Below are 72,089 nucleotides of genomic sequence, written 5' to 3' on the forward strand. Positions count from 1 at the left end.
CGTCCCTGGGATTCTCCAGGCAAGAACACTGGAGTGGGTTGCCATTTCCTTCTCCAATGCATGAAACTGAAAAGTGAAAGTGAAGTCGCTCAGTCATGTCCGACTCTTAGCGACCCCATGGACTGCAGCCCACCAAGCTCCTCTGTCCACGGGATTTTCCAGACAAGAGTACTGGAGTGGGGTGCCATTGCCTTCTCCAGTTTTCTAAATAATGTACCCTTATTTAGGGAAGAAGAACCAATTTTCCAATGTTAAGTCTCACTCTCAAGATAGAAATCTCCAGCCCTTTCTCCAGGGGCGGGAAAAGCCAACCTTGGCTTTGGGATATCCTCTTACAAGGTGGGGTTGGGGAAACAAGTCTCTTTGGTAACTGACAGAAGCTGGTGTATGTCATACAGGAAAGCAACGACAAAAAAAAGAACTTCAGGGAAACTTAGGATCTTTCATTGCTTTGTGTGTATTGTGGAGGAGGATTATTCATAAAAAGAAAACTGCTAAGAGCAAGAAATTATTCAAAATCTTTCTCAGCAAAATGTAAGTTTTGTTCAGAAAAGCAAGGATGTTCTGGCAATATGAGAATTTACTGCCAATTAATAGGACCAATTTCCAAAAGCTACATGTGGAAAACAATATTGTCACTCAATCTTCAAACAGGCATAGTTTTCTAGAATCTGTATTTTTAAAAATATGATCTAGATAAGGACATTTAGAGCCAGAAGAAATCTTGGTATTCACATAAATCCATTCTTGTACTTTGCAGATTTTGAGAATGAAGTCTAATAAGGGATTTTGATGGGGCCATGGAGCAAATAAAGACAGAGCCAGAAATTGAACTTACATTGCCTGCCTCTCACGATCATTAATTTTCAGGTGCACCAAACTCGTTTTGTCTTTTTGTGGAATTTGCATGCAATCTCCTACCTGGAAAACAGACTGCTTATTTGTATCACTTGTTCATAAGACAGTAATGGCAGTAACAATGCACCCAGCAACACCACTGTTGACATCAAAATTTCCAAAACTGACTTCTTTCTCAATGAAACTGACCTAATTTACATTGGCTCTTATGGTTCCCATCTTCTTACTGAGATCAGAAGGAAATAGTTCCCTCTGAAGAGAAGATGATTATGGCTGGTCCTTTCTATTAGCTCAGAAGCATCATTTGGTCCTGAGCACGTCCTTCCTTCCTCAGCCCTCTCTAGCTCTCTTAGCAGCATGATGCCATCATTTGAATGACATCTTCAAAAGATGCTGACTGTATGTATTTTCCACAAAAGGCTTAAAAAAGAACCATCAGGACTGTAGAGATTTGGTAAGAGGATTATTTGCTGGCTCAAAAAGAAATTTTTTTTAATTGTTTAAACTACACGAATGCCTTACAGACAAAAGTGTCTATAACAAACTAAACTCAGATTTCAGTAATAGAAGAAAGTTTGTTATCCCTTGGCAACTAGATTCTCATATTAGACAATGAGAATCATGCACCCATTCTTTCTTTTTTTTTCTTTGCATAGAGCTCTAGAAACTTAAAGCTAACAGTTTATTCTTAATTGTGGATGTCTTCTCCCAGCTAAGGCATCTAGAAATAGTGTTACGATCACCCCTTTTTGCCTTTTATCTTGAGTTCAAGGGTTTGAGTTTCATCTTTCTTATATATACTTTGAGTTGCCTAGAATCATCTTTTTGTAATTAGTCAATATTAAAAACAGAGAAGGCAATGGCAACCCACTCCAGTACTCTTGCCTGGAAAATCCCATGGACGGAGAAGCTTGGTGGGCTGCAGTCCCTGGGGTCGCTGAGAGTCGGACACAACGGAGCGACTTCACTTTCACTTTTCAGTTTCATGCATTGGAGAAGGAAATGGCAACCCACTCCAGTGTTCTTGCCTGGAGAATCCCAGGGACGGGGGAGCCTTGGTGGGCTGCCGTCTATGGGGTCACACAGAGTCGGGCACGACTGAAGCGACTTAGCAGCAGCAGCAATATTAAAAAGAAAACATAATTAGTAGGAGAAAGTGATAGGTTAACAAAGAATTTATCTGTATCAACTTAAAGAGAAAGGAAGGGTCTAATAGACTCTGCTGCCTTTGCTTTGGTCTCTCCACCTGCACATTCTCCTTCTTTCTTTGTGTGAATTATTCCGCTGTTCTCTTTGATGCTGGTGGAACTGTCGATCATAGTTCCAACCCTCTCCTCAGGGTCAGCACCTGAGTATCATGAGCAATCAAGAGTATCCTTATGCCCTGGCTCCACCCATTTGTTGAACCTAGACTGATCCAAAAGTATGCTTCTCAGGGATGGCTATGTGGATATTTAGAGAGGACATGTTTCCTCCCTATAGATTGCGAGCTTCCGAAGGCCATACTATCTGCTATTTATGGAGGTAGCTTATGACTAATGAAGCCAAACAGAGGGACTTCCCTAGTGGTCCAGTATTAAGACTTTGCCTTTCAAGGAAGAGGGAGTGGGTTCAATGACTGGTTGGGGAGCTAAGATCTCACATGCCTCAAGGCCAGAAAAACAGAACATAAACAACAGAAGCAATAGCAAATTCAACAAAGAGTTTAAGAAAAACTTTTTAAAAGGCCAAGCAGAGATAAGCTGTGTGGAGAGATAGGAAAGAGAGGAAGAGAGAGCAAACTCTGATGTTCTTATTCAAGTTCTTGGATCTGAACTGATCTGAAGCCAAACAGAGAAGGGCTCGCCCTGCCAATGTTTCAGTTACCCGACCAGCTGAACCTCAAGCTTGATGTCCAAAGATTTCCAATACATTCTATTGTTTCTGTTCTCGAGATAATTTCAGTTGAGCTTTTTCACTTACAGCTGAAGAATTTTGAATAAGAGAAGGAGGCAGCGTGAATCAGCTTAGTGGAAGAATCAAAAGAATCCTGTCTTCAAGTGAAATCTTACCAGAAGCCCCAGTGTAGAGAGGACGTGGCTTGTAGAGACATGTCTGTAGCTGATGAGGGGATGGCGAAGAGCAGAGATGTGACTTCAGCAGGATCCTACCTGCACCCTCAAGGAAACCTTGAGCCATCTCTGTGACATCTGAACACACCAAGTAACCAATTGTAAAACTACCTGTGTAGCTTAGACCCCAGAGCTCACGAGATTATAAACTCAGTGACCACAGGGATGGTATTTGTCTTATTCTCCTCCTTATCTCAGTGTCTAATGCAGTGACTGCGGAATCAGTACACAAATATTTTCTATGCAGAATATTTTTTTATGGAGAATAAATGATGTAGTTATTTTCTCTTTATGTCTCCTCAATTAACTGCTATAATAACCTTCTTCCATACAAATTTCTTCCAGAGCTGCTGAGAGGTTCAATTGGAACACGATATGCAGAGTATCTAACAAGATTCCTTCTTCCACCCATTTCCTCCAAAACTCTCTGAACGTCTGTTGCATTTAGTGGAATACACGCCAGACTTGGAATCAGGAGCCCTGTATTTTAGGTCAATTACGGTACGGTTGTATGCAAGCCCCTCTCCTCTTGGAGCCTTCTGTCAAATGAGGGGGCTGAGTTAGCTGAGCCCTCAGCTCCCTTTCAAGTCTCCCATTCCACAGCTGAGTGTGGAGCAGGATATTGATGACTCACTTAGCTGGATAAACAAGCTCTCGCAATGTGCAGTCTGCTAAAGTAATGAGCAATGTGCGGAACTCTTTCTAAACCGAAAAAAATTTTCACACCAGACAGAGTCCAAAACCTCTGAGGGTTAAATGAGGGGAACTATAATACTAAGCAGATGAATCCTCAAAATAATATTGCAACACCTCCTGGCACTCCCATCCCTGTTTCCATAGGGTCTTTCCTGAGTGATTTAGCTGCCGTGCCTGGGGACACCTGAGGTCACCTCCAGCCTGGCCCCACCCCACCCAGCCCAGCACACCCTTTGCACTGAGCCGCAAAAAGGAACACACAGACTCCCTTCCAAGGCCTCCCAGGGAGTCCATGGTGGACTCATTAGCTGCCAGTTGGTCATCACACTTCCTTTCTTTCTCTCTAAGCAAATGTTGATCCCCGAGGTTCCTAGGGTTCATAGGAAGAGAATTAAGATAGGGAATCCCAAACTGGCCATCTGATGATAAGAAGAAGCCACATTGCATCTTTTGCGTGTACTGCCCCTGTGGCGGTCACTGTAGAGGTATGAAGTAGGTAATATCAGCCTCCAGTTACAGATGAAGAAACTGAAACACAGATTAAGTAACTCATCTGCTATCACTGCTTCACAAGGGTGAAACCAGATTCGAGCACAGAGCTTCTTACTACACTTCCGTGTTTTCAATTCCTATTATGTCTCTAGGCACGTGAAATTGTTTTCCTTTAGTAAATGTGAGCAAGTAAGCTTTTTGAAAACCAAGATGAAACTGTTTGCTCCAACTGGTATAGTACTGAGTATGTAAACTGTGAGTCTTGCTGAAAACAGGTCATTCATGGGGTGAGACCTGGGAGCCAGAAGGAAAAAGGGCCCCAGTGCATGAAGTTCTGTTTCACTCTCTGAGCAGATGGTCTGGGATGGAACCTGCTGTAGACACTCCTGAGCTGATTCAACCCAATCAGGGCTGTCCTTCTGGGTTCTTCTGCAACAGGAGCCTTACAAAACTAGAGGTGGAGGCCCAGCTCTCTGCAAATCCAATAGCAAGAGTCATTCATAACCCCATCTGGCAGAAGCTTTAATCCTAGGAAATCAATCAAAGCTTACATCTAAAGGTTTCTTTCTTCTTCTTTTTTTTTCTTTTATTGAGTCTTCTCGGATGGCCTCAGGCCCATGAAAATCCCTTCACTGTAAGTTATGCCACAGTGTCAGTGCCCAGTACACGCTCCGTGGAACTTTTAGTGGCTTGAGATGGAACTGGGCAAAATCTGTATTTATATCTGTGGCAAAACTGATCCGAAAAAATATTGCTTACATCACTTTATAACATGTGAGGGAAAAAGTTATCTTCAGAGTTTGATAGCAGGAAAAGTGTGTTTTTGCTGACTAATGAATAGGGCTTCCCAGGCTGGCGCTAGTGATAAAGAACCTGCCTGCCAATGCAGGAGAGGTAAGAGATGCAGGTTCAGTCCCTGGGTCAGGAAGATCCCCTGGAGAAGGAAATGGCAACCCACTCGAGTATTCTTGTCCGGAGAATCCCATGGACTGAGGAGCCCGCTGAGCTATGATCCATGGGCTCGCAAAGAGTCGGACACAACTGAGCTACTGAGCGCACACGCATGAATACACATTATTTACTCAGACATGATGCATTTTATAATCAATTGCGTTTAGCTTTGGACAGTAGCAGTCAGAAATATACTACAGGATATTTCTACATGCATAGATATAATTGTTGGTGTTGTTTAGTCGCTAAGTCATGTCCGACTCTTTTGCCACCCTATGGACTGTAACCCACCAGGCTCCTCTGTCCTTGGGATTTCCCAGGCAAGAATACTGGAGTGAGTTGCCATTTCCTCCTCCAGGGGATCTTCCTGACCCAGGGATCGAACCTGAGTCTCCTGCACTGGCAGGCGGGTTCTTTACCACTGAGATACCAGGGAAGCCAGTATATTTAGTATATACGCATGTATATAGGGACTCCTAGGTGGCTCAGCAGTAAAGAACACGCCTACCAATGCAGGAGACACAGGTTAGATCACTGGGTCAGGAAGAGCCCCTGGAGAGGGAAATGACACCCTACTTTTGTATTCTTGCCTGGGAAATCTCATGGACAGAGGAGCCTGACGGGCTACAGTCCATGGGCTCGCAAAGAGTCGGACGTGACTGAGCAAGCGTGCACAGTAGCAGAGTGGCTGCATATATATGGTGTATATTGATGGGCCTTCTGATGACTCTGCCTAGAAGTTCTCACCTACCTTTTTTGACTCACATATTCTTTCTCATTCTTCAGGACTCTCTTGGGCCATATTCTTTCTCGGTGACTCCTTCTTCACCTCCCCTGAGGCTGGATTAGCTGGCCTTATAACTCCTCAAGTTTACCTCCATCCCAACAGCACTCAGTGGACATTGCAATGGCCCAGTTTTATCAGCTTCCCCGTCATGCGTTGAGTTCCTTATGGGAGAGAATAATCTGTCCTTCAAGTCTGTGTTTCCTGGACAAAGCAGAATGCAAAGTTATCAGGAATATTTGCTGACTTAACACCTGACTGAATAAATACACAAAGGAAGGAATGGAGAGAGAAGGGAAAAGAGAGATGGGAAAAGTGAAGATAAAAGGACAGATTAAATTCATGTTTGATCCTAAAGATTATCATCTTAGATTTTTACTTAGAAAAGTTAAAGTTATTCACTTTTTACTCCTTTATCCTTTTGTTCTTTGGTTTCTATCCTTAAAGCTGTATACAACTATTTCCTCAAGCAAGAAATAGAGTAGCATTAGTAAATTTATAAATATAATATTATAAGCATATAAATATAAACTTGCAAGTATAAGATCTCTGCGGAATGACTGAGCTGTAGTAATACCAATACAACTGACAACTTTGCAAACCCTGGGACTTTCCACAGCACGAGACTCACATAGATGTGAGTTGTTTGCCCATCTGTATTGTAGTAGGCAAGTGGGCAGCAAGGAAACCGAGTCAAAAACCTTCTTGGAGAAACAATAAACCCTTTCTTATGTGAGAGATGTAACTTCCAAGCCCTTCTTCCTGAGAAAGGCATTTGTAAGCCAGTGGGAATGCTGATGCCTTTAAGAGGTCCCATAATATGCAATGAGCTTCCCAGGCAGCTCAGTGGTAAAGAATCTACCTGCCAATGAAACGGGAAACTCAGATTCGATTCTTGGGTTAGCAAGATCCTCGGAAATGGCCATCCACTCCAGTATTCTTGCGTGGAAAATCCCATGGATAGAGGAGCCTGGCAGGTGACAGTCCCTGGGGTCACAGAGTGGGACATGACTGAGTGACTGAACACACCAGCACAGCATGTGATAAAGAAGCAGTACTGCTCAGGAAGCCTTGTATTCTAGATTTCTGTCCCTTCAGTGGTATGGTGGTGGTGGTGGTTTAGACGCTAAGCCGTGTCCGACTCTTGCGACCCCATGGACTATACCCTGGCAGGCTCCTCTGTCCATGGGGTTCTTCAGACAAGAATACTGGAGTGGGTTGCCATTTCCTTCTCCATTCACTGGTGTAAAGAGTTTAAATATTCAGTCAGATCAGGGAAGTAGGACTTTGCCTTCTAGACCAGCTGCCAGCTGGATTCAGTATATTACAAAGCCTCCTATGTAACAGAGAAAATGGTAATTTTTAGAAAGGATGCTCTCTCGAGCTCGCCGGCTATTTCTTGCTGTCCTCTCCCCTTATTATCCTCCCCTCCTGGGCATAGTCATCTCGCCTGTGAGATTCACATTAGACTCCTGTGCTCTGAACCTGAGACACGTCTCTCTGGTTTGGCCCCGAGAGCATCTCTAACCTGTCTTCTTTCATTCAACACACACTTGATGACTACTGGCTGTTCTTGGACCCATGTGGGCCACTGGGAGTAAAGAGACACATTAGAAGGAACCCTGCCCTCCCAGAGACCACAGTCCAGAGTAGAGCAGGGCTCCTGGGCAGGGTGGGTGCTCAAGCACTGCTCTCTGAAAAAGGGGACCCTAGGGCTGTGTCTTGAAGGATGATGTCATGAGAACAGCTAGAATGTTTCATTCCCTCCTTGACCTTCAGTGGCCTTCCTCCCCCATACAAATGGGGAACCACACTGGATGATTCTTAAGTTTCTTTGCCCACCAAGTAGCAATATGTAAAGATAGAACCTGTCCAGTGGAAGGCATATAAGAGAAATGTGTTCATGTTAATAATTAATAAAGAACTTATATTTTAAGTATGCCTTTAAGGTATTACATTCTCAGAGCCAAGAGGCTTCCCAGTTCTCTGATCATTCCTCACTAAGAAGAAATAAATTCTGACTTCCAAGTGAAGGGCACATCCTCCCTGGAACATTCCACCTAGAATATGGAGAAACAGAGGACTAGATCCTTAGGCCAGCTTCTCCTCCTCTGGGAAGGAAGCAGCAACCTATGGGGCTAGACAGGCTCTGAAGCTCTGGATTCCCTTCCACCCTGGCTGTGGAGGCAGAGGCTTGGGGCTCTAGAGGAATCTGGAAAAGCAGTCTGGGAGGACTTCTGGGGTCGGGGGGACCCGAGAGAAGTGCATTGTTGATACTCAGATTCTTCCCCAGCATTACTGTCCCCAGGGTGCCCTAGGAAGCTGAGATGGGGGAGGAGGTCAGTTCTGGGACACTAATTAGCATCCTTGCATAGGAAGGACAGTGGGATTGCGCTGCAATTCAGAGGGACAATGGAAAGTTGAGGGTAGTTAACAAACAATTTAAAACTGAGTGTGAAGACCAGAGGGCCTCTTTGGTAGCTTACAAAGGTCACAATTTCAGTAGGAAAACAGGAAAGGCTCAAAACTCAGGATATAATACTTAGTGTAGAGCTTTAGACAATTGAATATACGGCCAAGACAGCTCTGTTATACCAAAGTCAAGGCCTTGGTTGGGAAAATCTGGATCCCCTTACACACCTTGGTGAATCCCCCCAAAGATTTTGGCTCCCCAGAAATCTGATGCCTCAGAATCTGAAAGCACTTGCTCCTATTAAGAGCTAACACCACTCCTGTGTGGGAAGACACTGCAAGACAACAGAGTCCACTTTCGGATCCAAAGTCAATAATTTGAGTTAACTATTTGCGTGACCCATAATCCTACTACAACGGTTTCCTAAACATTTCAAAGATCTTTGGTCACATGATAAAATTAACACAGAATCCAGAAACTCAAGGTGCCATCATGGCTCCATATAGCATCTGATAAGAAAGAAATGGACCTACGTTCCAAAACAGCCCCAATAATCAGCCAGAAAGTCTTGGTGGGAATAGGTATTTGCAGTCCTAAATTTTAAAGATTCTTGATCGGGGGGTTAGAGCACAAAATTATATAAGGAAGACTTTATTGACTTGGGGACACACTCCTTGGTTAAATGACTTACTATCTGTTGTATGGAGAAGCCGATGGCACCCCACTCCAGTGCTCTTGCCTGGAAAATCCCATGGACGGAAGAGCCTGGTGGGCTGCAGTCCATGGGGTCACTAAGTCGGACACGACTGAGCGACTTCACTTATCACTTTCATGCATTGGAGAAGGAAATGGCAACCCACTCCAGTGTTCTTGCCTGGAGAATCCCAGGGATGGGGGAGCCTGGTGGGCTGCCGTCTATGGGGTTGCACAGAGTCAGACACGAATGAAGTGACTTAGCAGCAGCAGCAGCAGTGGGCAGCAGCAGTGGGCAGACTAGTGGTCTCCACCCCCAAGACGTCCAAGTCCTAATCCTTAGAATTTGGTGAACTTGTCAGTTCACAAGGCAAAAGGGAATTAAGGTTGCAGATGGAATTAGAATTGCTAATCAGCTGACCTTGAAATATGGTGATTATCCTGGATTATCCAAGTAGGTTCAGTGTAATTACGGAGGTCCTTAAAAGTAGAAGTTGAGGGAGGCAGAGAAAGGTCAGAGAAAGAGATGTGATGATGGAGGCAGAGAGACCTTGTGATCCTGGGGGAGGGGAGCTACCAGCTGAGGCTCTAAAAGCTGGGAAAGGCAATGAAGTGGATTCTCCCAAAGCCTCCAGAAAAGAAAGGAGCGCTCCATCACCTTGGTTTTAACCTAGTGAGGCCTGTGTTTGACAGCTAACCCACGGAAGTATGAGATAGATAATACATTTGTATTGTTTTAAACCTCTAAGCTTATGATAATTTCTTACAGCAGGTGGAGAACTCTGACACCACTACAAGAAGGATCCTGGGGATGATATCCATATGCCTTTAGGAGATTTCCCAGAAAACTGAAGAAAGCAACGGCCAACACTAAACCAGGCTAAATGCCTGAATTAGTGAAGAAACAGAAGAGAAAGGGATTAAAATCGCAGGGACAACAACATGCTGGAACAGATGTATTATGTGAGGCCAGGAGACCCACCCAAGGATTATGTTTCATGGTAGCTTAAAGGTCACCAAGGCCATCAGGAATGTACCGGTGAGAGACAGCACCGAGAAGTTCAGTGCTGGCTCTTGGCAGAGGTCACAGCTAAGGAAGAGGGGTTGCTATGGAGACGGCTTACAGGTAGCAATGGGATGATGAGGCCCTGAAGCAGTAAAGGTAAAGTGTTAACAGCTAATTGCCAAAATCAAAAGGCCAGAATTACCATGGAATCCTCAGTGCATTAGAAAGGAAGTTAAGAATGATCAGGAGACTAACAGTAATAAAATGACTAAAATAAAGTGTCATATGCTTTGTCCAGTTTCAGATAAGGTAAGGAAACTGGAAGGACGTTTTCAGACTCAGGCTTTTTGGCAATTAAGGGAGCTGATTTCTCAGGAGAAAGGACCTTGCTGCAGCAAAACACGTGTATATTATAGAGGCAAACTTCGTTTTTTCTGTGCTTTGTGTTATCATGCTTCACAAATATTGCACTTTTTTTTAATCAACTGAAGCTTTGCAGTGGCCCTGAGTCAAGCGAATTTATCAGAGCATTTGCCCCCTTCATATCTCTGTCTCATTTTGCTAATTCTCATAATATTTCAAACTTTTTAAAATTATTGTTATATTTCTTGTTGGACTTTCCAGGTGGCTCAGACAGTAAAGAATCTGCCTGCAATGCAGGAGACCTGGGTTTGATCCCTGAGTTGGGAGGATCCCCTGGAGGAGCACACAGCAACCCACTCCAGTATTCTTGCTGGAGAATCTCATAGACAGAGGAGCCTGGCGGGCTACAGTCCATGGGGTCGCAAAGAGTCGGACACAACTGAGAGAGACCAAGCACAGCACGTATTTGTTGCAGTGATCTGTGATCAGTGATCTTTGGTGTTGCTACTTCAGCTTGCTGAAGGCTCAGATGATACTTAGCATAGTTTAGCTATAAAGCCTTTTTAAATTAAGGTACTATATATTTTTTTGACATAACACTATTGCATACATAATAGACTGCAGTAGGATGTAAATATACTTCCCTGGTGGCTCAGATGGTAAAGAACCCACCTGCCAATGCAGGAGACCTGGGTTCCATCCCTGGGCTAGGAATGGCACCCCACTCCAGTATTCTTGCCTGCAGAATCCCATGGAGAGAGGGGCCTGGCGGGCTACAGCCCATGAGGTCACAAAGAGTCGGACATGATACTCTGCATATCACATAGTGTAAACATAACTGTTACATGCACTGGAAAACCAAAATATGTGAGTGACTCAGTTTATTGTGACATTTACTTAATTGTGGTGGTCTGGAACAGACCACATACTATCTCCAAGAAATGTCTGTAATGATTCCCCAGGACTTTCCTAGAGGGGCCTGCAGTCACTTACTTAGGTGGCTGTTGCTGAGGAGACAGGAATACCTAGCCATTTCGAAGACCTTTGAACACAAGGTAGGACTGACACTGAGACCCAGAAACCCAGAAGGTCATGATGGCTCCACATTAGACTGGAGACGTGGGGGTCAAGTAATGAGTGGAGTCCTTGCCCACTTCACGTTGGGTCCATTGGGTCTGCAGGCATACCTGGCCATCATATCCCCATCCCCCAAAGGTATAACTGAGTTTGACTAAGTACATGTAATAACTCCCACACTGGGTCTCGATGTATGGGATAAGAACCAGCAGGGAGGAAGCAAAGGGGTCTTCTGAAACTGGTTTCCCAACTATCCCACTCCTGTCTGGAGAATAAAATAACAAACAGTATCACAATCCTCAGGCAGAGGGGGTAATTAGTGCCACCAAACAGAGTCCGATGGTCCCACTCATATTTCCATTTAGTATGGCAGTCTGCTTCCTACAGAACCAGAGGGACCCTGGGGAATGCCTACAGACCACCACAAGCTCAACCAATCATGAGCCTAAATCAGAGATGCTTTACCGGTTGTCACGTCTCTGCAAGAGCAGATTCAAATGGCCTTGGAGATATGCTACATGGCCATCGATTCGATAAACGCGATCTTTTTCATCCAAATCATGAAAGACAGAGAAAACAGTTGGCCCTGAGGTGAAATGGACAACAATATATAATCACAGTTGATCCAGAGTCATATTAATGCTTCCGCCTTCTCTCAGAACATAGTCTGAGGAGAGCAGAGCCATCTGGACCTCCCACAGGGCATCTTGTTCATCCATTACCGAGATAGCATTGTGATCAGGAAGGATGAGCAAGAGTTGGCTAGCCTTATTAAGGTGCTTGTAATTTTAAAGGGTAGGAGATAAACCTTATGAAGATTCAGGGCCCTGCCACATCACCAAAGTTTTCAAAGATCCAATGGTTAGGAACATCATCTTCAAAGAAAAATTACCAATGGCTCCATCATTCATCCTGTACTTAGGAGAAGAAAGCATAGTGTCTTCTAGGTCTTCATGTAGAGGTAAGGTGTTGACAACTCATCACAGGTTGAATTAAGAAGAGTTATGATGATGTCTTGGAGGATCTTGAAGGCATGGTCTGGGCTAAGGGTGTATGAGATTAAGGCCTTAAGAATATAATTGAGGCTCAGCCTGATGGTTCAGTCTCCTTTCTTCTTTCTTCCTCAATCTCTACCTGCTTCTCAGCTTCAGCTGAGGTCTCAGAACATAGGTTCCTGGATCAAGAGCTATGGGAGGACCTCGGAGGAGTCGCTTCATTGATAGAGCAGCTGTGCCTTGGGTTGGGAACCCCAGGGGCCACCCTCCACTGCTGCTGACTCACTTAGTTGAGTCCTATTTTGCCTTCACACTTAAAGCCACCTTAGAATGTTAATTTTAGTACCTACAAGATGTAGTATTGCTCAGGCCATCTGTCCTTATACAAGCACGTGTAGACTACTTCACAGCTGACACAGCATGGAAACTAATGAGAGATTAGTTATCCTCACAATAATCCTCTGTTCCTACTTCACGTATGAAAAGACTGAGATTCAACAAGTGACTTGTCATAGATCTCACAGGAGACAAGGGACAGATTTTGTGAACCAAAACCTTCTAACTCCAAACTCTTGTTTTATTACATCTGTGCATGCTAAGTCATTTCAGTTGTGTCTGACTCTGTGTGGTCCTATGGACTGTCGTAGCTCACAATGCTTCTCTGTCCATGGGATTCTCCAGGCAAGCATACTGGAGTGCATTGCCATTTCTCCCTCCAAGAGATCTTCCCAACCCAGAACCAACTTCTCATCTGTTGTTTGTTGTTCAGTTCCTCAGTCATGTCTGATTCTTTGGGACTGCATGGACTGCAGTATGCCAGGCCTCCCTGTCCTTCACCAACTCCCAGAGCTTGCTCAAACTCGTGTCCATGGAGTGAATGATGCCGTCCAACCATCTCGTCCTCTGTCATACCCTTCTCCTCCTGCCTTCAATCTTTCCCAGCATCAAGGTCTTTTCCAATGAGTCAGCTCTTCACATCAGATGACCAAAGTATCGGAGCTTCAGCTTCGGCATCAGTCCTCCCATTTCATCTAGATGTCCATAATTCAAAAACTCCCACAGTCTTGGTGAGTAGAAGTTTCTTTCTCTTTCTTTGAACTAAAGTATAGTTGATTAACAATGTTGTGCTGGTTTCAACAAAGCCATTCAATTATACACACACACACACACTCTTTTTCAGATTCCTATTAGAGGTTGCCTGCAATGGCACCCTACTCCAGTACTCTTGCCTGGAAAATCCCATGGATGGAGGAGCCTGGCGGGCTGCAGTTCATGGGGTCGCTGAGAGTCGGGCACAACTGAGTGACTTCACTTTCCCTTGTCACTTTCATTCATTGGAGAAGGAAATGGCAACCCACTCCAGTATTCTTGCCTGGAGAATCCCAGGGATGGAGGAGCCTTGTAGGCTGCCATCTATGGAGTCGCACCGAGTCGGACACGACTGAAGCGACGCAGCAGCAGCAGCAGCAGCCTGCATGCTAAGTCAGTTCAGTCCTGTCTGACTCTGTGCAATTCTATGGACTGTAGCAATCCAGGGTCCTCTGTCCATGAGATTCTCCAGGCAAGAATACTGGAGTGGGTTGCCATCATCTCCTCTAGGGGGTCTTTCCAACCCAGGAATTGAACCTGTGTCTCTTATGTCTCCTGCATTGGCAGGAGGGTTCTTTATGACTAGCGCCACCTGGGAAGCCCCTCGTTATAGGTTATGACAAAATAATTAATATAGTTCCCTGTGCTATAGCTCCTTGTTGTTCCATGTTCCTATCTATTTTACATATAGTACTATGCATAGTAGTGTGTATCTGTTAATCTCAAACTCCCAATTTATCCCTCCTCCCTCCCCCTAGAAGTTTCTTTTTTAGAAATGAAAGATATTCCCTCGAAAGTTTTCTGTCCATATCTGGTGGAATTGTGATTAAGTTCAGGGAAAGGTGAAAACTTCATTTAGTCTCAGTGATACTCTCAACCCTTCTCTAGCCCCTTACCTCTGAAAGCTGCCAGAAAACGTTCTCCAATCAGTGGGAGAGGAGAGGGGGGTGCTGGCCACAACTTCCAGGCTTTAATATTCAGGTCTCTGAGCTGAAAGCCTTCAAGGTTTCCTCTGACAGCATGGAGTGGCTTTGGAGACTGTGAATCCCGGGTTCAAACAGAAGACTTGACGTTAACTGGATGGCATCATTCAGTTAATCTCTTAGAGGCTCCCTTTACTCATTTGTAAAACTTGCTGCCTATCTTGAAAGGCTTATCAATAGATTGAACAGGTGGTGTGGGTTCCTATTTCCTCCTTCTTTTGTCTCTAATTTGTTTCAAAGTTTGGTTTCTGGTAGTGTTGGTATAGATATAGATATAGATGAACAGATATAGACATACACACCCAAGGACTCCAGGTCACAGAAACAACAGACCCAACAGAAATCATCCTTGGGCTCAGCAAGGGACTCCATCTCCAAAGTTGAGCTGTATGTGTGTGTGCTCAGTTGCTCCAATTGTGCCAGACTCTTTGCAATCCAATAGATTGTAGCCCGCCAAGCTCCTCTGTCTGTGGAATTCTCCAGGCAAGAATACTGGAGTGGGTAGCCATTCCCTTCTCCAGAGGCTCTTCCTAACCCAGGGATTAAACCTGGGTCCCCTGCATTGCAGGCAGATTCTTTACTGTCTGAGAATCTTTTACCTGGGAGTTACCTGGCCTTTATTTGCTGTTACAACACTGGACAATTACCTGACTTGTAAATATGGAAGTATCTAAAGGCAGGTGAGTAACAAAACTTTGGCTTAGACATTTGATATCTTGATATACACATAATTTATAATTATTTCAGAGGATCATCTGATACCCATTAAATAATGGCCACTAGATTAATCACAGAGGAGAATGGACTGAGTTAGGGGAAAAGGCCACTGTGAAGGACCTAAGGTCAAAGTGAACAGAGCTGGGTGAATAATAAATCCCCTGAAGTTTGTAAGGGATGACCCACAGACCCTTCTTATTCATACCTTGGTCCTCCAGTTCAGAGTCCATTACCCACTCTCAGTGTGGGCTCTGGGAATGCCTTGGACTTCACTGGACCTTGGTTGCTTTACCAAAGCTGCGTTGGCAACTCTTAATCAAGAGCTAGACTTGACAATAATTCTCAAGCACATCTGGAAGCCGAAACTTCATCCTCCTCCCTGTACGTCTACGTGAGAACTAGACACGTCTAAGACTGTGAAAGCTGGAGCTGCTTTGGTTGTGGCAGGGGAGGGGGCTCAGTGGGTCCCTGTCACCTCTTTTTGATGGCACTTAAATTCTTGACTCCAGGGCCATCCCCAGTTGTAAGAACTCCACCGCATTATGCCCTTGGCTGCTATTACCACAGTCTCCGGGTCAGCCTGGCTCAGGACTAAGCCTCTGACCTGCCGCACCTCATCTCAGTTAATCCTCACAACACCCTTGGTCCTTATAAAAGTGATTTACCCGGTCATGGCTAATGCAAGGGTGAGGACACAGAGCCTGGTTCACTACCCGCCCCCGCCCCAGCCTCCGCCTCCACTCCCAGTGGCCTGGGCCCTGGCCCTACCCCAGGACTGGGTTAAGTAGCAAAGGCATGAAGTATCTATCCCCAAAGGCAAGGTCGAATAAAGATTTCTGCTGGCTAAGTCTTGAAATGTTAAGAAAAAGGAAGCTTGCTGATTCTGGGTCCCTACCACGGTGGAAGCTTTCATCTAGAGGCTGGAAGTGTGTGTGCCAACAACTCTCTCCCCCCAGCAACCACGCATGGGAAGGTTTGACAGAACGCAATTCAAACAGGCACTCATTAGGCAGCAGGCCCACTTCTGCTTAATCACAGGCAGTGAAAGAGCAAAGAATTTGGATCAGCCTTTCTGGGTCCTAGCAAAAGCCACTTCTGGTGGGCTCCAGTCCTTGCAAAGGCTGTTTCCTAATGATGCACCCTTTAGAAGGGCTGGAAAGAAATTTAGCAGCATATAGAGGCCCTCAGCATGGACTTCCCAGGTGGTACTAGTGGTAAAGAATCCCCCTGCCAATGCAGAGGACACAAGAGACACCAGTTCGATCCCTGGCTCGGGAAGATCAAATTAAACATCAATGAATCATTGTTTACTGAACACTCACCGTGTGCCAGGCACAGGGACAGGTGCTGCTGGGGATACAGAGGTGATGTCACTGGATGATAAGCTCTTTGTGAATTTAGAAGATGGGACCAGTCGACTAGAAAGCCTCCTCTTCTGCCATATGTCCTTCCAAATGCCACAAAACCACAGCTTTGCAAGGACTTTGATGAACTCCATCCATAGCTTGGCACTGAGGACTAGACTCTTCTATCACACAGTTCCCTCTGCTTATAGTAGTGCTGTTTCTCTTCCTTCAATACCCAAAGTCCTTCTGGATTGATTCAGTGGCCACCCCTTCCAGGACACAAACTGACAGCCGTAGTCAGGTGGGGCGCCCAACCTAAGGGCTGCCATGAACCTGTTTACTCACCATGCGATGCTGCCTACTGTCTGTCTGTTTCCATGTCTGTTTTCCCAACCTGCACGGAAATGACAGAGGCACCGAATAAACGCTTCAGGATTGAATTGACCCTCTCTGGGCTGGAGGTACGTCTCTTAGATCAGGTCTACAGTGCATAGGATTGCTGAGAGCCCACCCATCTCTGATAACCCTAACACGTGGATCTTTGACCTAGAGAAAGGCTGCTGGCAGGACATTCACTTCTGGGAGCCAGGTGGTCTCCTCCTTGATGATTTCCAATCAGGTTTGCAGGGGAAACTGTTTTTCTTGGGGAACCACGTGGAATCCTGCATTATTTGAGACCGAGGTAAGCCTCACTCCTCTAGTTACTTTTACAGTTGCCCTAAGAACCGCTGGGCTTTAAAATCTTAGAAAGCATAGCCAGCTTGGGATTCACTGGACTTGGGGTTCACTCCTCACTCACCTAAAGGTGGTTTCACATCAGGTTATAAACTGTCTGGGCTGATTTCCTCACCTGTAATAGGAACATAATGCATGCCTCTGGAAGTGTGAATACAGTGAGATATTCCACCTAAATCAGACAGCACACGCCCACACCATGTATATTGCTTTGTATACACAGTGATAGTGATTCACTCACAAAGGAGTGTTGACCTAAGAGAATGGGTGAGTTCCTGGCTGGTGGGAGGTTAGAGTTTGAGGCTGGTGGGCCTCAAATCCCGGACAGCAGAAAAATCATCATTTGCCAGACCCCACGAGTTTAGTTAAATACGCACAATTTTATTGATTGAAGAGATTAGGACAAAAACATTAAACCGAATACAGGACAAAGCACCAGAGGCCATAGATTCCCACCATGCATGTCACCAATCTTTCCTCCAACAAGGTACTTAAAAAATAAGGGAGAGGGAAGAAAAACAGGTCCTTCTTGACTCAGCCCCATCTTCAGAATGTAAAAAACCCTCTCTCCTTTTTTATCTCCTATTATCAAAATAGAATCCAGAGCAAATCCATGGCCTCCTTGTCTCCTGACGATGAATGGTTAAGCCGCCCTCCTGGGAATGAGGCCGGGTTCCTGCTAAGTAGGAATAGAGCATCCAAGGTCTGCACATACATGCCACATACTATAATGAAGCACAGATTCAAGTAACATTTACATACTAGAGTCCACGTGTCACCTACCCAAAAACATGACCATTTCACAAAACATATACAGGCAGTAAAATCCGAACAACTGAGGTACTGGAAACACAAATATTGATGCCAAAAGAGTTTTGTATCATACAGCAATATAGAAGCGCCGTAACAGAAAAAAAAAAGAAAAGAAAAGAAAAGAAAAACATTTGCCACTCGAAATCAAGTAAAGCTATCTAGAAAAGCCAAATAAAAGGTTATTTCAGGGACAGAAATACTCAAACAAAGAAAAATATATATATATAAATGTTAACTACAGCATGTAACATGTTACCCAAGTTAACCCGTAATTGAAGTACTGGCTTAATACATCACAATGTGACATTTTCCTTAATAAATAGAAGAGTTCTTGAAAAATACAAAGGTGCATATGGGGATAGAGAGCTGTATTTTTTGTTTTTTGTTTTTTTTTTTAATATCATCCTAGCTTTCAGCTTATTTTCCTTCCTGCTTGTCTCAACTGAGGGTTTTTGTCCAAACCAGAGGGCCTCCCAAGCTACAAGGATCATATTCCATAAAGAAAATGCAATAGCTGCCCTGTATTTCATACATGTGGGACAACCTGCTTCATTTCATGAGTTGTCAATAAAGCAAAGACAAAATGTTTAGTTGAGATCAGAGTGTTACAAGAGCTTCAGACTCCAACAGCATCTGGAATCTCACTCCATCACTAACATCTCAGCAAATAGGCATGCCTGTGATGCAGCCCTCGTCATTCACCAGAAAAAAAAAATAATAATAATAATAAAATTAAAGAGTTGAATTTTTCTTTTCCTTTCATTTTTCTTTCTTTAAACTATGATAGCAATGATGCATCTGGAAGTTTGACTTCTAAGAGCTTCCTGCCACAAACCAATTGACAGAAAACAGAATACTGGGTTAAAGGACAGGTTTGATCCCCACCCCCCCCGCCCACTTCAGGGAGCAAAGCACTAAACGTGTCATTTCCTGACCAGGATATTCAATAGTTTATTTAGAAGAAATGAGTTGAAGAGCGCAATTAGGAGACACAAACTGGACTTTTATTTTCTTTTAGTTTTAGCACCCAGGTTTCACATCAGTCTGTGTGCACCGAATTTTTATTTAATGAACCCCGTGAATTATCAGATAGGTGGCTGGCTTGTTTAAAAAGAAAATAAAAAACAAAAAACCCTTGGCCAATGGTACCTTCCCTGAATCATGACAAGAAGTTAAATGCTAACAGTGCGATGCCAAGATGTGTGTTTGAGGCAGAGTTTTGATTCTATCAAGATTTGCAACTATTTGGAACAAAATGGAAAGGGGGATAGGCGGAAGCAGCCCAGCTGACAGGGGTGGTCTCCCGGGGGGGTTCCGTCGGGCGAGAGAAGCTCCAGGGGGCTCCTGCCCGCCCGACAGGACCCTGGAGCCCGCCTCCATCCCGCATCTCTGGCCCCCATGCTACATGTTCAGTCAGCTCCTTGACGGTTTTCCTTCTTTGAACCAAGAAGCCTGAGTGTCCGTGTCCCTCCTGCTACCAAGCCAGGCGATACGTGTTCCCTGGAAGAACTCCTCTCCGCTGCCCTCTCTCTCGCTTCTGGTACCTGCTAAGTCCCCGTGGGGCATGAGCTCAGTTAAAGAAAGGGTCCAAGGTCTCCTCCATGTTGACATCCGGCACCAGCTGATCAGACACTTCCTTAGCACCATATCCTGAATTCGAGACGCTAAAATCTGTAGAAAACCAAGGATGGTCCAGAATCTCCTGGGAGGTCAGCCGCTCCGAGGGCTCCCGCCGCAGGATGCTCCGGATGAGGCACTTGGCCTTGGGCGACAGAGTCTCTGGAATGTTGAACTGGCCACGCCGGATCTTGCTGAAGAGCGAACTGGGCTCAATGTCATGGAAAGGGTACCGCCCAACCAGCATGGTGTAGAGCATCACTCCCAGGCTCCACACGTCAGCTGCTTTGCCCGAGTAGCTGCCATTGGTGTTCAAGATCTCCGGGCTGACATACGCTGGGCAGCCGTGCTTGTCGGAGAGTGAGTCGTCATCTCCCCGCAGAATATAGGCGTCTTCCAGGCTTTCCAGCTTGACCCGAGTCCTGCAAGAAAGGGAGCAAAACATGAGCTTGTAAGGATGCTCTGAGCCCCAGGAACCCCACCATTATGTCACAGCTTCCGTCTGAATGTTTCCAAAGCCTCGTATTCATTCATTGGACCAGCCAAACACTGTTTACTGGGCACCTTCTAGGTGGCGAGACCCTGTTCCAGAGCTGGGGAGCCAGGAGGCAAAGAATTTGCCTGAAACTTTTGATCCACTGGGGGACTGAAACCTTCAGCAGGTAGACAAATCACAAATAGATTATTACCACCTCAACTTAATGGTAATGATGGGGAGTCACAAGATTTGAACTCAGATCCAACCAGCTGGGAAACTCACACAGTCTGTCCATAGCTTCCAGCAAACTTGTGACTAACATAATACAACACAGGAGCCAGGATTTTTCATTCAACAGTTTTGCTTCCTTTCAACACTCCTTTACTTAGACGTAGAGGATTTTCCTAACCCATTTTACAGAGAAGAACACGGAAGCTCAGAGAATTTAAGTAACTTACCCAAAGCCATCTGGTTGGGAAACAGAAAAAAGTTGACCTCACATCTTCCTAAGTCAACCTGGTGCTCTCTCCACACCAAAATGCCTCTCTTAGGACACAGGCAGAGCCAGAAAATGTTCCCTAGAAATGCATTCCATCACTTTGTCCTTCCAAAGCCAACATTCTCATCTTCTTTCCAAGCCCACCCTCTTCCCAAGATTTCCTGTTGAATCTGTGTCCTGTCCCGCCCATCACACTCCTAGGGTCTGGTCCTGGACCTAGTATGCAAGCTACTCGGGTTACCTAGATTCTTCACTTGGGCCACACATATGTGATTCTGCCTCACATGGGTACATGAGTGTGTGTGTGTGAATCTTCTCCCCATCGGTTAAGGACCACTGAGCTCACTGATGAATGCAGGACCCTCCTAGGTATGATGGGGAAGAAGAGAGGTATAGAAATCCCTCATTGAACTCAGTCTCCAGAGCCTAGCACTCAGGGTTACACAGAAGGGCTTGATATCACCATTAAGTACCAAATAAATATATGCTCAGTACCCCCAAGCTCCTAGCTTTGCATTCCTTCCTTATCCCAGAGACCTCTGAAGAATCCCTGTGCCCCTGCCTCATTGCTCTCTGAGTGCAAAGTTAGGTGTTATTACCTTTCAGTGCCTAAAACCAACACCCTCCTCCATTCTCTTGGCCAGAATTCCACCACTGCAAAGTTCCCGCAGTTCTCAGGCCCCATCAACTCAGTTAATCCCATTCCATCACACCGGTGATGCCATGCACGGAACCTGAGGCAGGGAGGAGGGGCTGGAGTTAGGGGTTGGGACCACACAGGTGGTACCGATGAGCACTTAGGAGGTCAGTGGCATTCTTATCCGTTGTTTCTTTCATCTCTAAAGTGCCCACCAAAGCATCGCCCCTGTTGCCCTAAGGTGTCATGAGGCACAAAGGAGGAGAGAATAGAAGAATTGGAGAAGCCACAATAAGGCTTCAGTCCTAAATCAGAGTTTATGACCAGATCCATCCACTACTGTTTCTCTTTCTTTCTCCAACTGTAGGTCTTAGCCTTGCAGGACTGTCACCGCAGCTCCTCAGAAAGCCACAGAACGGAAGTGAGGCTCAAATTAACCCAAGGAGCACTGCTGGGAGCTGCATAGAGTATAAGGTCGGCTAAAACCCTGCACGGATTCTCAGATGCCATATTTGAAGTCCAGGAGTTTCCAAGCCCAAAGGGTGACTGACTTCTTCCTTGTTCTCATTTCCATCAACAAGGAAACATACCTGCGATCACTGGAAAAGGTACCAGACTAGGAGCTAGGGGAGAAGAGTCCAGGCCAGACTACATCTCTTACCTGCTGTGTGGCTGTGAGTGAGTGACTAAACTTCTCTGTTCTCAACCTTACAGCAGAATGTTGAACAGGACAGTCTTTTTTATTATTATTTTAATTTTTTAAATTGTGGTATAACGTATGTAATAAAGAAAACTGAGCACCAAAGAACTGATGCTTTTGAACTGCGGTGTTAGAGAAGACTCTTGAGTTCCCTGGACTGCAAGTAGATCCAACCAGTCCATCCTGGAGGAAATCAATCCTGAATATTCACTGGAAGGACTGATGTTGAAGCTGAAACTCCAATACTTTGGCCACCTGATTTGAGGAACTGACTCATTAGAAAAGACTCATGCTGAGAAAAATTGAAGGCGGAGGAGAAGGGGATGACAGAGGATGAGATGGTTGGATGGCATCACTGACTCAAAGGACATGAGTTTGAGCAACTCTGAGAGTTGGTGATGGGGCAGGGAGGCCTGGCGTGCTGTATGCAGTCCATAAGGTTGCAAAGACTGAGTGATTGAACTGAACCGACTGAATATATATAAGATACAATTTACTATTTTAACCATTTTAAGTTTACAGTTCAGTAGCATTAAGTATTGATATATGCACACAGTTGTGTGTCCATCTGGACAAGACAGTCTTGCAGTCTCTGCCAATTTTAACATTCTGGGCTTCTATATAGTACATTGCAACACATCTTCTTTATCTGCTCGCCCATATTCTATTTATAATCTGTAGTGTATGTGCCCTTCTCTTCCCCCTTTAGTCGATCTGTAAAAATAGGAAGGGTCTGGATGTGTTGATCCGGAATTGAGTGGATTAAAAGCAAATCTCTTCTTCCTTTTGCTTCTTCTAATCTAAGGTGGCAGGTGGCGCTGACTCACACCAGCCCCACTAGATGGTTGAAGATTGGAGGTGAGCTGGTAAAACCCATGGGGTGGAGAGGACGGGGCACAAACCACAGGCCCAGGTGGGTTCTCACCACAGGTTCCCCTGCCCCACCCTCACCAGCAGCTGCTCCTGCCCAGCTTCGGGACCCACCGGGCTCTCCACCTTCAAGTTCACAGCCTGGGCAGCAGAGTAGCTATGGGGATAATCATCCCAGTGGAAATAATAATAATAAGCCCTTGCATCTGTATGACAAGGGGTGATGGTCCAGTGGAATGAGACTCGGAATCAGATTTGGTTTTGGAACTGGGTTTCTCTGCCAAAACCCTCCAATGCCATCTCAGCTCATTCAAGTGGGTGCCCATCTTCGCCAAGGCTTTGGCCGAGTGGCCCCTCTCCCTTCCAGCCCCTGCACCATTCTTCACATATACCAACCAACAACAGTCCTTCCTGGGGCCTCTGCACACACCCCTCACCTCCAGCCCCTTGTCCAGAATGGTCTTCTGCAAAACTCAGTTTTTTCAGGTCTTTGCTTGGTAGTGAAGTCTCTCAGTTGTGTCCAACTCTTTGCAACCCCATGGACTGTAGCCCACCAGGCTCTCCATCCATGGGATTTTCCAGGCAAGAGTACTGGAGTGGGTTGCCATTTCCTTCAAATGTACTTTATTAAAGAGACCTTGCCTGACCCTCCTGTTCCAAAGGAGCACTCCCACACCACAATGCCATATCCCCTTCGTTACCACCTGGAACTGTAGGTATTTACATATCTACAGCTCTGTGTGTATACTCTATGTGTTATGATTCCCATGGTCATTTCAGGGTCATCACCTCATCCCTCACCTCCAGGGGCCCTTGGGCAGGTGGCTGGTCACTCTGAGTATAAAAAACACCACCTGTGCTTCCTGAGGTAACTCCAGCCCCTAGACTTTTTTCTTTTTCTTTTTTTTTTTGTACCTGGCACCCAACAGACACTCAGTCTCTCAATCCAAGAATGAAAGGGACCGTCAAGCTGTAGACCCCCCAGGAGTATCTGTGTGCTACCTTTAAAGGAACAATGGCCCCTGCTCTGGGTAAAGGAGGAAAACTTTCCTAGGAGTAAGTGGAGGAAAAGTGAAGACTATATGGAGGGCCAGCTTTATAAATTATTGGTACAATATCTCAGGTGCCTTTGGAGTAAGGCTGGGAGGGAGCTGTGGCTTCTTTCCGAAGACAAACTTAACTACCTCAAGCAGTTCATGCTAAGCCAACCCTAAAGCCATTTTTCATTCTCATTCCTTCCCGGGTCACAACCCTAGATTCTGACTTTCTCCTTCACCCAATCATCTCCACACCCCCTCCTATGAGCAGCAGTGACATCCTCTTCTAGAACCCTCCTCCACATCACAAACAAGACCCATGCCTAAGGTCTCCATCTTGTCATTAACCCCTTTCCCGGAGTTCGAGTCTCTCCTCCCCCAACTCAAAAAGAGGGCTTGAAAGCCATGCAAACACCTCATGAATTTGAGTGTTATTAATATAGAAATAAAAAAACACCCACGCGCTGCTGCATTTCCGTTGCCCCTAAGCTGATCCACGGGCCGCTTCATCCCCCTGCCTTCAGAGGCTGAGCCTCCGGCGGGAGGGTCTGGAGCTGTGGTCACATCGGGTTCAGTGTGGCCTGTGGTGACACAGCCACAAGGAAGCCAGGCCAGTTGAGGGTCTTAAAGCCAGAGACCTGGGTTCGAATTCTGGCTTAGGCAAAAATACTAACTACAAAACACCAAACCCCGTCTATGCATTGAAGCGTTGAGTGGGTATCTACATATATTTTCTCTTCAAAACATATAAAGTCAATTTCCAGGGCATGAATTATTCTTCCTTTGCGTGGACACTGAACCTAATGCTCAGAGAGGGTAGGTCAGCTCCTCTGGCGGGAAGGCTAGCTAAAGGCCGAGTGCTCGCCTCTCGCTGCGCTGGGAGCTCAGGTCAGCCCGCTATCACCTGAGCACCTGGCGGAGGAAACCAACCGAGGTTGGCTGGGTCAGCGAGGGGCCTTCAAGGCGGGCAGCACGCATGCGCCCCAGGGTCAGGCAGCCGGCTGCTTCTGCGCAAGCGTGCAGGAATCCCCCAGGGGTAGGAAGACGCCTAGGAAAGGATGGGGAGGAAATGCAGCAGTCCAGGCATTCTTCTGACCTTGCCTGCCTCTGGGAACATCCTGAACTTGTTTACATCACTCCCAGGCAAAGGTCGAGGCAAGAAGTCTGGATTACATCTGTAAACAAGGACCTTCCGGGGTGTCCCGGGTCGCGGGCCCGAGCTGGGCTAGAATTCCACCTCTGGTCCCCACCAATGCACGACACAACTACAGGGCCCTTCAGAAGGTCTCTGGGGCTCAGCTTCCCCACCCCTGGGCACAGGGGGCGGGCCTCACCCTCGTCTCAGGAATGTTGCGGGAAGGCTTGGCAGAGCCCCGGCACCTGTCAGAGTGGGAGGAAGTGAATGAAAACAATCATTCAGCTTCTGAGGCCCCTTGATCAATCTGGGCTTTAGGAATTTCCAGGCAGAGAAATCAATTTTCATGAAACAGCAGGAACATCGGTGACGGTCCGAGTTATTCAAATGAAACTACGCACTGTAGATTCAGACAAGTCACACCCATAGTCTCAGTTTTTGTGAAGGTTGTAAATGAAACCGTGCAAGTACTGTATCTGTCAAAGAACCTAGAACAGTAAATCTGCAAAAAAATGGTGGAAACTCTAACTGACCTTCTTATAAGCTCTCCCCCGCCCCCTTCAGCCCCAAAGCCTAGAGGGAAGATAGATGAATAAGCCACAGGCAGAATGAAATGGATGTGAAATCTGTGCCCCATTCCTTCCTGGGCCTTTGCACTTTTTTTTTCCCTCTTGTCTAGAATGTTCTTCCCACAAATATGTGCCCAGCTCACTTCTGCTCACATTATTCAGTACCGAGTTGATCAGAATGGGCTTCATGGAGGTGGTTAAGACTAGAGACGGCTCACGGAGAATACGGAGAATGGTAGAGATCTGTGTGACCAAAGAGCTGCAAATGAGAGTGGTTATCTCCTGCAGCTTCTTGGAGGAGGGAGCCCTGAGTCACGGGCCCCAGAGAGGGTTGATCTGGCCAACAAGCTGCCATCTCTGTGTGCATTCGGCAACCTGTCCATGGCGTAGGCGGGAAAAGCCTGCTTTGCTCGCAACCTCTGAATGAACAAGGCTTACAGGGGGGCAGCCTGTGTTGAAGGAGCAGGCCCAGCCCAGCACCAGGGCTACGTCCTCAGATGCTGAGCCAGGTGAGGAAGCCAGAACCAGCAGGGTGCATGAGGTTCCACGCCCCACCCCGACGGAGCAGCCGAAGCAGCCTTGAAAGCTCTGACCCCATGTCCTACGCACGCTTCCCGGAAGCTTGAGTGGCTCTCTCTGGGTCACTAAATCGACCTCAGCTTCAGTTTCTCTTCTATAAAATGAGAACCAGTCCTGTGTGTGCGTGCATGCGTGCGTGTGTGTGTGTGCGCGCTCAGTCATGTCTCACTCTCTTGTGACCCCATGGACTGCAGCCTGCCAGGCTCCTCCGTCCGTGGAAGTGGGTTGCCACTTCCTCTTCCAGGGGATCTTCCCAACCCAGGGATCAAACCTGTGTCTCCTGAAGTGGCAGCTGAGTTCCTTACCACTGTGCCACCTGAGAAGCCCGAGAACCAGTCGTACATGGCCCGCAAAGGGCTCTTCCTGCTTCAAATTTCCTGATTTTATAACTTTCCTTTAACTCTTAAGCTATAGGGACTGCAACCCTTCCTATCTAACATCCTGACACTAATGTAATATTTATATACTAGTAACAACAATAGCAACCATGAATTAAACAGCTACAAAACACTGAGATTATTTTCGGTCTACATGTCTATTTTTCATAACAAAACTGAAAGGCAAATATTATGATATGTGCCAACTTCTTAAGGATTAAGGAAACTGAGGCACAGAGAATGAAACGTTTTAGGTCACACACGGAATAACTGAAACAACTAAGCTCTGATCCACATCAAGAGGATTCTAATGCCAGTGCCCCTCCAAAAGACACCCTGGGGCCAATATCACAGATCTCCTCAGTGTAAAGAAGGCTAAGCACAGTAGAATTGATGCTTTCACACTGTGGCATTGGAGAAGACTCTTGAGTCCCTTGGACAACGAGGAGGTCCAACCAGTCTATCCTAAAGGAAATCAATCCTGAATATTCACTGGCAGGACTGATGCTAAAGCTGAAGCTCCAATACTTTGGGCACCTGATGGGAAGAACTGACTCACTGGAAAAGACCCTGATGCTGAGAAAGACTGAAGGCGGGAGGAGAAGGGGACAACACAGGACGAGATGGTTGGATGGCATCACCGACTCGATGGACATGAGTTTGAGCAAGCTCCAGGAGATGGTAAAGGACAGGGAAACAGCATGCTGCAGTCTGTGGGGTCACAGAGAGTCAGACTGAACAACAAAAGACAAAATAATTTTTAAAGGAAGACCCTGGGTTTATGGAGACAGATATGGCCCCAGGTTTATTTAGCACTGGGTCACGTACAAAACCATTACAATTCACAGTCTAAGTGCTATAGCTCATGAAGTGGATGGTGGTGGTGGGACCTGCCCATTTACTAGATGAAAAGCTGAGGTACAGAAAGCAGATGTGACTTGTCCAAGACCACCTGGCTAGTGAGTGGTTGAGCTGGGATTTAAACCCAGGTTTTCAACCTCCATGTGCTTCACCCAAAATATGAAAAAAAGGCGTACACAAGCCAATCAGGCTTGGCTTTTAAACCCTGAACCCCACCCTGGGCTCCCAACAGGAAGAGATCAGGACAGGGTGGGCCAGGCTGGGGTCAGGCTGGGAGTTCAGCCAGACCAAGTGGGCTTGGCCTGGATGGGAAGTCCGGGGGCCTGAGGCCAGTGGAATCCAGAAGTCACCAAAGGCCATTCCGAGGGGTGGGTCCAAACAGGAGAAGGACCAAGGGTGAAAGGTTAGCTGCAGCCAGGCCTGACCTTGCTCTGGCCACTGCTGCAAAGCTACCCTTGGCTGCCAATCCAGGTGTCAGGCCAGGGTCCCAGCTGGAATTACTGCTGGGAGTCCGGAGGAAGGCTCCACCCACCCACCCACCCCAGCAGCATGAGCTGCATTGTGCTAGCCTGGCAGGCACCACGGGGACTCCACAGGCCACTAAACTGCCCAGTAAATCATCTGCTCAGAGCCTCTGCTTCCTGTGTGTATGGATCTTTCCAGCAGTCACCTCTGAGCGCCACTGATGCCCCAGGTCCCACTGACTCAGGGAACAGACCCAGCACTTTAGGTCGAGCTGCTCACAAATTAGCCAGAGAACAGGAGGCAAACAGTAAGGGAGCCACTCAGGGTGGGGTAAGAGAAGTCAAAGGGCAAGGGGACCCAGGGGCGGTCTGGTAAGTTCCAGAAGGCAGTATATCCTCCGTTTGCCTTACAACACCATCCCACACTCTGCACTGGTTATACAGAGAAATGTGCAGTTGGAAAGATAAAGCCACCTGCTGAGAAACAGCACAGTTGGGAGGAGGAACCCAAGCCGACTCTAGCAGACAGGTGTTTCCATGGCGCCGGCTACCCAGCCAGGATGCAAAAGCCCTTGAAACCTGTATGCAGGTGCACGTCTGTGTCCGACTCGTCAGGGCCATGGTGGGAACAGGGAAGCCATTCCACCTCCAAGACTTTCCTGCAACCCCACCCCCGCCCTGCAGGAGGACCCCACACCCAGGCAGCCTGCCTTCCATTGTCATAAGAACAGCCAGGAACTCCAAGGAAGGTGGTGCAGCTGGGACTCCTCGTCAAAACTCTATCCACTTCTCACTGCTCTGCGCCAAGACCTGGATCCCCAAGGTTCCCTTGAACCCAAGTCAATCAACTGTACCTCTCAGGAAAGCTTCCCAGGCAGCCATCTCACTCCATGCTGGACCACACTGCCCCGTTTGCTCACCCAGCCCAGATCCTTCCAGGGAGAGCCAGGCACCTCTAGATGCTGCTCCTGCCTTTTTTGCCCAGGATGATTCAGGGCCCAGAACATTCCTCTCCATACCTCATTGGTGGGCCGTGGCAAGGTTCAGGCCAGTCCCTCCAACCCCTCCATCCCCACCCCCAGCAGCGCTGTTAACCTGGCCCAGCTGGTTCACACACTGGGCCACCCGGGTCGGGGGTCTGACGTGTGGCTTCCACACGTGGTCTAGGCAGAGACTGAACAAATTCAGGGAGTCAGAAGTCTGAGTTCTGTTCTTGGTTGTGTCACTTACACCTTATAGAACTTTGGGGAAGGGCCTTCCCTTCCTGATTTCTTTGTCTGTAAAGGTAAGAGGGCTGAATTTAAATCCCTTCTTATCCCTCCCTCTCAATCCCATGGCCTGGGTCGTGATTCAGCTTCAGCATCCTGAAGTCCATGTCTGTCCCCAGTCTGTCTTTCACACGCATGTCCAGAATCACAACCTGACCGGTCCCTGCCCTGTCTAGACAAAACTTTAAATGGCTCCTGCTGAGTTTCAGATCAAGTTCAAGGTCCCAGCCTGTCTGTGTTTGCTCATATCCAACTCTCTTCGAACCCATGAACTGTAGCCCACCAGGCTCCTCTGTCCATGGAACTCTCCAGCAAAAGTGGGTTGCCTTTTCCTTCTCCAGGGGATCTTCCTGACCCAAGTCTCGTGCCACCTGGGAAGTCCTCAAGGTCCCAGACGTGAGGCCAAGCCCTAGACCTCTCTCCACCTTCATCTCCAGCCCCACCTCACAATACCCTCCCGAGCAGTCCCTCCTTACCCACTGCTGACACTTTCTGGACCCTTCCCCTTCCCTCCTGCATCTCTCAGAACTACCCTGAGAAGCCCAGCTCCTCCCTGACGCAGTCCTCTACAGCCCACTCCATTGTTGGAATATCCTCTTCCTGCTCCCAGATAGCTCTCTGATACACACCCTTCCTCTCAGATGTGGTGTTAAAAATAACCACTGCACTGTCGTCCACTAGGTGAGGACTCTCTGCTATTAAGTCTTGCATCCCCAATACTGAGCACCGCAAGCAGTGCCATGACAGGTGCTTAATTCACGTTTGCAAGACAGTGTGATCCCCATGTGTCCAACGCCCTCAGCTCCGACATGTTGTCTCGCACTCAGGGCATCTAGGCATGACTCTGCTTAACAACTGCAATATCTAGAATCCAGAGAAATTTCAGAGAGACTGGATTCGTCTATGGTTTAGAGAAATTTCCAAGAGCACTGGCTAAGGGATGCTTGAAATGTGTTTCCATCCACTCTCTTCTACCATCAGTATATTTAGGGGGGTTTTCTTATAATATTTATGACTCCAGGATATATGGGGCTAGTCATATCCCCACTGGGTCAACTGTCACGCATTCACTGAGTATGTATAATGCTAAGTCCTGGGTTTGGTATGAGGGATGAAAAGATAAATGGACCCCAGCTTAGAGTCCTGCAGAGGAACCTAAACCCACTCCATAAAGTGGAAGAGCAGGATGTACAAGAACTGCCTGTGAGGTTTGCTTAACTGGTGGCCGAGCCTACCTCTGCCAAGACCGCTCTGAGAAAACCGAGGACTGAGCTTCACTTAGACTCCAGTCAGCCAAGTCCCTGTGGGTTCACTTGTTGCCTAATTGCATAAGAAAATTCCTTCTATGGGTCCAGTCCAAGGGTGGCACTATACCTGGCATTTAGCTTCTGTAGCTAATGTGGCATTTGAGAACTTAAGCTTGGGAGCCAGGTCTCTCTCTCTGAGTACCACCCCCAGATTTGCACTGATTGGCTGTACAACCCCAGGCCACAATTTCCTCATCTGTATAATGGTGACAAACATAGCAGGACCTCAAATCAAATAGCTTGATTTAAATCAAATAACTTGATTTAAATACAGTAATTCTACCCTTCTAGGTCATCACGGAGGACCAGAATGGGCTTCCTGTGATATACAGCAGCTTCCTGCTAGTTATCTATTTTACAAGGATAGTGTATATTATGTCAATGTTACTCTCTCAATTTGTTCTACCCTCTCCTTCCTCTAGAGGGAGGGAGGCTCTGCAGGGAGGCGGTATATATATATATTATATTATGACTCATTTGAGTTGATGTATGGCAGACACCACCATGGCATTGTAAAGCAGTTATCTTCCAATTAAAAAAAGTAAATAAATAATTATAGTAATTAATTTGGATAAAATTCGTTCATTTATGTGTTTTGGTTAGAACAGGGCCTGGTACACGGTAGATCCTAGATATTATTTCACTAAAATATAAGTCCCGTGAGAGCAGGGCTTCTGTTTCATCCCGTATTTCAGTATCTCCAGCACCTAGACTAGTGCCAGGCACATATAATCCTTTGTACTCCATAAATATTTGTTGAACAAATAAACAAATCTCCACGTTGTTGGAATATGAGGCTCCAAGCTGCAGAGGATTATGCAGAGCAGTAATGACAGGTATCCCAAGTCCCTGAAGTATATCTGTGCTGGACACTCTATGTTCATTATCCCCAACCCATGTCAGCGAAGGCGGGCCAAGGGCAAAAGGCCAAATGGAGGAATCGGAAAAATCTCACCACTGTGCTCTCTGCTCCACTTGCCTGTGGTTCCCAGTCTAGCCCGTCAGCTAATCTATTAAGCCCCAATACCCTAGCCAGAAGCCCTGCTGAAGAATACCTACTATAGACTACTATTTAGTCTATCTCTAAGCCCTCCCCTCTATTCATGACCTGAAGCCCTTCATAAATAAAAAGACACCCACCATGACATAAATAATGGTGTCTTAAGTAAATGTCACTTTTGCATAAATCATTAAATCAGAATGGGAATGATGGGTTTATCTGTTACTTGACAGGGACCTTTGAAAACAGTTCTCTTTAAAAGGTGTCTATGATGATGAAAGAAAAAGTGTTAGTCGCTCAGTCGTGTCCGACTCTTTGTGACCATAGGCTGCAGGCATGGTCCAGTCCGGGGTAGCTCGCCAGGCTCCTCTGTCCATGGGATTCTCCAGGCAAGAATAGTGGAATGGGTAGCCATTCCCTTCTCCAGGGGAGCTTCCAACCCAGGAATGGAACCCGGGTCTCCCACAATGCAGGCATATTCTTTACTGTCTGAGCTACCAGGGAAGCCCGTCTACAATGATACAACATTATAATTCAACTGTAGTTCAGTAAAAAATAAAGTTTTTTAAAAAGGTGTCTACAAGGGAGATTCATAAGTCTCAGTCTTTCTGGGCTCCCATCTGGGCAATGACTGAGATGATCATTAAATGAATACACTCCCTGCCTCTCTCGCTCTGACATGAGAACCCAATCTGAGCTTGCTCCTGGTCCATAAAAGGAATTCTCATTCACTCAATGCCCACCAGGCTCCAGGAGCAGTGCACAGGAGACAGCCTCCGACCTCAATGAGGTCCCAGGCTAGGAGGAGATGAGGACAGTCTGGAGATGCTCACGGATAGTAAGAGGAGAACAGGAAATACGCTGTAACAGATCCAAGTGTGAGCGCTCCTGACACGACCCTAGAAGAGTGAAGGGGGAGGAGCTTTCCCAAAGGATGGACAGTGCCTGATTACATCCAAGGGGTCAACACGAACAAGAGAATTCCAGGAGCTCCATCGCCTTTAAAGCAGAATGGCAATTTTCCTAAAATTCAACAAACCTACAACTCAGTGGATGCGTGGGAGTACAAGCTCAGTCGTGTCCGACTCTTTTGCAACCCCATGGACTGTATCTCTCCAGGCTCCGCTGTCCATGAAATTCTCCAGGCAAGAATACTGGAGTGGGCTGCCATTTCCTCCTCCAGGGGATCTTCCCCACCCAGGGATCAAAGCTGAGTCTCCTGCGTTGCATTGCAGACTCTTTACCACGTGAGTCATCAGGGAAGCCCGCAACTTAATATATATTGCTATTAATGAAAGAAAGCAGAGTCTGGTCTCCAGGACTCCAGTGCCCTCTGTATTTTATTAGATATGGGAGCATCTCTGGAGGCAAGAAAAACCTTAAAGATCTAAAGGGAGAACTGATACACATACCAACACCTGCCTGGGGAAGGGAGCACTGACCTCGTCTGGTGTGGCAGGGAAGAGGCCTTCCCCCTGGCAGGGAGGTGCAAGTCCCCCGGTGCCCACCTGAAGAGGGCTTTTGTTCCAGGGAAACACCGCCCCCCATCCCCGGGGTTCTTACACAGGGTCTAGTTCCCCTACGGCAGAAGCAGGCGCTGATCAGCTTCCACAAAGCAGAGGAAATGAGACCTGTGACGTCAAAGAGATAAAGATCTTCAAACCGAAGAAGAAACATGTTCAGAAGCCGTCTCGTTCACATGGGGGTATTTCTGGGCAAAAAATGTCAACACCGAATTGTGGTTGGCAGCAGGGAGCTGGGGCTGGGGAGGGAGGGTGGCAAGGAGCCCTGTTCCAAGGGACAGGCAAGATTCGGCTGGCAAATGGGGACTGTTGCAGGCACCACGTTCCCCCACCCCTACATGCTTCAGGGGCCCCCCTGCAGCCGCAGCTTGCAGCAGCTTAAAGTGCTCTTCAAGTTCTAGGTCAGCTATCCAGCTGACCAGGCTGGCCAGCTGTCACCCAGAGGCCCAGACATGAATCAAGTCCAGGAGAGGTTAAGAGCGGCTGATGGCCGACTGTGCACCAAGCAACAGGTTCCCTTTCGTTAATTCATTTAATTTCGTGAGCAAAGTCTTCCCGTTATGATGAGCCAATGGGGCAGAAGAGGTTAGGTAACTTGTCAACGTTAAACTGATGAAGTGCAAGAGAAACAGACTGGAATCCAGAGAGGGCTGGACTCCAGCGGAGCAATCAGCCTTGTCCCTTAGAGGCTGGGATTGAAATCCGGGGCCTCAAGGAGAAGACCTGACCAGGAGACCCCTTTACTCCCAGAGCAGGATGAGAGGGGCTGGAGAACACGAGTGCAGCCTTTGGGGGTTCAGGCACTGCTCTTTCTCAGATTAGAGGCCTCAATCCTACTCAGATTTTACTACATCACATTTACTACATTTTACTACACACAGACCATCTCAGATTTTACTATAGGAACTGGGGATGCAAAGGGTGTGTCCAGGGCGAGTTCAGTTAGGGTAGGTCTTTAACTTACTCAAAACACAGTGTGGCTGAGGCTCAGCCCTAAAGAAACATCCCGGCCCAGAGCAGAGGCAGCGAAACAGGGGTGGGAGCACCGTGGCCGGTCCAGGCCTGGAGGGGTGGAATCAGCCCTTCTCTCCCACCCTGCCAGTGCCCTCGTCCACCTTCCCTTTCCCACTGCTTGTGAACCGCCTAGCCCTTTTGAGCAGCAGGTTCCACACCATACGTACTTGACCTGTCAGTTGCCCTCCTACTACGCATCCAGCGATTATAATCAAACAAAGGATAGGGGAGGATGTGGCTAAAATCTAACCTTTCCATCCCAAGGGCTCAACCTTCAAGGACACGGTTGCTACATTTTCCATTCTCTGGGAACTGCTCTCCCATAAAGTGAGTGAAAGTCACTCAGTCCATACAGTCCATGGAATTCTCCAGGTCAGAATACTGGAGTGGGTAGCCATTCCCTTCTCTGGGGGATCTTCCCAACCCAGGGGATTGCAGGCAGAGCCCCAAAGAGTTGCAGACAGATTCTTTATCAGCTGAGCCACCAAGGAAACCCAAGAACACTGGAGTGGGAAGCCTATCCGTTCTCTATTGGATCTTCCCAAGCCAGGAATCAAACTGGGGTCTCCTGCATTGCAGGCGGATTCTTTATCAACTGAGCTACCAGGGAAGCTCTCCCATAAGGGTATCATTTTATCAATGACTCTAAGTAGTTGGTGTGCTCAATCGTGTCTGACTCTTTGTGACCCCATGGACTGTGGCCCTCCCAGGCTCCTCTGTCCATGGACTCTTCCAGGCAAGAATACTGGAGCAGGCTGCCATTTCCTTCCCCAGGGGATCTTCCCAACCCAGGGACTAAACCCACATCTCTTACATCTCCTGCATTAGTAGACAGATTCTTTACCACTAGTGCCACCTGGGAAGCCCCATGGATGACTCTCGGACCAGCTACTGACTGTGAGCGCCTGCCCTGCCTGTGAGTCACAGGATCATCTAACTCTCATAACCACCCTCTAGGGATGCAACTATTATTTCTGCTTTGAAGAAAGTGCAGCACAGAAGTATGAAATGACTTAATCAGGTAGTTAACAAGTGGTAGAGTCAGAATTTGAATCTAGTTCAAATAAACAGAATAAATAGGACTTCCCTGGTGGTACAGTGTATAAAAATCTGCCTGCCAACGCAGAGGACATGGGTTCGATCCCTGGTCTTGGAATATTCCACTTGCCAAGAAGCAACCAAGCTCAGCACCATAACTACCGAACCTGCATGCTGCAATTACTGTAGCCATGAGCTTAGAGGCCATGCTCTGCAACAAGAGAAGCCACCGCAATGAGAAGCCCGTGCATTGCAAAAACAAACAATAGAGCAGCCAAGCAGCAACAAAGACCCAGCGCAGCCAATAAGTAAATAAAGTAACAGTAAACAAATAAAACAGGAGCAGAAGAATCTGAGGTGCTGCGGATTCAACACAGAGGCAGAAGGCACCCTAGCATTAAGTCTTCATAGAATATCAGGTGTCATCCATGTATAATGTGTGCAAAACCACTTGTAGGAAGCTGGACTTAAGGGTGATGACAGTTCTATTAAGCATGTTTCCATGGATGGCCACGGGCTTGAGAGTTACAGATGGTTTAGAATGGAAAATCTGTGCATAAGAAGTCAACCCAGAGTCAGGTCTCTCTCTGAACCACCTGTTGGTCACTCTTTGCGACCCCATGGACTGCAGCATGCGCCTTCCCTGTCCTTCACTATCTCCTGGAGTTTGCTCAGACTCGTGTTCATTGAGTCAGTGATGCCATTCAACCTCTCATCCTGGCATCCCCTTCTCCTCCTTCCCTCAATCTTTCCCAGCATCAGGGTCTTTTCCAATGAGTCGGCTCTTTGCATCAGCCAATTTCACTATGTAATGCTTTCCCCTTTGATCACTTTCAAGATCATCAAAGAACAAGAAGCACATCCTTGAGAGAGAGAGAGAGAGACTGATGCAGACGAGTGCAAAAGAGATGTCTGGTGGCTTGAAGCTTAATAAAGCAGTGCTTCCTAAGGTCTCTTCTATGCAACCCCCACCCCAGGCATCACAGAACCAATGCCTTAATAATCAGAAAACAGACCCAGATTCCACTGTTTTAATTTTTCAAAGCCTTTCACATCCAACTCGTTGTTTCTCATACCTCCACGTTGTTATGAGAGGAGGAAGTTTTCGTCCTATTGAAATACCTATTCATTAGGTCCAATTGATTGGGACCAAAAGTGAAGGCTGCAAGCAGCAAGGCCCGGAAGAGATCCCAGAGCCCCTGGCTCCTGTCCCTTTCAGAAATACAGAAGTGGTCTCCATACAGCAGGCCAAAGAAGAGACTGCCATGAAACTCAGTGGCCCCTGGGAACTAGAATATCCTGAGTGACAAAACCAGCCTTACAGTCCAAAATGGAGAGGTTAAAGCCCAAACAAGATGAAAGAAGGCTGCTAAGCATTATTCATCTTTTACCAAAAGTTGATGGTTGGGTGATAATGAGAAAGGTCCTATCGCCTACTAATGAAAACGTATAAGATCTCCTTGAAAAGGAAAGCAACCTTCTCAAAGCAAACCCACTGGGGCCTCCCTGGGGATCAGGGCAGAGAAAGAGCTCTGGAAGGAAATGACAGGAGTTTTAGGCTGCCTCCATCATCAGACTGACTGTGGGACCTTGAGCAAGGTCACCTATTGCTGTGCGGCCCATTCCCTCGCCTATGGCCTGGGGCAAGGGGCTCTCCTTTCTCTACGGCCCCTTGCGGGGCAGGGCTACTCTGACTCAGGTTCTCAGATACGGTGGCAACAGACGATGGCCAGCTTCTTACCTGCCACTTACACTGTCTTTTTCAGAAGGAAAATGCTCTTCAAAGTTAAAAAAGATTGAGCTTTTTCTAAAATTAATTTTTGTTGGAGTAGATTTGCCTGGTTGTATTAGTTTCTGCTGTGCAGCAGTGAGTCAGCTATACACATACACATATCCCCTCTTTGGATTTCCTTTCCATTCAGAGTTCCATGTGCTATACAATGGCTCACATCAGTTATCTATTTTATACATAGTATCAACAGTGTATATACATATCAATCCCAATGGCTCAATTCATCCCCCCACCCCCCCTCAGGACTGAACGTTGACATCACCTTTGAGCGTGACACCACCTGCTTCTGTGGTGTCCTGGCTTCACATTCACACCAGATACTTCTTTCTAGTTCTTTCTAGAAAGGGTCACACTCTTCTGCATAAGCCAAACGTAACTCCAGACGAAGCATCATAGTTTCCTATGTGTGACCATTTCTTCCTCGGCCCCTGTGACATCAAGGACTCTGGCTTTGCCATCACACACGAATTACCTTACACATATCCCCATAAAAGACAAGCAGTCCTGGGGGAGAAGTTCGCACCATCAAATGGGAGGTCAGTGAAAGTGAAAGTCGCTGAGTCGTGTCCGACTCTTTGCAACCCCATGGCTATACAGTCCATGGAATTCTCCAGGCCAGAAGACTGGAATGGGTAGCCTTTCCCTTCTCCAGGGGATCTTCCCAACAGATTCAGCCCATATTTGCTTCCAGAACAGCGTGGACTCTTGGACAAGCACCCTCACTCACCTCTGGGGCTCTGCTCGCTGATGGCAAAACAAACAGGTTGAAGTACAGTATCTCTGACGCAGACTTCTGCTCCCATAGCCTGTGACCCGGGAACATCCAGTCTACTCGGACCCACTTGGCGCATCTATATCTACCACTGCTGTGCTAGGACCTGACGGGCTACCACCCCACATCCAGGACCTGACGGGCTACCACCCCACATCCTAGCCAATATGCCTGCAATTCCTCTCTACAGAGACAAAGCATCAAAGATGATGCTTAAAATTGAGGATCCCCAGGAGAGAGGGCATTGATTGTCCTGAATCCCTGTGGTGGCCAAATGTATTTCTTGAGAGTTGACTTAACAGAGAATGGGTCTTCTGCTCTTTTGTGTCTGTAACTTTGAGACTTCTCCAGCTACACTTCGGACCCCTCATCTACCCAATGACGTGCTAATATTCACCTCTCCAACCTGCAGAGAGAATTAAGTGTTGAAAGATAACCTTATTCCGTGTGTACGTGTTCAGTCGCTCAGTGGTGTCCAACTCTTTGTGACCCCACAGACTGTAGCCCGCCAGATTCCTTTGTCCATGGGATTTCCCAGGCACGAATACTGGAGTGGGTTGCCATTTCCTCCTCCAGGGGATCTTCCCAACCCAAGGATCAAACCTGTGTCTCCCTTGTCTCCTGTATTGCAGGTGGATTCTTTACCACTGAGCCACCACGGAAGGTTCTTAAATAGGTCACTAAATAAACCCTCTTATTTTTTTAGTTAGTTATTAGATCTTCAAGGAAGATAGAACAGTGAAGGGCAAAAAGAATATCTCTGTCAGTATCTTGTTGGAGTCAGGTGTATATCTTTCAGTCAGGTGTATATGAGAATATTCAAAGTGGCACATACTTGAGTGTTTGAACTCAGGAAGACCTTAGAGCCAGGGCAACAGAGTCAGGACAAGAAAAGGATGAGGAACTTGAGGCCAAGGGGAAGGGACCAATCTAAGGTCACAGAGAGGAGTAAGCGCAAAAATAGGATGAGGACCTGGGTCTCCAGGATCCAAGGGCAGATGGAGGTAAGCAGAAAGAGAAAGATAACCATCACTCCCACACTCTAGATCTTCAAATAGGGCCCCTACCTTCTTTAGCTTGTTAATGAAGGTAAAAGCCATCCACTGTCGGAGACCAGGATATTAATCACCACAGAGGCCCATGGTACTCCCTTATGGGTAAAAATATGGAACAATAACCAACTTCCGTGGGTCTGGGAAATCCAGTGGCCCTCTGCACTTTGTCTACTCTGCTGGATTATAAATGCTCATGAAATTACTCCATTTGGACTAAGTAACCACAGGCCCTTTGACCTGTGCTAATCCCCAAATGCTTCCCAGACGTTCACTGCCAGACGTTTAGCTTGGACCACAAAGATAGAAAAACCAGAGCACACATCACTAGATCTCTCTCATTTGGATGCCATCAGGCTTCCATAAGCAGTCACCTAAAAACATCACAGGCCACTGGGATAGATGGGCTAATCTAACTGGAAGGTGGAAAGGTTTGACAGCAAATCTGTACCAGACGTATAAAAGGTACTTGCAGAATGTTTGCTGAGCAAGTGAATGAATGATGCCCCCTAGCTTTGTAGTCAGATGATCCTGAATAGGACTGTGACAATGGAACCTTCACTTCACTAAACACTTTGCTAATAGGAGACAGGAAAGCCCAAGGCAGTCACAAGAATTCCATGACATCACGTATGTAGAGCCCCTGCAGTAATTCTTGGAATAGTCAGCAATGAATATGCATCAGTTGCTTCCACTCCTCTAAAACAGCACATTATTAAAAAGAAAAAAAAAAGGAACTTGAAAGAGTTTTTACAATCAAAGTCAGCTGGAGCAAAAAGCAGGGTCCCAGTGGGGGTCTGCTAAACATGATGTAATGAGTTAATGGAAGGACCATGAATGAAGCCCAGATGCCCAGCCTCCTGTCCAGCTGTCTCTTAAAACAACCAAGACTTTCATATAGCCAGGCACGTGTCCAGGCAGGTTCCTCACCTGGAACGCCAGTCCTTCCCACATCACCTACAACACATTCAGCTTGGCTCCAAATTCACCTCTCCTTTAAAAACTTTCCTGACTCTTCAAGTCCTCGTTAGAACTGACACCCCAGCTCCCAGTTCCCATCTGACCCAGCACATACCTGTATGTGGGCCAGTAACACTTCCCGTATTAGGTCACTGACTAGCTAATGCATCTTGATATTCATAGTCCTGAGACTTGTGATTCAAACTTAGGAACAGATTTAGGGAGTATCTCTTGAATGAATGAATGATAAACAACTGATGTCAGGCATGGACACTACCGAAGGCAGAATTTTCAAAAGTTTGCCTTATTCACGCTGAAAGTGCCACAGAAGCCGGCAGCCACCTTCAGAGGTCATGACACCAAAACAAAATTAATTACAGGATCACAGAATATCCTGGCACTTGTGAGCCTCTGATAACCATCTCTTAGAGGAGCAGCAAACCTCTTCTCAGGGGCACTTAAAACATTGCAGTATTTCTCCCTTTGTCCTTCCACAGTCCCTTCTCCTCACCTGGACGACAGGCAGTCCAAGAATGTCCATTCCAGCCTCTCTGGCAAGCTGCTCTGAGCAGCCTGGCATAACAAATGGGCCTGGACAGGAAGGAGACTCACCTTTCTTCGTCCTTAAAGATGAATTTCCGCAGCTTGAGGTCCCGGAGCACCAGCCCCCCGTCGTGGCAGTGGGCCACGGCCGAGGCAATCTGGTAGAAGAGCCTGGCCGCCTCCTCCTCCCTCAGCTTCTTGCAGGTACGGACAAAGGAATGCATGTCCCCATAGCTCCGCTCAAAGAACACATAGGCTTTGGTCTCCCCCAGGATAATTTCGGTGATTTGGTTGATGTTGCTGTGGGCAGACAGGCAAAAGCAGGGGGCCAGGGACTCCTGGTAGCAGCTGATATCAAACACCTAGGGCAGGATGAACAATATCAAGAGTCAGAGATACCTCCTATACAACCAGATCACAGAAGGCAGATGCCTCCCATAGACACGGGTTGAGCTTGAACCCCTGATCACACTGGCCCTGCCTTCCAGCTGTACAGCATTGAATAAGTCGCTTGACTTCTCTGAGCCTCCAAATCCTCGTGTGCAAAAGGGCAAGTGATTGACTCACAGTGTTGGGAGGATTATATGAGAAAATGAAGGTCAGAATGCTTAGCAAGATGTAATGCAATACACAAATGGTAAGTTTTGTTATGTTTTTCTCTCTATCCTAATCGCCTCTGTTTATAAAAAAATTAAGGCAAAATTTGAGACATCCCAAGCTGCACAGTCAACACCTTATTAACCTTCAAAGGAAAAAAAAGCATCCATACACCAACACTACACAGCTCTAGCAACCATATATAAAATAATTTTGCTACAGAATTGGATTGCATAGCAGTATACAACATAATAGCAATTAATAGATTAAATGTGTAGACTGAAGGTTACGTAATTCAGTACCTTCACCTCACAGATGTGGAAATCGAGGCTTGGATAACAAGTCAAATCAAGCCCCCAGCGGCAGAGCTAAGAAAGGACACAGTCCTGATTAAGAAAGCAGCCACGCTCCTTTCTCTCTTCCCTCCACACATATCTAGCTCAATGAATCAGTTATGCAATGATTTTCTATGAATCAAAATGAGCCTGTGAAATGCCACCTCAATGTGGGGTTATTTCGAAAGCAAATCCACCCTCAATACCTTTTGGGAACAGATCTAATAAGAATTAACACTACAGAGATTTTCTCAGGTTAAAAAAAAAAAAACATTTTCATTCAAGACCTCCACTAAATCAGGGATACAAGTCTCTGGGTTTGGAATGTGGCTTTCCTATCTGCCCGGGGAATGTGGGTATGATGAGTCTATTCCGTGTCTGCAAGAGTGAGGGGCGGGTGTGGGTGTTCCTTGCTGGGAAGCATGGAGAGCCAACATTGCTCTAACAATACACTGAATGTTGACAGTTCACCATCATTTAGCTTCTTCGGTCTCTCTTTCATTAGTTAGAACACACTCTTCTTGATCATCATTTTGTGGTGTGTGGAGGGGAATGAAAAACACTGGCCCAGAAACCATCTAATTTGAGTATATAATCCTGGCTTGGCCACCGATAATCTGGAGGAGGTGGATAAAGCATTCAGGATCACTCGGCTGCTCTCCTTTTCATAAACTGAAGACACTGATTGGAAACACTGTTGACCTTTATAGGTCCGGACCCTACCTGAGAATCTGATGAAAGCTCTGGCCCCTCTTAGCTGACGATGCCCATTCTCAAAAGCTCGTACAATAATAATAGATTTGTCTTAGGGGGACTTACAGGCTTTCCATAACCCAGTCAGGGACATAGAATCCCTGAGTGAAGCCTCTCTGTGTTTTAAAAAACAAAACCCCCAAATCTGTGAGTCAAAGGGCCCTGTAAGAACCTCGGGAGGGCTGGTGAACGCGGGTGAGGAAGCAAAGTAACGTTGTGAATGAACCATAATGAGGCATCTCAGGAAAGCAGCGCAGCTGCTGCCACTATAACCTAGAATTTAAGAATGAATACTTCTGTGTCCCCAGAGACCACAAATCACACCCTGATACTGTCAAATGATGACCTGCCAGCAGTGACCTCAGAGGTCCGTTCAATTAGGCATCTGAAATGCTTGAGTCAACTTTAACACCCAGACTGCAGAAACCCAGGAAAGCCTCAGAAATTTCCCAGAGTAATAAAGGCTTTGCAGTGACTAATGTAAACATTGCATTATATAAGGAGGACGCTGGGATCTGAAGCACCAGGCTGCAGGCTCTGTAGCCAATGCTCATGGGGTAATGCTTATTTATAACATATTTCCTGCTTTGAGTTGGATTTTTAAAAAAATAAAAGGTGATTTTTTTTTTTGGCTCAGTACCCTTAGTCTATTATCCTGTTCCACTGAAAAACTGAATGAACATTAAAATTAAAAGTCAAACATATTCATAGCACCTTCAAAATGTAGCCATACCCTTTGTAGGAGAGACCAAATTCCAAGATGGTGGACATAATATGCAAAATAAAGCAAGTACTTATGTTCTCCCAAATGGGTAGGAACCAAACTTTTATTACGAGCTGTAACAGGCATTTATGAGCTTGGACTGGTATTTAAACCATCACCTTCAAGTGTAAAATCAAGCCATAAGCCTCAGTGCCAGCCTCTTTTAAATGTTTAATTTAGATCCTTAGTTATATAATGTGACAGATCAGATAAGGCAGTGAGATTAGGCCATCATTCATAGTATTTGCAAAAAAAAAAGTGCCCATTTTGCCAAGATAGTAATTATGTCAATCTGCACAGTGACTACAAGCATTTCCATGAAAACGATAAGCTAAGGACACCCTAAAGTCCCCTTCTTTCATCTGCCTAGCTTAACACAGACACAGGAAGACAATAAACAGGCATGATTATTTTGGTTAAATGACGCTCCAGTCTCTCTCTCTCCCAAAATAATGTCCTATAGAATTCCACAGAGTTCCTGTGAGTAGTATCTTTAGACTGGATCTATTGTTACAAAGACTTTTTTCCTGGGTCAACACAGAGCTAGGAGACAGGAACTCTACATTCTAAGATGTCAAAAGGAACTGGATTCAATGTGTAGACTTCACTGAGCCTGCAGTAAGCCAAGAGTCCACAGTGTGTCTATGAGGGTAGTTCACAGAAGCAGCCTTATAAAAACCACTTGGAGCTTCCTAGGATATATACAACCATGCAGCTATGCTTGCATAAGAAGTCACCCACATCACCTCTGGTGAAAAGGCAGGCAAACAGAGCTGCTGTGTCTTAAAGGGATGACCTCTGTCAAGCAGAACAATGATACTGCACTTAAATCCACTTGCAGCAGCACAGTAATTGGTGAGGGGCTGATTCAATCTTTGCCATAACTAAACCAGCAGATTAAGTACAGTTTCAGGCCAGAGAGCAAGTCTACGAATGACACTGTAAGGTCAGTCTCAAGTGAAATATGTCTTGAAAAAATCTGAAGAGAAAGAAACAGCAGGGGCCAGAGTCACCTCTGTCTTTAAACAAAGAAATAACAGGGCAAGATGTTCTTGCAGAATTTGGCGGCAGACTCCTTTTACTTAAAAGCATCTCCAGCCTTTGAAAAATATTAAAATGCTCTACTGAAGTTGAGCAAAAGGAGTGAAAACACACTGCTGGGTGATTGTGCATATTTCATATGAGAGTGGCAGCTCTGTGGAATTCATTCATTTCAGAGGATGACTACCCTATTGTACAACGTTGTAGGTCTTCTGAGAATTCAACCCAGCTCTGAATAGCTTACTGAATTTTGGTTAACTGGGAATAGCTGCTCTGAGTCTCAATAACTTGGAGAAGGTGCAAAATACCAAATGCTCAGTCCAAGCAGAGAGTAGTGTTTAAAGAGTCTCTGATTTCCCCCTGAGGTCTCAACCGAACAACTGCATAACAGACTGGAGACCCTCCACAAAACCCATTTTTCACAATGAAATACTCCAGTCCCATGTGAAAGAAAGCAAGTTCACAAAGCAGCCGATGGTTGATGGTAAAAGTGTGGTGCATTATTTGTAGCACAGTTATGCAGAGTGCCCGTTTCAAAGGGGGGGGGGTATCCCCACTTCGAACTATCTATCTCCTTAACCCCTCCCCAAACAAAACCGACACTAAGGTAAGCTAAAATTAAGTGACAATGAATTCTTCATCTATGTCCCATTCCTGGGTAGCCTGCTCTACCGTCTTCATTTTTTTTTTTCTTTTGCAACTATTCCCCTGCTCATCCCCTTGTCTTGGAGCCCTGTGAACGCACACAAAGACACAGAAACACAAACCAGTTCAGGGTCAAAGACGAAAAGGAAACTGAAGTACCCATCTCTGTATTAGCACTGTGAATCCCCAAGGCTCCAAATGCTGGCCTCTAAACCCTACAGGCAAAGGTGTATGTTGGGCGCGCTTGGGGGTAGGTAGTGGGGGCAAATGGGTAGGGGGGGCGGGGGGAGTTCAAGCAAGGAAAGCTGGAGATGAGAAGAAACAGAGACAAGAGAAAAAGACCCTAAGGATTCACAATTTCCAATACCCAGAGGTGCGCTGGTGGCTTTGATTTCCGCCCCCAACCTTCCTTTCAAGGCTCCAGGCAGAAGGAGGCTCTCTGTAAACTCCTTCCCCGCGCTGGGCCCCTGGGCTCAGCCAGAGGGGACACCTTTGTGCGTCTCTTTTAAAGGGCACCTACGGAACAAAGGTTCCACACCTGCACGCTGCCGAGAACAATGGCTGCGAAAGGAACCGAGGCATCAGCGCCTAGAAATTAGCCGGGGGATTCCCTACACTGTGTTGGCAGGGGAGGGGGCTGGACCCAGGGAGAAATCCCCGGGCCGCGGGACCCGGCGTAACGCAGAGGGGCTCCACGAGCCGAAGGGACCACGCGTGGCCGTGGCCCCCGCTCAGTCCCGCCGCCTTCTCCGCGGCGGGCTCTCCCCAGAACGCCCCCGCCGCAGCCCGCCCCATTGTCTGCAACGCTCTAAAAACTTCGCGACTAGTCGAACGCGAACAAATAAATTCAGAACCCCATTTAACAAGCCCACGGATAATTAATCAGGCGAATCTCCCTCCCCCGGACCGCAAGGCTCGGCAACCTCCCGCCCCCTCCCAAAGGCCGGGGCATCTTTTCAAAAGACAAAACAGCCAAAAGCAAACCCCGGGCTCTTTACCTTGCACACCAGCTCCTCTCCACTGTGCAGATGCACGGCCCGAAAAACGTGGTCTCCCTCCAGGGGTTCCAACAATAAGTATTTCCCAATGCAAGAAACGCAATGCGACAAGTTCGGAGTCTCAGGCGGGCTCGGGGAGCCGAGGTTCGGGCTGAAACTCTGGCTGGGTTCGGCAGACCTTATAGACGACAACTCCTCGAAATCCTGGGTTTTGTTCCGCGATCTCCCATATCTTGCTATTGTGATGGGGGTAGACCTGTGTATGTTCATGAGTGTGGGGATCGCACTCGACAAACAAAAAAAAACCGCTGGAGAGATGAGTCGCGGGCGAGTGCGGCTGCAGGCGCCTCCGTGCCACGGATGTTAAAAGGGATCGAGAGGGGAGGGACGGGAAGGGGGCTACGTGGAGAAAGAGTTAGAAGCACCCACCAAACGGCAGCCGCCGGGCACCTCGTCTGCTCCGAGCCCGACTCCCAGGGGAGTCCTCGGTCGGCGGCAACTCGGGTCCTTTTGTTACCCCGAAAGCCGCCAGCGATTTGCAGAATCTTCGCACTTTTAGTTTCTCTCTCTCGCTCGCTCCTTTTGCAACGTGGATCTGGACTTGTAACCGGATTGCTAAGGTGAGGAGCTGCAGCTCTGGGGCTCCCGGAGCAGTCCCCACGCAGGCTCCCGAAGCAGACGGGGCGGAGGAGCCTCGCTGTAGTTTGTGCAGTCTTCGGGGAGCGCACACGGCCGCCGCTTGGTCTCGGCGCGTTAGAAACCAAACAAAAAGAAAAAGGAAACAAGCCCGGGTACCGGCTCGCGCCGCACCGCAGACTGAATCCGCGCTGCACCCCCTTTTTTGGTGGAAAGGGTGGGGGGCGTGGAAGGCGGGCGGGGGGGAGGTTGCCGGAGAGGGTCCGGAGAGGGTAATTACCTACGTTTTAACTGTAGATGGCGTCTGAGGCTTTTCCAAGATCGCTAGAGCTCTCCAAAATTTAAACAAACAGACAAAAAGAAAAGAAAAAAAAAATAGCAAGGGAGCATTTAACTTAGAGCGGTCAGCGCTGCCAACAAAAGATTGCAAAAGCCGGGCACGGAGTTGCGGGCCGGGCTCAGGTACGCGACAAAGCCCAGGGCTTGGCCCGCCGGGCGGAGGTCAGCACCGGCTCATGCCGTCGCCGCTCCCTCGCGCTCTGGATCGGCCTCCGGAGAAAGCGAGAAGTGCGCGCAGGAAGGACGAGGGTAGATCAATGGTCTCCGGTGTCCCCGACACGAGCTTCCGGGGGTCCTCCCGGCGCAGGAAAGGGATGCACCTCCAGCCCAGTCAACCCACGCCGTCTCCTCTCTCGCTCTTTTCACTGGATCGCGCCTTGGAATAATTTGCCACCGCTCCGACACCCCTTACCCTCGACCCAAACTGCCTGGCGGGGTTGTTTTGGAGAAAATTGACGGCTTCTCTTCTTCTTTGATTTTTGTTCTTCCCCCCACCCGGAGGGTAAGAGAAACGTGTATTGGAAATGGAAGGGGACGGCCGATGGTGCCCGAGGCCAATCCCCGAGCTCAGCACGCCCGCATCTCTCGGCGAGGCGGTATTAATAGTTACTTACGTGGCCGGGGATCTCTGCGCGAGCGGGGCTGTGTGTGTGCGCGCGCGCGCCTCGCTCGCGCTCGGTCTCCCCATTCAATGTCACCGACACATTTCCACTGAGCCTCCGCCCCCCTCTCCCCCCCCAACTCCACCACCACCCGGCGGCACCAGCGACTGGCTGAGCGCAGCGTCGGCCCCGCCCCGCCCCCGCCCGGGGCCCCCCCTCATTGAGCCGGAGGCCCATCAATCAGCCTCTCCGCTGCCAGTCCTCTGGCAGCTCCCCGCGCCCGCAGGCGGCTGCCACTGCCATTGCAGCTCCCGACTCCGGGCGCGGGCGCTCGCCTTCCCCCTGCCCCCCCAGGATGGCTCAGCCCGGGTGAGGTAAACAAAGTGCTTTATCCACCCGGGGCCCGGAGCCGGTGAGGTAGCGCACCCGGCCAGGGAGGGACTGTCCCGGCGCCGCCACCGGCTAACTGCGCGCCCTGCTGCAGGCGGCAGGGCGACTTCTGCCCCGCCGCCAAGTCCCTAAGAAGCTCCATCAGTGACGAGTGGACTTCCTAACTCGTTCATCTTCCCGGGTGCTCCTCCCCAGCAAGCCGGGCATCCTCTGAGCGTTCGGACACCGCTGTTCACATAGCTCTTTTCCTTGGAAGATGTGCTTGCCGCCCCGAGTTTCAAAAATCAGTTTCATTATCTTTTTCCAACACTCTCCTCCCCGTATAAGAAAAAACGGATTGCTTGCTTTTAGTCGGTGTCCCCCTCCACCCCCCACCTACCATCAGGCTTTTAGTATTTTTCTGCCAGCCAAATACCAGCTCAAAGACATCTTTTAACTCAGACCGCAGGTAATCACTAATTCTTCCGCTCCCAAGACATGCCCAGAGGGCTTTGGCCCAGGCAAACAATGCTGGCGCATACCTTCTGTGAAGCTTGGGGCCCCTTCAGTCCGAGTCCCTTTCTCTTGTTCTCTTTATGTTTCCTCCCTCAACACACGTGGACCACAGAGGCACTTGGCATTGGGAATCAGATGAGGGCTGCAGGTTCACTCCAGTTATTCCCAGTTTCCATAAGAGGTGCCAATCCTCTGATTTAGGCTAGAACTTGAACAGAGGCCTGGACTGCCAGGCCTTAAACTAATGTATCCTGGTAAACCAAGCAATCTGATTGGGGACCAAACAAACAAACAAACAAACCCAAGGGGCTGAGAAAGGGGAGTTTAGAATACTCTGAACTTTTATACCCATGTATGCATATTTTCTGGAGAAGGCAATGGCACCCCACTCCAGTACTCTTAACCTGGAAAATCCCATGGACGGAGGAGCCTGGAAGGCTGCAGTCCATAGGGTCCAAGAGGGTCAGACACAACTGAGCGACTTCACTTTCACTTTTCACTTTCCATTTTCATGCATTGGAGAAGGAAATGGCAACCCACTCCAGTGTTCTTGCCTGGAAAATCCCAGGGATGCAGGAGCCTGGTGGGCTGCTGTCTGTGGGGTCTCACAGAGTCAGACAGGACTGAAGTGACTTAGCAGCAGCAGCAGCATGCATGCATATTTTCAGGCTTCCCAGTGGGCACTAGTGGTAAAGAACCTGCCTGCCAATGCAGGTTAGACTTAAGAGGCTTGGGTTCCATCCCTGGGCTGGGAAGATCCCCTGGAGGAGGACATGGCAACCTACTCCAGTATTCTTGTCTGGAGAATCCCATGGACAGAGAAGTCTGGTGGGCTGCAGTCCATAGGGTCGCACAGAGTGGACACAGCTGAGCAGGCACATACATATTTTCTAGCCTGGGAGGAAAAGCGGACTATATCATGTATTGCCCGTGGCAGGACACTTTAAAAAAATACTTACTTGGCTGTGTCTGGTCTTAGTTGTGGCACCATGTGGGATCTTAGTCCTCCCCACCCACCCAACCAGGGATCAATTCCCTCCACCCATCCCCTCCACTGGAAGGTGGACTCTTAACCACTGAACCACCAGGGAAGTCCTTGGTAGGACACTTTTGAGTCAAAAAAAGAGAGCTCTGTAGGATTATGACCACTGGAGCATATTTGCAATTTATGATTATACACAAACTCCAGAGATAAGCCATTCCTGGGAGGTTGGCAGAAGAGAACTTAGACTGTATGACAGGCCACCACAGGGCCACTGGGTTTGAAAAAAGGGTCAAGAAAGTGCTCCCATGTCTTCTGACTCCCTCTCACCAAGTGACTTCTGGAAGACCTTCCTGGCACTCAGTCCCCCACACTAGGGCGACTTGTGTGTTCCCCCAGGCCGTCACCACGAGTGGTGAGCAGGATCCATTCATGAATCTTGGCCCATCGAGGCTCCTCTGCTGGTGCTCATCTCAGGAACAGGCCTCTGTTCCTCCACTGAGGAGTCAGAAAGAAAGGCACCAGCCTCCCTTGCCAGTGGCCACCAACAGTGCTTTATAACTAGGAGTTTAGGAGACCCTGTTCCAGCCCTGTCTGGGCCTCTGATATCCAATGAAAATTGAGTCAAGACATTTTTTTTTCTCCTCCCTGGCTACCCCTTTTTTCAGCTGTAAAATGAGAAGCCTAACAACCGTCCAGCTCAGCTCACGTGACTGCTTTAGAATTATATTTTTCAATTCCAGGAAATCTATGGTGGTTTACTATAAGCCCGGCCTAGGATGGGTGTTAAGGATCCAAATATGAGTAAGATTTGGTCTCTGCCACCCAAGAGCTCGGAGTCCAGCTTCAGAGAAATACTTGGAAATACATCATTTCATTGTATAACAGTGTGGCTATTAGATATCAAGGCACCCCCTTTTCCTGGGCTTCAGGAAGTTTTCCAGAAAAAGTGATTTTTTTCACCCTGAATTTATCCAAAGCAAATATTTAATTGAAACCTACTATGCACCAGATACTGAGTTTCGAGATACAATTATTTTAAAGAATTTTTTTCCTATCCTCATGGATTTTGAAAAAGTTCTATGAGTCATACAATAAGATAAATAAGAGATTGTCGTTGGCATTTCTGGTGGAGAGAAAGAATGTACAGAAGCAAAGAAGTGGGAGGTTCTGAAATTTCTAGTAACTCTCATGGCTCTGGTACTGGCAGCTTAGGAGCAGCGGCCAGGCATGTGGCAGAGAGAGTGAACTGGGATTAGAATGAGAAGGGACAGACCAGCCAAAGTAGATGAGATGCAGAGTGAAAGCTGCCATTAAATGGGGAATTGACATGGTTGATTGGGGTTCTAGAAAGATCATACTGAAGGTCATATGAAGTAAGTATCAGTGGGCTTCCAAGGAAAAAGAAAGCCCTGTCTCCTGGAGAGACTGAGAAAATGGTCAACATAGTGGTACATAACAGATGCTGTGAGCTTTCCTGTAGCTCAGCTGATAATTTGCCTGCAATTCAGCAGACCCTTGTTGGATTCCCGGGTCAGGAAGATGAACTAGAGAAGGGAGAGGCCACCCACTCCAGTGTTCTTGCCTGGAGAATCCCATGGAGAGGAGCCTAGCAAGCTACAGTCCATGGGGTCACAGAAAGTCAGACATGACTGAGAGACTTAAGCATAGCACAGCAATGGATGCTATGCATGACTGATGGTACATTCATGACTTCTGATGAAATTATATGATGGCCACAGTCCTGCTCATTCTTAAAGGCCAAATTCATGATCTTTGGAAACTACTGTAGTGCAGAATAAATTACATAATTTATACCTAGTGCCTTAAATCTTTTCATCTGAATTCACAGTAATTCTTCTTAGATTAAAAAAAAAAAACAAACATGTAATAGGAAGATCTTTGTGGGAATCTTCATTCATTCACTTTTTAGGTATATGACCTTAGATGAATTTGAAATACATTAATTATAAAATGGGCTTCCCTGGTGGCTCAGTGATAAAGAATCCACCTGCAATGCAGGAGATGGAAGTTTGATCCCTGGGTGGGGAAGATCTCTTGGAGAAGGAAATGGCAACCCATTCCAGTATTCTTGTCCATGGGATTTCCCATGGACAGAGAAACCTGGCAGGCTGCGGTCCCTGGGGTTGCAAAGAGTCACAACTTAGCGACTGAACAGCAGCATATAAGGGAACTAGCATAATGTCTTGTGTATAATATAAATATTATTATTGTCATTATTTGAATGTGTCCACAGAAAGCAATTCAACATGCAATGATGATAATAATAATAATAGAGAAAATGCCTAAAATATCAATAAAATGTATAGGAGTTGTTAAAATAACAGTTGTAGGTATGGTTAAATACAAATTATGTAGCTATGATAAAAGATGATACGGCAATTAAACTAGGGATTATATAATTACAGAGGAATAGTAACCAGTCCCTGGGCTTCCCATGTGGCTCAGTGGTAAAGAATCTGCCTGCTAATGCAGGAGATACAGGTTCAATCCCTGGGTCAGGAAGATACCCTAGAGGAGTAAATGGCAACCCACTCCAGTATTCTTTTTGCCTGGTGGGCTACAGTCTATGGGGTTGGAAAGAGCTGGACATGACTTAGCGACTGAGCACAGCACACATTAACCAGTCCACTCTGTAGAACAGTCAGATCCAGCTGCCATAGGTTGCTAATCTGCTGTGCATGTTTTCCGGAATGTCCTCTATCTTGAAATGCATGTAACTGCTCCTTAATTCACTTCATCACTCATTAGTTCATTCATCTAGTAAATGCTCAGTAGGTGCCTGCTAAGTGTGAAGCCCTAAACTAAGTGATGTGTTGGTTGATCAGATAACAACTCTTGAGACTACTATGTCACCTGAAGACTGATATATACCATGGGTGATGATAGTCTTCTTTCTTAACTCTCGCTTCATACCTAGGCTCAAAAATCTGTGACAAGCTTCCAGGACAAATTGTAGATGTGGCTACCATATGCTGATGTGCACAAATGCAGAACATTCCATTCCCCTCTGAGGTCTTTGTGAGTGTCACGCTTGGAATTGTGCAAAACACGATCTTCTTGGCCATACCTGGAAATCTGGGCATAGATAAAGGGAGTTGGAATTTAAGAAATTCCCAGCAACTTCGTCGCCCACTTCTCTTGGTTACGTGCCCACCGGCCACTCACACCACTCTGTGGACGCTACCTCTATGTCTATGACTTGACATAGGTGTCTATGACACCTGCTTGATGACTAGGACCTCTGTATTTGCCTGAAGTTACTCCTTTCCAAGGTATTCCTTCTAGCTTCATGTTCATATCATGTTCCCTACTTCTCTTATCTGGTTTTATGGCTGCCTCAGGTTTTACAAACGGTTTGTTCAGAATCAAGGTGGCGTGGATGTGGTTCGTCAAGAATGAGGAGGTTTGTGGTGTAAAGACATGAGTTGCAATCTAGATATTCCTGATGACAGTATCTCCAGATCACCTAGCATCAGAGTCAGTACCAGTCACCAGGAAGGTAAGTGCCCCTAATTACTCCTCCAAGTTAACTCTAGAAAGAGATTCCATCATTCCTTTGTGTAAGGAGGAAGGGAGAGATCCAGGGGAGAGGGTACACAGCTTCACTGCTGCAGTCCTCAGAGATGCATTTGGCCAAGTTCACTGTGACCCTGGGCTTTGGATACAGTCATGATGGAGAGGGCAATGGCACCCCACTCCAGTACTCTTTCCTGGAAAATCCCATGGACGGAGGAGCCTGGAAGGCTGCAGTCCATGGGGCGCTGAGGGTCGGACACAACTGAGTGACTTCACTTTCACTTTTCACTTTCATGCATTGGAGAAGGAAATGGCAACCCACTCCAGTGTTCTTGCATGGAGAATCCCAGGGACGGGGGAGCCTGGTGGGCTGCCATCTATGGGGTCACACAGAGTCAGACATAACTGAAGCAACTTAGCAGCAGCAGCAGCATGATGGAGAGATGCATTTCCAGTGGTATGAAGCCTGTGGCTTTCTTCCAAGCTTCATGTCATAAATTGCCCCATTACTTTGAGAGTCTTCTCTTTTACTAACTTTAATAATAATTATACTTCAATTATGCCTTCTGAGCACTACACCAGCCACTATCTTTCTCTCTGCTTCTTATACAAAATTCATCAAAATAGATATTATTACCCCCACTTTTCAGATGAAGGAACCACAACCAGGACCCAACAAAACTCATTGACTTTCTCCATGGTGGCCCATTACTCAATGGCTGGGCTGCTCATGTGTGTGTGTGTCTGTGTGTGTGTGTCTGTGTGTGTGTGTCTGTGTCTGTGTGTATGAGGGAAGAATGGGGCAGGGAAATGAATAAGGTTTACATATATCACGTTGCCTGTCATTAGGCTATTTTAGACGTCTAAACCTTTGGCTTGAATGGCTCACCTGTAATCCTTCCATAATAGTGATTATTTTCTCAATTTGTTCTAAACAATTTATCTTTGAAAAATGATTGTTTATGTCCAAGGTGATTCCTAGCAGGACCTATTAAAAAGTGACTTTGTATGTGTTTGTTTTACCATGGCAAGGTAAGGGGTCTGTTTTTCTCTTTGGATAAATGGTCTACTAGCAGAAGCCCAGTGTATAAATACAAAAGAAAGTGACAGGTTGAAACAATTTTTTCCCCCATGCCCTGGTTTTGTTGTTTTTCTTCCCGTCCAAGGGAATAGTTGTTGATTGCTTACAAGTGAAATGAATATAGGAGAACTTTGTTGCTGTTGTTGCTTTTAAATTAAATTAGAGGAGGATGGGATACCTACTATATGGGAATTTTCTGAATATTGCAAAGTGTCTGCCATCCTATTATATATTGTGGAGCAGCTAATAAAGCAAAGTGAAAACTGGTAAAAATAATCCAGCTTGTCCAGCAAGTGCTACAAATTTACATTTATCTACAGTGCTAGGTTACTGTAAAAACAGATTCAGTTTGAAGGGTGTTCTGGTAAGTCTAGTGTGTGTTCCATACCTGGCACACAGACAAATGTCAAGGGAGATGATTTCCCACCCTCTGCCCCCCTGCACCCCACTCTGTTTCTGAGTTTTAGGCCTCTGAATGACACTTCAATCCCCTACCATTCGTGGAGTGGAGGTAACTGATACCCTCCTTACAAAGGGAATAGGCTGAACTGAATGATCATTTACATCCCTCTTCAGCTTTTAAAAGCCCACCTTCAGTTTGGGAAAAACAAGCTGGTCACCAGTAGACCAGGGTCTGAACAAGGACACACTGAGCTTTTATCCCATTTGAGCCCCAACTTGGTCAATTAGTCACATGACCTTGGACAGCCCTGATTGCTCAGATTAAGGTCTATTAAGAATTAATATGTGCCATAGCCTCACCAATTTGCAAAGCATTCTTATGTATTTTGTGCCATTTAATCCTCACGATAGCTCCATAAAGGAGATTTCATTACAAACCTCAGCAGAAGAAACTGAGTCTCAAGGCAATTAGCTCATGAGCACAAACCCAGTACTGTTTATTTGTCTGTGTCCATCGAGTCTTTTAGCTGTGGCACACAAGATCTTCATTGCGGGATTGTTCACTGTGGTGCACAGACTCTCTAGCTGTGGCACATGCGCTCAATAGTTGAGGCGGGCAGGCTTAGTTGCTCCACAGCATGTGGGATCTTAGTTCCCAGACAAGGGATCGAACCCATGTCCTCTACATTGCAAGGCAGTTGTTCTTAACCACTGATCCATCAGTGGAATTCCACAAACCCAGTACTTCTGATATTTTACAGCACAGCTCTCTTTCCTGCCACCACCTTCTCCTCTGCCTTGTCCTTACATCCTTTCCTTTCCTCTCTCCTCTGTTTCCTTCTGTGTCCAAATATTGTTTTAATTTTAAAACAATTTGAAGATCTTTACCTAGAACTTTGTTTGATGGTTTCACTGGATGGTTGCAAACCAGGAAAGTGCATTTTAATAAAAAAAGCAGTATCTATATGACAGTGGTTTCCACCTTGTGAGCCTTGGATCCTCAGGTGGGCTTAGAGCAGAGCGTGTGCAGTATGGAAACTCACTGTTATGTGGGCAGTCTGTTCAGTGAGCTATAGATGGAATGAATGATATGTCCCATTCATATCTGTGTAATTCACATTCAAATATACAAGAGTGCTTTGAGTGTTAAAACTGTGAACAACTAACTGATTTCATAGTATTTTTCCCATATATCTAATTTGTATCCCTTGGGAAAACATGAAATTTTATATCTTTTACATTTTGAGAAAGGTTGAGACTTGTTTTTCAGTGGATAGGTAACTCCTAGCCATAAACCCAACACTTTAGAAAATGGGTCCGTCTGTACGTGTGGACCTGAGGGATGGTGTATGATCCTGGGTGGGGTGTAAACTGGAGGAGGGTTGAAGAAATACCGTCCCTTGTTCTAAATATGAGGTAAGCATCAAAGCCTCAGGCTTCATTATCTTCATTTGCATAACAAAAGAGTCTGCTAGCAAATATGATTTTAGGGTATTTTGCTACAGGGAAGTAAGCCGTGTTCTAAACCGCACAGTTGTTCAGTGACCACAGCCCTTGACCCATGACAGACTCTGGAACTGCATCTAGAAAAGAGTGAGATACAAAAGTCAACCAGTCATCACTCAGGTCAGGAAAGTGTATATGGTGCACTTTTTCTGAAGTTCAGTAGTTCTGTGACCTTCAGTCAATTCCAGAATATCCCTAAACCTCAGTTTCTGCTTCCTTAAAATGGCGCCATGATAGTACAGACCTTGTAGGGTGTGGTGAGAACTGTGAACAGGAGAATGAAGCTCTGTGTAGGGCCTGGAGGCAGTGAGGACTAGCGCTGCCACAGTACAGTTAGCCCTCCGTATCCACAGGTTCCACACGCATGGATTCAGTCACCTGTGGATCAAAAATAATTGAGAAAAAAAAATGCAGAAAGTTCCAATATGCAAAATTTGAATTTGCCTGCATCAGCAACTATTTCCAGAGCATTTGCATTGTATTAGGTATTTAAAGTAATCTGAAGATGATTTAAAGTATACAGGAAGATGTTCATAGGTTATATGCAAATTTTTTAAAAAAAACTATATATAGAGAGAGCATCTGTGGATTTTGGTATCTGAAGGGCAGTTGGGGAGGTGTCTTGGAACCAACCCCCTATGGGTACAGAGGACAACTGGGAGACAAGGTCACTGTCAGACAGTGGGGGTATGTGACTGCTGAGCTAAATGCTAGGACTTCGTGCCACTGACCAGATGTTGCCCTAGCCTCAAGATGAAAGATCCTCATTAGCCAGAAAGCACGTGGTGTATGTAATAGGAAGAGCACTAGATCTTGAGCTGAGTTAGTTATGTTTTCTTCTTTTTTTTATATACTTGTGTTATTCAACCATTGCTGCATAACAGATTGCCCCCCAAAGCTTCAGCTTCCAAGGTCACTCCTTTAGGTATTGATAGGATTCAAGTCCTTGAATGCTGTTGGGCTGAGGGTCTCATTTCCCCCCTGGATGTTGACTGGAAACCACCCTCCAGTCTGAATCACAGGAGCTTCTCCAAAGGGCAGCTGACAGCATGGCATCTTGCTCGATTAGAGCAAACACTGGAGAAGACCCAGACAGAGCACAAGCCAGACAGATGTCCAAGTCCTTTGTAGCCTAATCCTGGAAGTGACATCATTTTGCCACAGTCTGCTTGTTAAGAGCAAGTTGCCAAGGCCATCCCACAGAACAAGAGAGGATTCCACCAGGTGTGAAGACCAGGAATTATTAGGAGCCTTTTTAGAAGCTGTCCGCCTTTCTGTTCTCTAGGGCAGGATGCCAGATTCTTGGGGTAAATATGATTCTGTTTAGCAGGAAGGGGTGGAAGCCAGCAGCTGCTGGCCTACATTGAGAGAATATGTACAACTTCTGCTATTCTTCAAGAATTCTTCCCTCTGGATGGTGGCTCCAGGGCTGGGCAATGGCAATCTCAGCCTCTCTGCCCCCTGTCATCTTGATCTACCTCGAGATGCCCAAACATTCCCCTGGAATCTAGGGATGGGCAGAGAATGCTTCCATCTGGAGACTCGGAGGCCCTGGAGATATAGCACCATGTTTTAATTTCCCTCTATAACCACAGTTACTATGCTAAAGCCTTTGACTGTGTGGAATAAAACAAATGGTGGAAAATTCTTAAAGAGATGGGAATACCAGACCACCTGACCTGCCTCCTGAGAAATCTGCATGCAGGTCAAGAAGCAACAGTTAGAACTGAACATGGAACAACAGACTGGTTCCAAATCTGGAAAGGAGTACATCAAGGCTGTATATTGTCACCCTGCCTATTTAACTTATATGCAGAGTACATCATGAGAAATGCCAGGCTGGATGAAGCACAAGCTGGAATCAAAATTGCTGGGAGAAATATCAATAACAGACATGCAGATAACACCACCCTTATGGCAGAAAGTGAAGAAGAACTAAAGAGCATCTTGATGAAAGTGAAAAAGGACAGTGAAAAAGTTGCCTTAAAGCTCAACATTCAGAAAACGAAGATCATGGCATCCGGTCCCATCACTTCACAGTAAATGGGGAAACAATGGAAACAGTGAGAGACTTTATTTTCTTGGGCTCCAAAATCACTGCAGATGATAACTGCAGCCATGAAATTAAAAGACACTTCCTCCTTGGAAGAAAAGTTATGATCAACCTAGACAGTATATTAAAATGCAGAGACATTACTTTGCCAACAAAGGTCCGTCTAGTCAAGGCTATGGTTTTTCCAGTAGTCATTTACAGATTTGAGAGTTAGACTATAAAGAAAGGTGAGCGCCGAAGAGCTGATGCTTCTGAACTATGGTGTTGGAGAAGACTCTTGAGAGTCCCTTGGACTGCAAGGAGATCCAACCAATCCATCCTAAAGGAAGTCAATCCTGAATATTCATTGGAAGGACTGATGCTGAAGCTGAAACTCCAATACTTTGGCCACCTTATGTGAAGAGCTGACTCACTGGAAAAGACCTAATGCTGGGGAAGATTGAGGGCAGGAGGAGAAGGGGATGACAGAGGATGATATGATTGGATGACTTCACCAACTCGATGGACGTGAGTTTCAGTAAGCTCCGTGAGTTGGTGATGGACAGGGAGCCCTGGTGTGCTGCAGTCCATGAGGGTTGCAAAGAGTCGGACAGGACTGAGTGACTAAACTGAACTGAACTATAACCACAGTGCTAAGACAGTGATGGATGCACGGTGGGTCTTACCACTGTTTTCTGGATCAGTCTCTTGGAAGCCTGGTGTAATGGACCTTTGGAGTCTGGCAGGGAGACCTGAAACTGTCCCACATCTGCCTGGACTTTTGTGCCCACCCTTGACCCTCAGTCTGTGTATGAATGGAAGAGGCTACATCTTGTCATCCAATCTTCAAATGCTTCTTGGATGTTTCTAAATGATTCTTTTTAAGTCCATATTTCACAACTAGAATTATCCCATTGTGTTCTGCAAAATCTCCTTAACTGAACATTCTCTTTGTCAACCCAATAAACTGCTAGTTTTGCAATAATATTCCCCTGGCACCTTTCCTGGAAGGTTCATTGTGAGAAAGTCACTCACATAACTAGAAATGTAGTAAAAAATATTGCCTGTCAGTTAGCTGAGTTCTATTGATGGATCACTCTCCATGTTTCTAGCACGATACTAGGTCTGGAGCAGAGCATAGTTGATCATATAGGAACTCATAGTATAATGACAGATGTCTCTCATAGACAGCCTTATTTCCTCATCTGAGGTTGCTTTTCTTTTCCTATCTCATGTTTACTTGGGCCATAAATCACCAAGATTGCATTACACACATGAAGTGACCTCAGTGAGGGGTAAATGTACCAAACTAAAGATGGACACAGAGTCTTGTAGAGGGGGCTTCCCTGGTAGCTCAGATGGTGAAGAATCTGCCTTCAATGCAGGAGACCTAGGTTCGATCCCTGGGTTAGGAAGATTCCTCTGGAGAAGGGTATGGCAACCCACATCAGTACTCCTGCCTGGAGAATTCCATGGACAGAGGAGCCTGGTGGTCTACAGTCCATGGGGTCACAAAGAGTTGGACACGACTGAGTTACTAACACTACTACTGCTACAGAGTCTTGACACTCCTCCCAATAGGAGGTGGGTTCCAGTGCCCTGCTGTTGAATATAAACTTGTGTGAGATTGTTTGGATTAATAAAGAATTGTGGAGGTGATGCAGACTCAGTTTTAGGTCTTGCCTTTGAGAAGCCTGAAAGCTTCTTTCTTAGTCTCTTGGAGGTCTGAGCTGCCATACAATAAATCCAATCAACTACCCTCCTGGAGAAAACCCACAGAAAGGCTTGCATGACGACATGGAAAGGGAGCAGGGCTCAGTGTAGCCAAACCTTAACAAAGCTCCAGGCAGGAGAATGAAAGCCATCTTGATCCCTCCAGACCAGACCAGTAGCCAACAGAATACCACTGAATGAACACAGTTATGCCAGCTGCCCAAATTACTGCCACACAAATCATAATGTAATAATGTGGTGGTTGTTTTCCACCATGAAGTATCAGGTCAGTTTTTTGCTCAATAATATAATAGAAAATTGGAATGAGGTAGTGTAGTCAACTTTCTGGGTCAGCTAGGCAGCTCCTCTAGGAAATCTTTCCCAGAGGAGTAAAATAATTCCTATTGTTAGATGATACGTAATAAACACAGATTGCATTCAAGCCCTCCTTCTGATGCATCTGGCTAAGGGAATATCCTCTTTCCTGATGGGCATGGAAACATGGAATGATGGTTGTACAGTGAATTCAGATTCAGTTCAGTTCAGTTCAGTTCAGTTCAGTTGCTCAGTCATGTCCAACTCTTCACGACCCCATGAATTGCAGCATGCCAGGCCTCCTTGTCCATCACCAACTCCCAGAGTTCACTCAGACTCACATCCATCAAGTCGGTGATGCCATCCAGCCATCTCATCCTCTGTCATCCCCTTCTCCTCCTGCCCCCAATCCCTCCCAGCATCAGACTCTTTTCCATGAGTCAACTCTTCGTATGAGGTGGCCAAAGTACTGGAGTTTCAGCTTTAGCATCATTCCGTCCAAAGAACACCCAGGATGAACTCCTTTAGAATGGACTGGTTGGATCTCCTTGCAGTCCAAGGGACTCTCAAGAGTCTTCTCCAACACCGCAGTTCAGATTAATCTGCCATAATTATATGAGGTGAGCATGACTTTTCTCAATGGATCTGGAGCTCCCCAAGGGGAAGGGCCACACCTTCTCCTTTCTCCTCTGTTCTGTTCTTGTCACAGCACTGGATGCCTGATGAGAAAATGCAATTCCATTCAGACAATAGTGGATTAGGATGGTTCCTTTCCTTTAATTCTAAGATCAGCACTTTACAGCAAACTACTTCCCATGAAGATGAGCCCAAGTGTTGCCGTGGATGTGAGGAAATGCACTACCACACCTTGAGGGCTCTCCCAGAAATTCCTCTCTTGATTTTCAAAAACCACCAGTGCTTGTGAGCTTCCCAGGTGGCACAGTGGTAAAGAGTCCACCTGCCAATGAAGGAGACTTGGGAAACACCAGTTCAATCCCTGGGTCGGGAAGATTCCCTGGAAGAGGAAATGGCAACCCACTCCAGTATTCTCTCCTGGACAATCCCATAGAAGAGGCATCCATGGGGATCTCAAAGAGCTGGACAGGACTAAGAGACTGAGCACCCACACACCAGTGCTTGTGGTAAAATTATAACAAATATCTCTTCATAGTTATTAATGTAGCCTTATTTCCGGCCACTCTGTGTGATGCACTCTATTCTCAGTAATTACAACTCAGGCTCTTGACTGTCTGGAATCCCTTTCTCATCTCCATAAATCTTGGCAAGATTCATCTTGGGCACCAGCTTTTTCAGGAATTCTCAGATTGAGCTGACTCTCCACTGTGCAAAGCTCTATCTTAGCTGAGCCATATTTCATTAAACTAATCCCTGCATATTCCTATTTTCAACTGGTTAGTTCATTGAAATAATGGATTGTATCTACTCTTTTACTGATGTTTCTGATTACATTTTTTAATTGAAGTATAGTTGATTGACAATATTGTGTTAGTTTCAGACATACAGCAAAGTGATTCAGTTTTTTATCTATATTCATTTCTGATTCTTTCTCCTTATAGGTTATTACAAAATGTTGAATATTGTTCTTTGTGCTGTACAATGAGTCCCTGTTGGTTACCTATTTTAACACCTAGAAGGCTCCAACAGTGCTTGCACATTATAAATGGCTGAGGTAGCCTTTGCCTACTGTCTTCCAGTTTATCAAACGTTTGTCAAAGGTTCTTTATTATCCCTGTGTAACTATGTCTCCGAAAGAAAAGTGATTTTCAGACTCACAGACTTAGAGAATTCCTGGGGGGAATGTTGGGGGGAAGGGATGGTTAGAGAATTTGGCATGAATATGTACACACTGCTATATTTAAAATGGATAACCAACAAAGACCTACTGTGTAGCATATGGAACTCGGCTCGATGTTATGTGGCAGCCTGGATGGCAGGGGCCTCTGGGGGAGAATGGATACATGTATATGTACGGCTGAGTCCCTTCTCTGTTCACTGGAAACTGCCATAACATTGTTACTCGGTTCTACCTGGATGTCTCAGCCTGTAAAGAATCTGCCAGCAATACAGGACACAAACAGAAGATGTGGGTTTGATCTCTGGGTCAGGAAGACCCCATGGAGGAGAAAATGGCAAGTATTCTTGCCTGAAAAATCCCATGGACAGAGAAGCCTGACAGGCTGTATAGTCCATAAGGGTCGTGGAGTCAGACATGACTGAGCAACTAAACAAAAGCAAAAATAATAATAATAATAACACCCCAATACAAAATAAGAAATTTAAAAAAAGAAAGTGACTTTCTTAAGATCACCTAACCACACCACCACCCTTCCCCCACCGCCCCCTCCCCCCTCCACCACACACACAGAGGTTTGCTAAGATTCCCCCCCAGATCCTGAGACTGACTTCTCCCTGATGGTAGGGAAATGCTCCAGCCTAAACCTCCCCATGGATACACATCCTTTGTTTTCTGCGTCTGGGAAATGCCCCAGGATTCCCTGCTGTGTTACCCCGGGAGACTGTTGCTCAATCCCAGCAGCTGCTCTGAAGGAAATGAAAAAGCAGACAAGCTGAATGTATCATACGCACAACGCAATATGGAATTGAAGAACGCTAATGAGTGAGAACGCTTTGATGGTACAGTCTCCCTCCAGTGAGGTCTAGTTCTTCATTTCCAGTGGGCGTTGCAGGAAGTCCTCTTGTAAAAAAAAGAAAAGAAAAGAAAACATATATATTACTAATGCCGTGGCTATATGAAACAATATTTGGCCAAGATGGCTAAGATATGATTCATTCTTTGTTCATCAAGTTGCTAAGTATTATTCAGAGAGTGGAGTCACCATATGGTAGAACTGAGTTTCCTTGGGAGGCTGGGTGAAATATGGTGTTGGCTTTAGAATGTGGAAATGTGCGTGTCTCTGGTGGTTAGAGTCTGGATCAAGCTGCACACGGCTAATTCCATTAAGTCCTCATGCAAACTCCACTGCACACGGCAACTGGAAAAGGCAAGCCCAGCACAGATCACTCTATGAGGCTAGATTCTCTCTGAAACTGATGAAGAGTGGGCAAGCCACACAGCTACAGCCAGATGCGATCTTGAAAGAAAAATGCGTGTGGGCAAGTGCAGTACCGGCTGGGAAAGTCTAAGTGGCTGAAACCTATGACTCAGAAATCTTAAATTGCCTTGAAATTAATGAAGCTCTGTGGAGATGACTCAGTTCATTCATGTCCTTAGCTTGCAGCATTCAACACTGGCAGAAGGGAACACTGTCCAAAACTTGGAAGATCAGACCCTACAGAGGAAACGAGGCCAGGAGGTGGTCTGGGGTGCATTGTCGCAGGAGCCAGGATAGGCAGGTGAGCTGGTTTTATTCTTCCCGTGGGCAAGCTCATTCAAGTGCCATGCTGTCTGGACCTGATTTCTGTCCCTGTAAAATGGAAAGGAGATTAGATGATTCCTAAAATGTGGTCAGCTTTGATATTCTGATTAGCTAGGGTCCCAGTAAGAAACAGCATTTACCCCAGATGTTTCAAATGAGGAAACGTTAACACAGAGACTCTTTACAGTTGTCTGTGCCAGGTTAAGAGAATAAATAAGAAAGAATAAGGCACCTAGAGACCCATAAAGTCCAGAAGCCATTGTCACTCCCACGGCAAAAAGGATGCAAAGGAAAAGCAGTACTACTGGCGCCTATTGAAGAGTTGGAACCTTGGAGGAACCCACCCAGGGGTCTGGAGGAGGCCACCCAGTGGGAGCCATAGTCCCCAGCAGACACAGTCCCTCCCACACACACAGTGGTGACTCAAGAGGGAACAGAAAAGAAATGACTTCTGCTGTGTCTTATCCCCTCCCTGCTGCAGTTTCCCACTGGTGAGTCTCATTAGCCAAACCCAACTGGGTGCCATCAGGCAAAGGAATTCAGATCCAACAGGCCACAGGGGCTGGAACAGCACAAAGAAGCCTGAAGAATGCAGCTGGAGTGGGTGAAAACAGAAATATCAGCACATACTCTATGACTTTATACATGTGATTGTGGTCTTGCATTAGGGAAAAGGGCAGAGCACACATTTTTAATTTCTTTTTCTGGAGTGATTGAAGAATGATTCTCAAGTCACAGAATTCCTGAGGGCAGGGACCAGGTTTTGTTGATTTTTTTTTTTACCTATCAGAATCTACCACCACATCTGGCACATAGTAGAAAATCAGGAAATATTTGGTAAATTAAAGCTGATCACAGATCCACATTTATAAACATCTATAAATGTCCAGGACATGCTCTGTTAATATCTGCTGAATGAGTAATGAATGTGTAGGTTCAAAACAAATTACATAATCTTTCGGATGAAAGGTTCTGCAGAGCTCAGGCAAACCCTTGGTATTTTTTGTTCTCATAGTTGTTTTGAGTATGACTGATGGTTATCATTGCACAAGCTGTGTAAATATCCTGAACTAGGAAGATGGGCCCTACTATGTGAGACCCCATGATATAAAAAGTGAATAAGTGAGTGCATGTGTGCACTCAGTTGCTCAGTTGTGTCCAGCTCTGTGACCCCATGAATTGTAGCTGACCAGGCTCCTCTGTCTATGGAATTATGGAACCTGAATCTCCCGAGGCTCCTGCGTTGGCAGGCAAATTCTTTACCATTGAGCCATCTGGGAAGAGGGGGCTTTAAGGAGACATCTCCTGCTTTCCTCAGTGCTGAGATTCCCAGCAGGAGTGCTTGCAAAAGAAGAATGCCTAGCATATTTAAATACGTGTGGAATCACCTCCTAACAGGTGGATGTTCTTACAGAAGGATGCTCTTTAATGAGCCATGGACGGACACCCAGCTCTACCGGCACTCAGCTCTCTAACTTGAGACAAAAGTTGATCCAGTGAGCCTCAGTTCCGGTCTAATGCTGCTTCATAGGGTCAGTGTGAGAAATGAATGAGACGATGCGTGTCACATTCCTGGTAAAGAGCCCAGCATGTAATCGATGTTCCCTTGCTCTCAGCGCCATCTTTATAGTGGAGGCATTGATTTCCTCAAACATAGGTGGAAGGCCAGTGACAAGAAAAGATGTTTTCTGTATTGCTATCTTTATTCCCTTTAACAGAAAGGCACTTCTTTTATTATGAGACCAATCCTGTGCCTAAGAGAAGCATAAGACATAGTATAAGTTACAGAACACATCTAAATGATTATCCCTTACTATTCATATTTAGGAACTGATGTACACAAGTGTCTTATTGGGAAATAGAAGGTATCACAGGTACGTGCTGGCTATTCTTCTCTTTAGTATTCACCTTGGGCTGCCGTCTATGGGGTCGCACAGAGTCGGACACGACTGAAGCGACTCAGCAGCAGCAGCAGCAACACACTTCTTCTATGATGGTCACATCCAATTCCCTCTAAAGAGACTGAAATGCCAGATGCTTTTCTTTCTCAAGCCTTAATTGTAGCTAAGCAGGGTCATGTGATACAGTCATGCCTAATGGAATGAAGGATATTTTTTGTTAGAATGTTTCTTTTGGTTCTCAGTTGCTTAAACTGCATAATAGCTGTGAAGTGGATGTCTTTTGTTGCATATACCAAGCCACTCTCATATACCTGAGTTTATGATAATGAAGTGACTTTTGGAAAGCCTCTAAGGATGGGGACTGGTGCCAGGGGAACCAACCTTGACTAGAGGATTAGGAATTTCAGCTGCATCCTCTAACCCCCAGGGAAAGGAGAGGGGCTGGAAATTGAGTTCAGTCATCACTGGCCAGTGACTTCATCTATTATGTCTGTGTAATGAAGCTGCCAAATAAAACCCCAAAAGGACATTTCAGAGAGCTTCCAGGTTAAACCAGAAGGCAATCTTGTATTTGGAGAGTGATGTACCCCAGTCTTCGTGAGGACAGAAACTCCTGTGCTCAGGACTCTTCTGGTCCCCACCCTACGTATCTCTTCTCCCAGCTGTTTATTAGTTGCTTTTAATATCATTTGCTATAAAATGGTAATCTAGTAAGCTGAAGCTCCAATACTTTGGCCATCTGATGCAAACAGCTAACTCAGTGGAAAAGACCCTGCTGTTCGGAAAAATTGAAACCGAAAGGAGAAGAAGGTGGCAGAGGATAAGATGGTTGGATAGCATCACTGACTGAATGGACATGAACTTGGGCAAACTCCAGGAGATAGTGAGGGACAAAGAGGCTTGGTGTGCTGAAGTCTGTGGGGCTGCAAAGAGTCAGACATGACTTAGAGACTGAACGACAACAATTCTAGGGAGTAGACTGGTTTCTTGAATTCTGTGAGCCACACTAATAAGTTAATCAGTCCTTGAGAGGGGCTTGTGGGAACCTCTAATTTGTAGAGTATTGACCAGAAGCACAGATAACAGCGTGGCCTTGTAATTAGTGTCTGAAGTATGCTTGTGTGTGTGTCTGGCGGGAGGAGTGCAATCTCGTGGGATGGATCCCTTGACGCTGTCTTCAGAAGTTCCAGGTAAAAAAATGTCAAGTTTTAATACTAGTGACACAGAATTGTTTGATGTGTGGACTTTTCCATGCATGTAGTGTCAGAAGTGAGTAGTGTGGTGGAGTAGTGTGAGAATGGAGGAAACACACACCAGGAATGTTGTTTTTATACAAGACAACTAGAGAGACATTGCCCAGAGGCCTGATGTGTAACTGACCTGTGAAACAACCCAAATTCTTGTCTTAAGAATTTGCATCTGTAGAGATTCATTTACTATGTATGCCTTGTTTTGTCCTATATTCTGTTACATGCACCCAAAAGCGTTCTATCAGAGAAGTTCTCTTTAGATTTGTTCTGGGAGAATAATTGGATCCCTCTGTTTCTATCTCTTTTCTCCAATGGCTAATTAAAAGTCGAGAGGTCAGAACTCAGACATTTTTGACTCCTCCATCCTCTTACTTATTGATCCATTCAATCAATCGTTCATTACTTATTCGATCAACTCAGTGTGTGCTTAGCCACTCTGCACCTATTCTTTTCTTCCAGTGGTTGACTTCTGTTGGCCTTCAGAACGCTGCTCCGGCATCATGATTTTCAGAAAATCTTCCTGGGATCCCTACATCCCAGCTAAACGCTCTTCCTCTGTGCATCCTTAGCAGCCAGTCATTATATCACTTTTAGCATCTATCACATTGCAGTGAAGTAACTTGTTTGTGCACCTGTGCCATTAGAATATACTTCTCCTAAATGCGAGAGCTAATCATCTTTCTTCCTCTCTTCCTTTCTTCCTCCTCCCTCCCTTTCTTCCTTCTTTTCTTTCTTCTTTCCCTTTCTCTTCCTTCTCCATCTCCTCTTTCTCCTTTTCCTCTTTTTTTTTTTTTTTCTTCTGTGTGCTTTACAATACAGTAAAGTTCTCGGCCATAGTGACCATTCAAAACTCTGAAAATGAAACTGGCTACTATGGGGAACATGGAAGAATAACAGAGTTGGTAAATAAAGGCAGAGACCGTGCTGATTGACTGCAATCCTAGTGCATGACCGAGAGAAAGTGCTCAGTAAATGTTTGGTGAGTGAAAAAAATTAGACTCAAAGAGAATCAGTTTTATCGAAATGACGAAACTGACATAAGACTCATTTTGGATATGAGTCAGTGCTTGCCACGTATAGCATTAGGTAATAGGGATATTTCATAAATATGTATTAAATAAATGACATATATATTTAATGTGTCCAGAATTTAAAATTTAAAATTCTGTATGTTGTGAAATATGACTCTATTTTCTTGGGTAATCTTTTTGCCTCATTTTGGAAATAATTTATTCTTTCTCTGATGATTTGAATTATTAGCTTCATCATATGCTAAGTACTCATAGATAAGATGGGTTGTTTTCTGTAATCTTTATTTTACTACCTTGCACCTTACAATACTGCCTCACTGTTTTAATCACTGGGTGTGAATGTGTGATATGAGTGTCTCACTGTTGTCTTCCTTTTATTCTCAATTTTTTTTTTAAATACTTCTTAGAAATTTATGGCGGAGAAGGCAATGGCACCCCACTCCAGTACTCTTGCCTGGGAAATCCCATGGACAGAGGAGCCTGTAGGCTATAGTCCCTGAGGTCGCACGACTAATCGACTTCACTTTCACTTTCATGCATTGGAGAAGGAAATGGCAACCCACTCAACTGTTGTTGCCTGGAGAATCCCAGGAATGGGGGAGCCTGGTGGGCTGCCATCTATGGGGTCCCACAGAGTTGAATACGACTGACGCGACTTAGTAGCAGCAGCAGCAGACATTTAGGGATCCAAATAAACTTTGGCCTCAAGTGTAAAAGCTCCATCAATGTCTCAAAATGGTTCCTTAAGGTTTAGATAGTTTTGAATTTGGACATTATGAAATGCAATATGGCAGAGGGAATAAAAGCATGATTTTGGAACCAGTTGCCCAGAACAGAAAGAATAACTTCACAACTTTCTAACCTGCAGTCTTTGACAAGTCAGTGAATCAGTTTCTTCGTTGGTAAAAGAAGAATAATAATGCTATCTACAGGTTTGTCAATTAGACAAAATTTAAAAATATATGTATTAAATATTTAGCCTGGTGTCTGGCACATGGAAAATATTAACAGAGGTTAACTAGATGTTTAATTTTCCAACGTTGTTCTAAAACTTCTCATTGCCCCATCCGTAGCCGAGGATGGACGATGACACTTTGTCCCGAGGTAACCCATTCATAGGAAGGGTTGAGTCATCTATGTTTTCTGTGTTTTTATGAAGCCCTGTAACTACTTACCCAATGGTGGTAGCGCTGTAGCTATGCAGTTGTGTGTGGAGAGCTAGGGACTGCCTACCATGGCAGGTCCTGGAGGAAATCAATTGAACCAAACAGGAGATGAAGAAAAGCAGAAATAAGAAATTCAAGGTAGCCCTTGGAGGGAAGAGAGGACAGCCTTAGTTTCCATCTCTGGTCCTATGAAGTCTGACAGGATGATGTTACCTGTATGTCTAGGCTGAAAAGATGATCCTTACAATAAAATTTCCTTTCAATTGATCAAGTTTGCACAATTTCATTTTCCTTTGAACTTCAACAGCCTTGGGCAGAGAAGGAATCTAATGTTTATACTGTTTTTCCTATTAAATCGTACTTAGGATAAAATGAGGCTGCAGAAAACTTAAAAAAGGGAAATATGGCTCTTTTTCTATTTTTTCTACATAAATCTCAGGAGAATTGTGACATTGCTCTATTCTCCTCACAGGTGACTTTGTAAATTCGAGGAAATGACACATGGAGCAGTGTCATCTAAAATGAAAAGGGTCACAGTCAGGTATGAATGGTGATTGCACTGCTTACACGTATCAAAGTTGAATCTGGAAGGTCATGTCCTGAGAATTGCATGAATGATTGCTACCAGATATGTGATCTTCAAATGGCCCCCATTTTAGCTGCACAATTCCTGGGAGTATCTATAAGCTTTGGCATATATATATATAAACTAAAAAATAGATACAAGTTTTCAAAGACCCCTGCATGACAACTCATGTATTGTCACATTAAATTGACCAGGGCATTCCCCTTTGAGTGATTTTTGAAAGGTATTAACCCTGAAGCATTAGTGGTTACACCTCCAATAATGATAGACATGACTAATAGAAGGGTGTGGCGGGGAAGCCCACTCTTGTACCACACGTGATTCACAGTTTATAGAAAACGCTTTGTAACATGTTTGTTGGCTATGATGCATCAGATTCACCTTGAACAATGAGAAAATGGTGCTCTTTGCACCAGAAGCTAATCAGAACTTTCTCAAAAACTCTTTGTGACCATTTCTCTCTGACTTTCTGTAGAAAGTCCCTGAAACTTGTCACTTTGGCCCTACAATGGAATATAATCAAAAACAGGCACAACACACCATTGTCACTTGAGATATGACTTCAACACTTTCCACTTAGTTGGTAGCTGGCACATAGGTAATGATATGACCTTGAAGTAAGTTTTATAAAAACTTTTCTTGTCTTGTAACACAAAAGAGCATCTTTTTTTTTTTTAATGCATATCATTGGCATTTCTCACTACTGAATAGAGGTTCTTCTAAGTCGACGTGAGCCATGATGTTTAAGGACATTTAAAAGAATGCGAGTTGTAACCTCATGAGAACATCAAAATACTGCACCATCACAGATTGCCACTAAAAATATTTAACGAGAACCTTCTTGACCCAACCCTTGGAGTCAGGAGTTGCAGTTAAAGGCAAGTTTCAAGGGATAAGGCAAAAAGTCCAAAAAAAAAAAAAAAAAAAGGGGGGGGGGAATAGAGAGAGAGAAAGAAATTAGAAGCTGTCAGGGACATATTTCTGCTTCCTTCTCTTGGGGCATTGGTCATTTGGGGTTACTGGGCCCAGGATGCTGGACATCCACAGGGAGAAGGGAGGGATAAAAAGAAGAAGGGAGAGAGGAAGAAAGGAAGAAAAAGAAAGAAAAGGAAAAATCTAAGAAAGTGTTAAAAAGATTATACACTGAGAAGCAGGTGTAAACCATACCACTTCCAGGTAAACTGAAACATAAGATCACCCTATGAAGAGAAGATAAGTTGGTTAGTGTCACAAAATCACTGCCTAACAAACTACTCTCAAGCTCAGCAGCCTACAGCAACAACTCATTGTTCTCATTGTCTGTGGTCAGCTGAGGGTCTGATGGGCATCCGCACGCTTATAAGAGTTATCTAGGATCAGCTCACCATGGCTTCTGTGATCCATGTTTCTCCTGTCTTGCCCTGGGACAGGCCGAGTCAGTTAACATCTCATTGGCCAAAACAAGGCACACGGCCAGTGTTAGGTGGAGGGATGGACAGATGGTCTGCTCTTGAATGGAGAAAGGAGAAAGTTAGCATGTTTTAATAACAACCTAGTCTCTCACCTAGGGACTCTTCAGGGATCCTCAATGAAGAGTTTTTACTTTTCACTTTGTGGATATTTCTTGCACACCATCTTTTCATGAAACACTTTAAATATATGTGATGATGTATTTCTTATTCAATCATCACGATTATATAAGGTGGATATATTATTATTTCTAACTTAAAAGTAATAAAACTGAGGCTGACATCCAAGGTCAGGAGCAGCGGCCGTGAGAAGCTACCTCACGTCCAAGGTCAGGAGCAGCGGCCATGAGGAGATACCCCATGTCCAAGGTCAGGAGCAGCGGCCATGAGAAGATACCCCACGTCCAATGTAAGGAGCAGCAGCTGTGCTTTGCTGGAGCAGCTGTGAAGAGATACCCCACATTCAAGGTAAGAGAAACCCAAGTAAAACGGTAGGCACTGAGAGAGGGCATCAGAGGGCAGACAGACTGAAACCACAGTCACAGACAACTAGCCAGTCTGATCACATGGACCACAGCCTTGTCTAACTCAGTGAAACTAAGCCATGCCATGTGGGGCCACCCAAGACAGACGAGTCACGGTGGAGAGATCTGACAGCATGTGGTCCACTGGAGAAGGGAATGGCAAACCACTTCAGAATTCTTGCCTTGAGAACTTCATAAATGCTATGAAAAGGCAAAAAGATAAGACACTGAAAGATAAACTGCCCAGGTCGGTAGGTGCCCAATATGCTATTGGAGATGAGGGAAAAAATAGCTCCAGAAAAGGGATGGAGCAAGGCAAAACAACACCCAGCTGTAGATGTGACTGGTGATAGGAGCAGGGTTTGATGCTGTAAAGAGCAATATTGCATAAGAACCTGGAATGTTAGGTCCATGAATCAAGGCAAATTGGAAGTGATCAAACAGGAGATGGTAAGAGTGAACATTGGCATTCTAGAAATAAGCAAACTAAGATGGACTGGAATGGGTGAATTTAACTCAGATGACCATTATATCTACTGCTATGGGCAGAAACCCCTTAGAAGAAATGGAGCAGCCATCACAGTCAACAAGAGTCCGAAATGCAGTACTTGGATGCAATCTCGAAAACGACAGAATGATCTCTGTTCGTCTTCAAGGCAAATCATTCAATATCACAGTAATCCAAGTCTATGCCCCAACCAGTAATGCTGAAGAAGCTGAAGTTGAACAGTTCTATGAAGACCTACAAGACCTTTTAGAACTAACACCAAAAAAAGATGTCCTTTTCATTATAGGGGACTGTAATGCAAAAGTAGGAAGTCAAGAAACACCCGGAGTTACAGGCAAATTTGGCCTTGGAGTACAGAATGAAGCAAGGCAAAGGCTAATAGAGTTTTGCCAAGAGAACGCACTGGTCATAGCAACACCCTCTTCCAACAAAACAAGAAAAGAATCGACACATGGACATCACCAGATGGTCAACACCAAAATCACATTGATTATATTCTTTGCAGTCAAAGATGGAGAAGCTCTATACAATCAGCAAAAACAAGACCAGGCGCTGACTGTGGATGAGATCATGAAATCTTTATTGCCAAATTCAGACTTTAATTGAAGAAAGAGGGGAAAACCACTAGACCATTCAGGTATGACCTAAATCAAATCCCTTATGATTATACAGTGGAAGTGAGAAATAGATTTAAGGGACTAGATCTGATAGACAAGAGTGTCTGATGAACTATGGATGGAGGTTCGTGACATTGTACAGGAGACAGGGATCAAGACCATCCCCATGGAAAAGGAATGCCAAAAGAGCAAAAAGGCTGTCTGAGGAGGCCTTACAAATAGCTCTCAAAGGAAGAGAAGCAAAAAGCAAAGGAGAAAAGGAAAGATATACCCATTTGAAT

The 72,089-nt window shown here is 45.9% G+C and overlaps 1 protein-coding gene across 2 annotated transcripts; it reads right to left on the reverse strand.

Annotated features, from left to right (window-relative positions):
- TRIB2 (tribbles pseudokinase 2) lies at positions 17,670-47,049 on the reverse strand. 2 transcript variants are annotated; one of them, XM_018055626.1, is made up of 4 exons: positions 45,347-47,037; positions 40,284-40,576; positions 21,316-21,450; positions 17,670-20,161 (listed from the first exon to the last, which is right to left on the reverse strand). In XM_018055626.1, exons 1-4 carry the CDS (start codon positions 45,614-45,616, stop codon positions 19,693-19,695), a joined length of 1,167 nt encoding a protein of 388 aa, XP_017911115.1. In that variant the 5' UTR covers positions 45,617-47,037; the 3' UTR covers positions 17,670-19,692. The 2 variants fall into 2 exon arrangements, with proteins under 2 accessions (XP_017911115.1, XP_005687048.1); XM_005686991.3 differs by lacking the exon at positions 21,316-21,450 and having other exon boundaries at positions 45,347-47,049.

This window comes from Capra hircus, chromosome 11 (genome assembly GCF_001704415.2).
Source record: "Capra hircus breed San Clemente chromosome 11, ASM170441v1, whole genome shotgun sequence".
Lineage (NCBI taxonomy): Eukaryota > Metazoa > Chordata > Mammalia > Artiodactyla > Bovidae > Capra > Capra hircus.

Bases quoted from the DNA above. Each gene is read 5' to 3' on its own strand.
- TRIB2 (XM_018055626.1), bottom strand. From the start codon at position 45,616: ATGAACATACACAGGTCTACCCCCATCACAATAGCAAGATATGGGAGA. The intron at 21,451-40,283 runs GTGAGTCTCCTT...TCCCTGCCTCAG, and splicing joins ATCTTTAAGGACGAAGAAAG to GTTCCGTGCATGGCATCACC. The intron at 20,162-21,315 runs GTAATAACACCT...CCTTTCTTGCAG, and splicing joins TTGGTTTTAGGCACTGAAAG to GACTCGGGTCAAGCTGGAAA.